This window comes from Nicotiana tomentosiformis, chromosome 8 (genome assembly GCF_000390325.3).
Source record: "Nicotiana tomentosiformis chromosome 8, ASM39032v3, whole genome shotgun sequence".
NCBI classification, from domain to species: domain Eukaryota; kingdom Viridiplantae; phylum Streptophyta; class Magnoliopsida; order Solanales; family Solanaceae; genus Nicotiana; species Nicotiana tomentosiformis.
This window is the reverse complement of record NC_090819.1, coordinates 23,450,901-23,522,989: the sequence shown is the minus strand read 5'-3', so window position 1 is coordinate 23,522,989 and position 72,089 is coordinate 23,450,901. Positions and strand designations below refer to the sequence as shown.

General features: G+C 40.4%; 2 protein-coding genes across 2 annotated transcripts; both read left to right on the top strand.

The window, feature by feature from the left end:
• The first annotated feature begins 29,562 nt into the window (after positions 1-29,562).
• On the top strand, positions 29,563-31,441 carry LOC138897188 (uncharacterized). Its single transcript, XM_070183148.1, has 5 exons — positions 29,563-29,758; positions 30,113-30,357; positions 30,434-30,532; positions 30,634-30,858; positions 31,010-31,441. The coding sequence occupies exons 1-5, from the start codon at positions 29,563-29,565 to the stop codon at positions 31,439-31,441; spliced, it is 1,197 nt and encodes a 398-aa protein (XP_070039249.1).
• Positions 31,442-44,160: 12,719 nt separating this feature from the next.
• LOC104091533 (NDR1/HIN1-like protein 6) lies at positions 44,161-46,605 on the top strand. Its single transcript, XM_009596898.4, has 2 exons — positions 44,161-45,347; positions 46,211-46,605. The coding sequence occupies exons 1-2, from the start codon at positions 44,638-44,640 to the stop codon at positions 46,224-46,226; spliced, it is 726 nt and encodes a 241-aa protein (XP_009595193.1). The 5' UTR covers positions 44,161-44,637; the 3' UTR covers positions 46,227-46,605.
• Positions 46,606-72,089: the final 25,484 nt, after the last annotated feature.

The following is a 72,089-nucleotide window of genomic DNA, read 5'->3' as shown; positions in this document are numbered from 1 at the left end:
ATTAATAGAGACTAAGGTAAGCATGTACAATAATTTTTATGACTGAGTACAAATAATGTGAGCATGAATAAAGCCTAAGCATGATCTCTAACATGAAGGCAAACAAGTTCAACAATAAATAAACACATAACCACAGATAATAGCCATTAGGCCTCACGGGATGGACCAAGTTTCAATCCCTCGCGGTGCACACCCACACGCTCGTCACCTAGCGTGGGTATCACTTAGAAATAATCACGTGATGTCAAATTTCCGGGTTTATACCCTCAAAGCCAGAGTAAAAACTGTTACTTACCTTAACAGCGTAAAAATCCTACTCCAGGATGCCCTCGTTTCTCGACTCGGTCTCCAAAAGCTCTAAATCTATCCATAATCAGAATAATACTATCAACATAGGCTAAAGAATCAAATTCCAATGGAAAAACTACATAAATAGGCCAAAAATCCGAAATCAGCCAAAACCCGGCATGCAGGACCACGTCTCGAAACCAGTCAAAAATGGCAGAATAATAATCCTCGTCCTCTCCCGATTCTAACCATATAAAATTCATCAAATTCCGACATCAACTCGACCCTCAAATCTTCAATTAAAGTCTTGAAGATTTCTACCATTTTCAACCCAATCTATACCCATTTGAACTCAACAATCTTTCCATAAACCTTATTGATATGTATAAATGATACTATTACACCCAAGAATCATACTCTTAATCACCCATCTTTACCCAAACTCGAAATTAAAGACTAGGGGTTAGAACCTTACCTCCTGGGTGAAGATCTTATGATATTTCCCTGTTGGATTTCAAAGCTTGAACAAGATCTTGATGAATAAAGCACTTGAGCTTCTTCCTTTCTCTAAAACACTCTCCCTTCTCTCTAAAAATGTAAGATTTTTGCTCCAAAATGAGTCCCAAAGCCTATTTATCAAAATGGGTTCGGGTTATGAAAATAGAAAAATTAACCCTCTGAAAGCAGGTATGCGGTCGCATAATGCACCGCAGAATGGGTATGCGGATCGCAAAATGCACCGCAAAATCGATGCACAGAAATGGGCTTCATTAGACAGGTTTGCGACCATTTTGCGGTCGCAAAACTACTTCTGCGATCGCATAATGGTTATGCGATCGCAGAATTGGTTGCAGAATCGCATTTTTCCGGACTTTTGTAATTTGGTCAATTGAAACTTTAGTCTTATGAAATTTCCAACTTCCAAACTTCTCGTTAACCATCCGAAATCATCCTGAGTCCCTCGGGACCTCAACCAATATTTCCCACAAGTCATATATCACTACCCGGAGTTAGTCGAACCTTCGGAACAACCAAAACAACACTAAAACACCAATTCAACCTCGGATTCAAGTCTAAGAACTTCTAACTTTCAAAATTTGGCCAACGACGCCGAAACCTATCAACTCACGTCCGAATGACCTCAAATTTTGCACACACGTCATAAATGACACTACTAACCTACTCCAACGTTCAGAATTCCATTCCGACCCCGATATCAAATTTTTCCACTATCGACTGAAATCGCCAAATATCTATTTTCGCCAATTCAAGCCTAATTCTACCACGGACCTCTAAATCATATTCCGGATGCACTCCTAAGTCCAAAATCACCTAACGGAGCTAACGAAACCATCAGAATTCAAATCCAAGATCGTTTACACACAAGTCAAAATCCGGTTGACTTTTCTAACTTAACTTTCTAACTAAGAGACTAAGTGTTCATTTCACTCCAAAACAACTCCGGACCCAAATCTACCAACTTGATATAACTCAACACCGGTGAAAAACCCATAAAGAAGCAGGAATGGGGAAACAGGGCTATAACTCTAGAAACGAACGGTCGAGTCGTTATATCCTCCACCTCTTAAACATACGTTTGTCCTCGAACGTGCCCAGAGTTGTTCCAAAAGCCATCAAATCGCTGTGTAACTTTCCCATGCACATACCCGGGGGTGATCCCATGCCACCCCTATCCAATGTAGGTCCGATAACACAACATAAGTGAAATAGCTCAATTTGTTTTTCAATTCCTTATAAGATCTGAATCCTATAACCTACACATTGTATAAGCCTGAACAAGCTGTCTCCAGTCATAGCCATAACCCAAGATGAAATCACATGCGCCTCACACTAGTAGAAAATACATATCTCTAACCGTGGTAGAAACCATCAAGAACTCTCTCTGAACCCTAATAGCTCAAAACCAATCCGTTAGGACTGAATCCTTCTAACTCAACCAAGTTACGCAGGCTACCAAAAACCCAAGGACATTGCCACAAAACACCTATAGAACTCATTACCTCATACATACCCAAAGAACTAATCATACACATTACCATGCTGATCCAACCTACTACCAAGATGTCCTATCTACCCGAGTCCCTTCTAAATTATCTTCAAATTGAAACTTCGCCCCGCCATAATGCCACAATCCTCAACCCAGATTCACCACACGAGACCCAAGCATAAAACCATACCGCCCTAAGGCTCATAAGCCGTGAATACTCTCTTAAATATCCCCAAAAGTACCACAAGCACACGCTCACACAATCAACACCTCAGTGCTCAAGCTACAGTCAAAACCCGGCCCCATGTCCTCAAGACTGGCCCGACATCGACACACAGAAATCACAACTCGCACCTCATCCAGGGAATCACGAGTCGTTGATGCACAACTGATACCGAGTGCCCATGTTCGCATACGAATGCGTGGAAGGAATTCAAAGAGTTACACTTCAAGCTGAATTAATACCGCACGAAAAGAATTCAAGAATGTGAAGTTTTCCTAAAGGTTCTGCAGCCTCTCGAATATAAGTACAGACGTCTCCGTACCGATCCGCAAGACTCTACTAAACCCGCACATGACTCGTGAGACCTATGTAACCTAGGCTCTGATACCAACTTGTCACGACCCAAAATCTAACCATGGTCGTGATGGCGCCTATCGTGTTACAAGGCAAGCCTATTTCCTAAAATATTTCTACTAAATAGATTATAAGAATTTAATAAAACATTTCAACATTTGAATTTCTCATAAACTAAATCAACTCTAAATATAATTTTAGAAATACGGAAAGGATCCCCAAACATCAGGGTGTCACTAAGTCATGAGCGTCTAAATATATGAACTAAGAAATAAAAATGTCTAACTGACATTACAATCCAAAAGAAGAAATGATAAAAGGAGTAACAAGGTCCTGTGGACGCTAACAACTACCTTGCAATCTCCATAGATAGTCGGCCTGAACTCAACGATCACCGCACTCTAACTCACCTGAATCTGCACATAAAGTGCAGGGTGTAGCATGAGTACAACCACCTCAGCAAGTAACAGAAATAACTAAGGAACTGAGCAATAGTGACGAGCTAAGTAAAACAGTCCAATTATTTATTTTTTTACATTTAAAAATAAAAAAAATAAACAGTTAAATTTAATAACTCAGTAAATGCCACAAATATGTTTAACAGATAAATGCAGCAACAACACAAATAAATACAACCTCACAGCAGTGTCACTCCATCACTCATCACTCGTACTCAACACTCAATACTCAAACACTCAACACTCTGCGTCACTGAGGGTGTGTATAGACTCCGGAGGGGCTCCCAAAGCCCAAGCGCTAAGCACGGACAACTCACATGCCATCATATCAATACCTGGATCCGCACGGTCAACTCACGTGCTACGCGGACAACTCACGCGCTATGGTATCAATACCTGGACCCGCAAGGTCAACTCACGTGTTATGCGGACAACTCACGTGCTATGGTATTAATATCCTCACAACCAGGCCCTCGGCCTCACTCAATCATGTACCTCACTAGCCTCATCATCACCAACAAATAAGGGAACATAACCCACATCAAGTATCACCGCATATTAGCAATTAATAGAGACTGAGGTAAGCATGTACAATAATTTTTATGACTCAGTACAAATAATGTGAGCATGAATAAAGCCTAAGCATGATCTCTAACATGAAGGCAAACAAGTTCAACAACAAATAAACACATAACCACAGATAATAGCCATTAGGCCTCACGGGACGGACCAAGTCTCAATCTCTCGTGGTGCACACCCACACGCTCATCAGAATAATACTATCAACATAGGCTAAAGAATCAAATTCCAACGAAAAAACTACATAAATAGGCCAAAAATCCAAAATCGGCCAAAACCTGGCACGCAAGACCATATCTCGAAACCAGTCAAAAATGGAAGAATAATAATCCTCTTCCTCTCCCGATTCTAACCATATAAAATTCATCAAATTCCGACATCAACTCGACCCTCAAATATTCAATTAAAGTCTTGAAGATTTCTACCATTTTCAACCCAATCTATACCCATTTGAACTCAACAATCTTTCCATAAACCTTATTGATATGTATAAATGATACTATTATACCCAAGAATCATACTCTTAATCACCATCTTTACCCAAACTAGAAATTGAAGACTAGGGGTTAGAACCTCACCTCTTGGGTGAAGATCTTATGATATTTTCCGGTTGGATTTCAAAGCTTGAACAAGATCTTGATGAACAAAGCACTTGAGCTTCTTCCTCTCTCTAGAACACTCTCCCTTCTCCCTAAAAAATGTAAGATTGTTGCTCCAAAATGAGTCCCAAAGCCTATTTATCAAAACGGGTTCGGGTTATGAAAATAGAAAAATTAACCCTCCGAAAGCAGGTATGCAGTCGCATAATGGACCGCAGAATGGGTATGCGGGTCGCAAAATGCACCGCAAAATCGATGCCCAGAAATGGGCTTCACTGGACAGGTTTGCGACCATTTTGCGATCGCAAAACTACTTCTGCGATTGCATAATGGTTCTGCAATCGCAGAATTGGTTGCAGAATCGCATATTTTTAGACTTTTGTAATTTGGTCATAACTTCTTGTAGGAGTGTGCAAATGACGAATGGTTTCAAGCGTTGGAAACTAGACACATAGACCTTTCTTTTGACAGGTAATACACCATATAACACTTCGTATCATGAGAGTTATGCTCATTTGAATTCAGGTCTTGTGCAAACTCACTTGAAACTTTAGTCTTATGAAATTTCCAACTTCCAAACTTCTCGTTAACCATCCGAAATCATCCCGAGCCCCTCGGGACCTTAACCAATATTTTCCACAAGTCATATATCACTACCCGTAGTTAGTCGAACCTTCGGAACAACCGAAACAACACCAAAACACCAATTCAACCTCGGATTCAAGCCTAAGAACTTTTAACTTTCAAAATTTGGCCAACGACGTCGAAACCTATCAATCCACGTCCGAATGACCTCAAATTTGGCAAACACGTCACAAATGACACTACTAACCTACTCCAACTTCCGGAATTCCATTCCGACCCCGATATCAAATTTTTCCACTGCCGACCGAAATCGCCAAATATCCATTTTCGCCAATTCAAGCCTAATTCTACCATGGGCCTCCAAATCATATTCCGGACGCACTCCCAAGTCCAAAATCACCTAACGGAGCTAACGAAACTATCAGAATTCAAATCCGAGATCGTTTACACATAGGTCAACATCCAGTTGACTTTTCTAACTTAACTTTCTAACTAAGAGACTAAGTGTTCATTTCACTCCAAAACAACTCCGGACCCAAACCTACCAACTCGATACAACTCAACACTGCTGAACAACCCATAAGAAGAAGGAATGGGGAAACAGGGCTATAACTCTCGAAACGACCGGTCGGGTCGTTACACCTGTGCACCTGCATATGCGCTCCAAACCTCCGCTTCTGCGGTGTTCCTCACCCAACACTCACGTCGCCTTTGCGACTCCTTCGTCGCTTCTGTGACTATAGCACCTGTGCAAAATAGCCACAGGTGCGATCACACCATAACTGCCACCAACAATTTATCCAAAAATGATCCAAACAAATCAGAACCGCATTCGAAACTCACTTGTGCCCCTCGGGACCCGTCCGAATATATTAACAATCTCATAACATAATACGGACCTACTCGAGGCCTCAAATCACATATAAAAATATCGAAACGGTGAATCGCACCTCAAATCAAACTTAAATGAACTCTGAACTTTCAACTTCCAAAACTCGCGACGAAACATATCAAATCAACTCGGAATGAACTCAACTTTTGCACATAAGTCCCAAATGACATACGAAGCTATTCAAATTCCCGGAACCACAATCCGGATCTGATGTACGCAAAGTCAACTTCCGGTCAAACTTATGAATTTTCCAAACCTTCAAATTTCTAATTTTTTGGCAATTTGTGCCGAAACTTTCTAGAAACATTCAAATGCACATCCGGGCATACGACCAACTCCAAAATCACCATCCAAACCAAACGGAACCATCAAAACTCTGTTCCCAGATCAAATTCACAAAAGTCAAACTTGGTCAACTCTTCCAACTTAAAGCTTCAACAATGAAATTCATTCATCCAATTCGATTCCAAATAACCTGAAAACCTAAACCGACGATTCACATAAGTCATAATACATCATACGTAGCTACTCATGCCTGTAAACTACCAAGCGAAGTGCAACTTCTCAAAAAGACCAGTCGGGTCATTACATCCTCCCCCACTTAAATATACGTTCGTCTCGAACGTGCCCAGAGTTGTTCCAAAATCGCCAAAGCACCGTGTAACCTTACCATGCACATACCCAGGGGTGATCCTACGTCACCCTATTCCATATACGCCTGAAAACGCAACACAATTGAAGATCATTCTTTCAACCTTAGCCCGTAAATCTTAGAATCCAATTTCCATATACAGAATTCCTTACAGTACCCAAATCTCGCACCTACACACTATATAAGTCTGAACAAATTGCACCGAGCCATAACATACCTAATACCTGTAATGAACCTCATATCAAACAAAACCTCGTTCTAAAACCTTCGTACACTGCCAATGATGAAAGAAACACGCAGAAACTAATAACCATTCATCAGACCAACAAGTCATGGAGCCCTCTCTCGTCCAATTAGAACCAAAGCCAAATCCTAAGCCGACTCCCGATATTATTCCTCTGAACATACTGTAATCAAATCATATAGCACCCAATCAAGGTCCGACGACCTCATTTTATCAAATATAGCTACCTTACTATCACGACCTAATTTTTCCTCCATTGGGTATCGTGATGGCACCTAGTCTTAGGGACTAGGTAAGCCTAACATTTACTGAATAACAACAATAATAAATAACATCTAACAACTTTTGAAATGGATTCCTCTATAAAATTTACAAATTCCCAAAACCCTGTAGTAGAAGTCATAAGCTCTATGGAGTTTGCTACAACTTCTAAATACAACTATTTGGAAATAGGTAAAAAAGTATGAATACAAAATAGGAAGCTAACTCCGAAGCCTGTGAACGCAGCAATAGGTTTACCTTGAGTCTCCACAGCAACAATCCGCACAGCTAGCTAATGATCAACCGACTTTGAAATACCTGGATCTGCACAAAAATGTGGAGAAGTGTAGTATGAGTACACCACGGCGGTACCCAGCAAGTATCAAGACTAACCTTAGTGGAGTAGTGACGAGAAACAGTCAAGACACCTACTGGACTAAACAACCTAAACAAGTATAAGTATAGAAGCAACATAGTATAGTATCTACATAAAGATTACGCGATATGACTAACAATACAATAATTGCAATAGGAAAGGACAACAACAAGTATCAGCGGAATACCATAATAATGACATAGAAGGGTGAACGTAAACACAACCTAAATCCGAAATCATAGATACAGCAAGGACAATTAATAACTCAGCAACAACGACCGCTTTCGCATCAGATTTTAATCAATAAACTCCACGAGGTACCGAACCTTAGGCTAATCACAATTTACAGGTCTCAATAACTGAACCCTAACACTTGGCATCATATGCCCTCATTACACTTCATAAACGCACTGACGACTCACATGCCAAATAGAGTCATTCTCACATAGAAGGCAAGTAAACAAGGGTGTGCATCTATACTCAACAATATCAAGAAAACCTCTTATCTGATAAGAGTGCTTAACTACGTGTATGCTTGTGCAAGTGTCTTAACATAGTCCATACCAGCTAGTGAGCATAAGGAAAAGAACGGACAACACATAGAATATTTTTTTCACAACTTTCACAAGATAAAGCTCACACAGATAAGTGTACCACTACACAAATATCAACAACAAGAATGCCCCCAGGCCATCACAAATCAATCCCTGACATAGCCCACCTTGTCTCGCCATGTGTGCGATAGTAAAGTAAATGCCCGCCTTGTCTCGCCACATGTGCATAATAATGTTCCCACCTTGTCTCGCTGCATGCGCAACCCACATATATATATCCCGCCTTGTCACGTCGCATGTGCAAATATCAATAATAATAATAGCACGGCAGAAACCTCGTGCAACCCCATAACAAAGAGATTTCAACAAAGGGCACTCTCGAGATACCGTCTCGTAGTCCCAAAATAAATGCTCAACAGGGGATCTCCCAAGGTACCGCCTTGTAGTCCCAAAAGTAAATATTCAAGACAGGGGGATCTCTCGAGGTAGTGCCTCGTAGTACCAAAAGTAAATATGCAAGACAGGGGGATCTCCCGAGGTACCGCCTCGTAATCCCAAAGTAAATATGCAAGAACAACAAGTAAAACAACAACAATAACACTAATACAAGGGTACGACAAATAATTCAACTCAGAAATTCCAGAACTCAAAGGAACGGAGGAATTAATTCACAAGGAGTGGCCACAATAGAGAATGCTAGTCATAATAAGAACAGCTCAACAAGAAAGGAAATATTATGTAACAACGGTCCATAATGTAAAGTTCGACAACGAGGGAGCTAACACAAGGTGAATAATTCCAAATAAGGACAAATCAACTAAAATGTAGGATATCTAACTTCTTTTAAGGTTGGCAATTAAGAAAGAGATACAATAAATTCAATTAGGGATAAGCAGCAGAAAGATAATCATAGCCTCAATTAAGTATGAACAATTGCAAAAGAAATAATTATAACTTCAAATAAAGATAAGCAGTTAGGGAAAAGACAACATGGCGATAGAAGAGATAACAATTTCACTTAGGGCACATATGACTCAAATAAGAAACAAGGGTGGATCATGAAGCAATTAATTCTAATTAAAGCAGGTAGAAGTGAAACTAGTAATTAAGAAACGTAATCATAACGAGAACAACTACATACTTAGCGAATACAAGGACCTAAGAACCCTAAAAGGCCAACTTTCCACAAAAATGTCCGAGCACGCACTCATCACCTCGTGTACAGGGACGACAATTAGCATAGAAGACTCAAATCCTAAGGGGTAGTTCCCCTACACAAAGTTAGGCAAGATACTTACCTCGAACCAAGCTCAATCAATCAGTAAGAATGCCCTTTCCTCGATTATCTGACTCTGAATGGCCCAAATCTAGCCAGACACAATCACACATCATGAATAAAATTACGAGAAACTAATTTAAATAATAAATCTACGACTTTAGCAAAGAATCAAAAATTCAGCCGAAAAAGTTGACCCGGGCCCATGTCTCGAAATTGGGTAAAAGTCATAAAATACGAACACCCAATCAACCACAAGTTCACTCGTACAAAAATTATCCAAATCCGATCTCAAAATCCAAATCAAAACTCAAAATTTTATTTGAAGAACTTTCCAACTTGTTCCCAAATTTATCAACCAAATTCCTTAATTAAATGATGAATTCAACTATAGATTAATGAGATAACAATAAAAGAGTTAAGAATCGTTACCCACAAGCTTCCTCTGAAAATCCCTTGAAATGTCGCCTCAATACGAGCTCTCTAGGTCCAAAATTGGAGAATGAAATCAACCCTCGCACTTAGCCCTTTTTTGCCCAGCGATTTTCGCTTTTGCGGGCTTCCAGTCGCACTTGCAACACCGCACTTGCGGAAATTCCATCGTAGGTGCGGAAATGACTTAAGTCCTCTGGTTTGCTTCTGCGAGCATAAGGCCGCACCTGCGAGTGCGCGCCTGCGGATTCTTGTCCGCTTCTGCAAAATCCTTACTCAGCTAGCCTTCCGCTTCTGCGATCCCTTCTCCGCAGGAGCGGCTCCGCTTTTGCGCCCATTTTGTCGCACCTGCGACCACTGATTACCCAAACCAGGACTGCATATACGATCTCCCTTCCGCATGTACGGGTCCGTACTTCCGGCCACCCCACCGCAAGTGCGATTACTCCAGAAGCTTGAAAGCTTCAGCAACTACACAAGTCCAAATCTCAATCCGTTAAGCATCCAAAACACACCGGAGGCCCCTGGGACCTCAACCAAACATACCAACTATTCCTAAATCACCATACGGACTTAGTCGAGCCCTCAAATCACATCAAACAACGCTAAAAACATGAATCACCCTCCAATTCAAACTTAATGAACTTGAAACTTCAAATTTCCACAACCGATGTCGAAACCTATCAAACCACATCCGATTGACACCAAATTTTGCACACAAGTCATATTCAACATTACGGACCTACTCCAACTTCCAGAATCGGATTCCGACCTTGATATTCAAAATTCCACTACAGGTCAAAATCTCTAAATATTTCGACTTTCGCCATTTCAAGCCCAAATGAGTTACAAACCTCCAAAACACAATCCAGACACGCCTCTAAGTCAAAAATCACCCAACATAGCTAACAGAACCAACGAAACTCTATTCTAGAGTCATTTTCACACAGTTTTGACTAGGGTCAAAATCCTAAGGTTTAAGCTTTTGTTTTAGGGACTAAGTGTCCCAAATCACTCTGAATCATCCGGTAACTGCTCAGGGCCTTATGCCGCCAAACGGGACTTAAATTTTCAAAACGACCAGCCGGGTCGTTACACCTACTGACATGCCACACCAATACAACCTAAAGCCATAAACCGTGTAATCTGTGCACAAATACGCAACAACTCAAGTGTACTCAAACATAGAAAATGACTCAAATGAGAGAACTGTCCTGCAAGCTCAACAAGTACCACACAACGCAATACTAAGAACCTATCACACACCGTAGAACCAAAACACAAGAATCAATCACAATGGATTATATTCCGACACACCCCAGCTGCAATGCGTGGCCCCATCGAAACACTGGTCCATATGAAATACCTCAAGCCAAAATGCTCAAAATCAATGACCACGCAAAATTCGGCATCCAATACCCAAGGTGCATGACCACAACCACGGAGGAACCAATAACACAATACCACATACCGAAAAGAACATCACTAAATGCGCAGTCAATCATTCAACACCCTAATACCCATCTCGTTCAATTCCTCTATAAGGCCTAAATAGAACCGCACCATGTGTGCACATAACCAACGGATCACAACCCCTCATAGCACAGAAGAGTAACTCATAGAGCATGTCAGAACACGAATAAGATCAACTCTAACCGACTGACTCACCCCTCAACACTAACCATGTTGAGTCAACAATCTGACCCGATGTAGGATACACATCCTCATTAGGCCTGCCAATGGACCCCAAATCACTCTGGTCACCCACAAATAGATATATAACCCTCCGATAGTCCACAACGACTGAACTATAACATATACTATCACCTGGCTAGCTTTGGCCACATCTTCACATTCCACAACCACGAAACGATTTGTTTCTGAGAACTTCTGGTCTCCAAGTCCATAGAACACATGAAACACCATATCCTATCCCAACTCCACAGCCCGAATGTCTAACACATCTCTCATACATGATCATGCCATGAGGAATACTTCTATAATTCTTCTGTGCCACATAGAAAAATCTGAATATCAGCAGCCGATCATCTAGGCGAGTACCAAAATACCCATAAATCATCTGTAAGTCAAAACTCGGTGTACCTTATGAATATACACTCTCCTCAGGCAATACCAAGTAGTAATAGCATTCATCTAGGCATCTGAAACCATTCATGTTGTCTAAGAATTCATTACCTTCCCTTCAAAACTGAACCATGACCTTGCACATGCAAATCTTAATCCTACACAACACACCGTATCTATCATGCCATTATATGAAAAGTACGAGAATCGCACAATCAATCTCTGAGTCACCAGCAGAACGAATACCCGATCAGCCAGAAACCTTCTGTTTGATCCCATCCAGGAGAAAATTACAATACACAACATTAGAACTAAGTCTTTCTAACTCAACCAAGCTATGCAGGTTGCCAAACCCAAGAGTATTGACACCAAAACACATGTAGAGCCTCACCACATCATAAGTACCCAAAGAACCAATCATACTCATTACCGTGCTGATCCAACCTACTATCAAACTGTCATATTTCTCCGAGTTATTTCCGAATTACCCTCAAGGTGACACTTATCCTTGCCAGAACACCACGATCATTAACCAAAACTCACCCCATAAGATCCTAGAATAAAATTACACCGTCCTACGGCCCATAAGCCACCGTATTCCCCCCTTAAGCACCCCAAAAGTACCACAACCGAGATACCCACTTTAAAGAGACCTTCTGTGAGTCTAAAGTCATTTCCTTCACCCTCATGATACAGAAATGTAAGATCCATAATGGCATAGAAATATCGCGAGTCTCGACACATCCAATGTAAATCTCAGATCTTAGCCATATACCAATCCGAAAAAATTCACAATTGCTACGCATAAATCTTGAATCCAATAGAACTTTCTCGAGAGTCATCCATTCTGCCAAAATCTTAACTGCACCGCCCAAACGGGCCGAATGACCTGACCCCACTAGCACGACAACACCCAAAGAAGTAACCCCACCTTAACGCAACCAAGCAAATTCCTACTCCATGCGCACTACATCCGTCATGAATAACAACTCAAATCATTCCATGATTTCCATATATCCATAAGGTGTAATATACCCCATATCCAGAAATTTCCTTACTCGAGTCATCCTTGATCTCAAACTTTGCAAGTGATAACCGATTCATAAGTATGCCTCAAACTGACACCAGTACAACACATAACCATGCAATCAAATCATCGATAGCAGACTCCCCCACTTGGCTCAAAGCCATAGAACAAAACAGTCGATAACTCATAATACCCATTCTCTATTACTGCCATAATCCTACACTGAAATTCAACTAAATCCTTCGTAAGCTCATGTAACACAAACCATATAATATCTCAAATCGTCTGCTAAGCTCGCATATATCCACGTGATAGCCAGGTCAACTATTACAACTGATCCAAACTCAAATCGCGCAAATATAACCCACTGGTAGAATGGAAAGCCTCCACACAACATCATAAAAATCACACATCCATAGATTACCTCGCAGGTTATAACCGACCTGCTTAGCCCCAAACTGACATCTCTCTAAACCTTTCACAGCCACAACTACTATGCAATCACTTAATCTTCCTGAGTCCAAACGCATCAACAAGACATGAAAATCTACTTCATTCCACAATTAATCAACATGAAAAATCTTTCAACACACTCATAACTTGAGACTATGCGTCACATCAAGACAACAATCTAGCACCCAATAGTCCTTACATCTCAGTCAAACTATTCTCGACGCCTTCGAAGCATCTGAACACATCCCGCAGTCACATCATACTCATCATATAGCCATCCAATCACTCATCGAGCCACAAATTCCACTAATAGGGACACTACCAAACTTATAAGTCCAAAAGCACGTGCTCACACAACTGAAATCCTCATGCTTTAGCTACAGTCAAAACGTGGTCTCAAGTCCTCTAGACTGGCGCATCATCAGCACGCCAAAATCACATCTCGCACCTCATCCATAGAATTACAAGTCGTCGATGCACATCTGATACTAAGCGCTCACATACACATACGAATACATGGAAGGAATTCAAAGAATTACACTTCAAGCTGAATCAATGCCGCACGATAAGGAAATAAAGATGGGAAATTTATCCTAAATCCCAAGTAGCCTCTCAAAGATAGGTATGGATGTCATCATACCGATCTGCAAGACTCTACTAGACACTTGCTCATGACTTGTAGAACCTTTGAACCTAGAGCTCTGATGCCACCTTGTCACGACTCAAAATTCAACTAGTCGTGATGGAACCTAACCCAGCCCGCTAGGTAAGCCAATTAACAATAAACTGATTTTAATGAAATATAATGAGACAAATAAATAAAAGAAAATATCGGAATCTTATACATTTCCCACGGACTGTTAGTATAAATCACGAGCTTCTAAGATTAGAATTTACAAAGCTGATATGAAATAAATACATCATCTGTTCGAAATGTACATAAACAGATTTTTATAAATCTAAGGCTACCATGAACAAGAGGCAGCTACAACTGGAATGCAGGTACGTCTTCAAATCTCGCTCCCGTCGATCACAACAACATCAGTATCCAATATCTGTAAGCAAGGTGCAAAAGTGTAGTATGATTACAACCGACCCCATGTAGTCAATAAATAACAAACCTAACCTTAGGTTGAAAGTAGTGATGAGCTGGAACTCAGGTCGGGGTCTAACACCAATAGCCAAAAGCATTTCATAACAACATAATGCAAGTAATAAAAGAAGTTGCTCAGAGATAAAAAGTTCAGCTCGTTCACAGTTCCAAAAGAAATAGGCCTGCTTTCCAAGTATATCAGTGAAAACCTAAATCTTTTACCAAAATCACCAAAATATGAGTACGATTTGTAAAACTGTGATTTTTTCTAAAACCTTTCAATAGGAAAATGTTTCATTTTCTAATGGCAAGAGGAAAATACATCTATATGTCAATATGTATGAGGAGTCATGAATGACTTGATACCGTACAGCATGAGGAAAAATGCATATCTATGCCTGTATGTCAAGTGTACATATCGAATATGTTACAACTAAGTGATAAAACCATATGCATACTCTCAAAGTATCAATTTACTCAGTCGTCCCAGCCACTCAGTCCTCCCAATCACTAGGCACTTGTACTCGGCACCCACTCTCAGTAGGTACCTGCGCTTATTGGGGGTGTGTACAGACTCCAAAGCGGATCCTTCAACCCAAGCGCTATAACAAGCCAATCATGGCATAAATCAATACAACATGTTGTTGTGTGCAACCCGATCCCATCATAAATCCTTACCATCAGGCTCTCGGCCTCACTCAGTAATCAATATCTCTAGTCTCTCGGGCTCACAATGTCATAAAAATCATCCCAACAAGATGATGTGATGTATCAATAAATGGTGACAGAAACTGAGATATAATATGCAAATGAATGCGTATGACTGAGTATCTAATTGTAATGTAAGAAAATAACTCAACAGCAGGAATGACCTCAGTGGGTCCCAATAGGATAAGCACATAGCCTAGACATGGTTTCTTACATGGATCACAGCTCAATTACTCTAGCACGTAGAGATTTCATAGATACAAATGAGTTTAGGTGACTACACAATACCATAGAAATAACTGATTCACAATTCACACGGTGCACGCCCACATGCCCGTCACCTAGCATGTGCGTCACCTCAACACCAAACACATATCACGTATATTTGGGCTTCATACCTTCAGCACCAAGTTTAGAAGTGTTACTTACCTCGAACAAGCCAAATCCAATACTGAGCAAGCCAAACGATGCTCAAAAATTCCATCACGTGCATAAAGACCTCTAAACGACTAGAAACAAGCAAAGAGCAAATAAAATACATCAATTATTGCCTAAGGAAATAATTCTAAATGATAAAAGTCGAATCTTTAACCAAAATCAAAAAATCGATCCAAACGCCCAACCCGGGCCCGTGCCTCAAAACCCGATGAAACTCACAAAATCGGATAACCCATTCAATTATGAGTTCAACCATACTACTTTCACTCAAATCTGACTCTGAATCTACGTTCAAAACTCAAAAATCCGCTTTATGAAGTTTTACACAAAACCCCCCAATTTCTCTTTAAAATTCATAAACCAATTGGCAAAAATGAAGGTGGGTTCATGAAATAAAATCAAAACCAAGTGTAGAACACTTACCCAAATCCTTGTGATGAAAATTGCTTCAAACGTCGTCTCAATCTGAGCCCCCAATCTCAAAATATGATAAAAGAACCAAAAACCTCGATTTATTGCATTCTGCCCAACATCTTCGCTTTTGCGAACAATTATCCACTTCTGCAGCGTTGCTTTGTGGCGTCGCTTCTGTGACACAACCTCCGCCTCTGCGGAACCAGCTGAGAACTCGACCCTCGTACCTGCAGACAAAATACCCGCTTCTGCGACATCGACGGTGCGAGCCACTATCCGCACCTGCGCAATACCACGCTCCTGTGCGCCATCACTGCGCACTTGTGCACCCGTATATGCGCTCCAAACCTATGCTTCTGCGGTGTTCCTCACCCAGCCTTCACCTCGCCTTTTTGACCCCTTCTTCGCTTCTGCGACCATCGCACCTGCACAAACCAGCCGCAAGTGCGATCACACTAACGATTTAGCCAAAAATGATTCAAAAAAATCCGAACCTTGTTTGAAACTCACCCGCTCCCCTCAAGAACCCGTCTGAATATACTAACAAGTTCAATAACATAACACGGACTTACTCGAGGCCTCAAATCACACATAACAAAATCGAAACGATGAATCGTACCTCAAATCAAACTTAAATGATTTTTGAACTTTCAACTTCCAAAACTCGCGACGAAACATATCAAATCAACACGGAATAAACTTAAATTTTGCACACAAGTCTCAAATAACATAACAAAGCTATTCAAATTCCCGAAACCACAATCTGGATCCAATGTCCACAAAGTCAACTTCCGGTCAAACTTATGAATTTTTCAAACCTTCAAATTTCTAATTTTTTGCCAATTTGTGCCGAAATCTTCTAGAAACATCCAAATGCACATCTGGGCATACACCCGAGTCCAAAATCATCATCCAGACCAAACAAAACCATCAAAACTCCGGTCTGGGTCAAATTCACAAAAGTCAAACTTGGTCAACTCTTCCAACTTAAAGCTTCAACAATGAAATTCATTCATCTAATTTGATTCTGAATAACCTGAAAACCAAAACTGATGATTCACATAAGTCATAATACATCATAAGGAGCTACTCATGCCCGTAAACTACCGAGCGAACTGCAACTACTCAAAACAATCAGTCGGGTCGTTATAAAACTTAAGTTTAATCACTAATTTTATCAATGCATGACTAATAGTTTCTACTCGACTTGTATCAAGGTTGAGTACGCAATCGATTGTTTGCAATCGTTATGATGGATGTTTATTGATTAGGGTTCAGTTTTAAGGTTTAGGGTTTGGGATGTAAGTTTTATAGACCATGTAATAAGTTTATTGTGGCTAGTGGTGGATGGATGGTTATTTTGAGGCTAATCCCCTCGAATTTCAGGGTTATGCGTGTTGTTAACAGTGTTATCTGCCATCTTTTGTGATTTTTTCTAAGACAAAATAATCAAATCATGTTAGTAAAAAAGGCAATGATTAATTTAATTGCGCGGCTGTCTAGGCCCCACAGTGGGCATCAAACTATTTACCCGTAAAATGGTACAGTTAAATTTATATGTAGTATCTAGACAAGAACTAATTTATCCTGAAATAATATAATAAGTGAAGAAAAGTACAATACTTAGCCTTAAAATATAGATGAAATAACAGAGATGACAGTTCCAGGAACAAAATTTCTGGGCACGGCAATGATGAGATCAAAAAGCGGGAAAGTAAGATTGTATTAAGCTTTGTATAGAATGTAGTGTAAGTTTAGCCACAAAAAATTTGTGTCTTTTACAATGATAACTGGTCTCACTATTTATAGTTGTGTCTATGGAAGGAGGTCCTAGGATCGTGCCCTCCTTTAATGTTAATTATGAGGGTCATTGATGAAGATGTAATGGTGAACATAAATGTAAAATTCTCTATAACGGGCCGTCACTCATAATGCTATAGAATATTCCTTATTAAATTCTACTGGGTGCAGAGCATTTAATACACCTTTATGAATGTTATCCCTTCCGGTGACAAGCGGAATGGCTGCGTTCGATCTTCGGCCATCCCCGTCTTGGGTTCCACGTGTCTTTCCTTTAGATGACCGCGTGTCATATCATATTTCACTCTATAGAGATAGTCCCCCTGCTTTACGGTGACATAACTTTGTGTTACCGGGAAGTTGGTAGAAACACTCTTTTAGTGGGAATTACTATAACTCTCTCTGAAGGCTTCTGATGGTTGATTAGACGTATGTCTCTCCATATTTAATGCCCTGAACACTCGTCATCCCACGATTTAGCACAGCTTTTGCCGATTATCGAGGTAATCATGGCCATGAATTTTGTCGCCTAAATTTTACTTATACGCATCATTCATTTCCTTTGCACTTCATAATTTCTCAAGCTTCTGATTTGCATCTTTGTTCTCCATCTTTTCTTTAATTCTCTTCAAACAGAAACCTTTTCCTTCTTCATATTCAATGGCTTCTTCCTCCAAGCGTGCCGGTTCTTCAAAGAACAAGAACAAAGCCGGGGACTCTGCTCCTCCAACGGTGGGTTCCATCATCCCAAGAATACTTAGTACCATAAAGGATTTTGAAGAGAAATTCCCTACTGCTAACCCTCGTACATGGGCTGTTAGTAGGTACCCTTCTTCCATTCGTCCTTCCAGTATTCCTGCTATGAAGGAAAACTGCTACTGCCATGAGTTGGACATCATTTCTCCTGATCTATCGTAGCAAGTTACCCTTCGCAAGGAAGGTTTTACATACTTTTACACGTATCAATTCACTTTGGGTGGGTTTTATTTGAGTGGAAAGCTTGATTCCGTAATTGCAGAGTTTTACCTCCGCTACCAGGTGTGTTTGGCACAGGTAAGTCCTTTAGTAAGGAGGACGGTCGCCTGGCGTCGATGCTTGTGCCAGGAGACTAGAGAAGAGCTAACATTAGGTCGTATGATGAATCTCTACTCCCCCAAATTTTCCGTGGGGGTATGATTAACCTCTGAAAACGTGGTCACCATACTCTGTTGACTAGCATGGATGATAATAACGGTCGTGGGTGGACGGAACGGTTCGCTGCAGTTGTCACCAATAATATCATTCCGACAATGGCTTCATCCTTTTCGGTCGCTTGGAACCGCACTCATACCGAGCATCCTGTTGGACTGGTGAGATCAGAAGATCTTGGATGTCAAGACGCCCGAAACTCATTTGTGGAAAGAACTGGCCCTTAAATATGGGTGGAAGGCCAAAAATCATGGTAATTTTAACTTACCTTGCTTCCATTTTTTTGTATATGGAGAGCTTGGTCGAACCCTTCTTACTTGTTCACGAAATTAGGTCTATCTGCATGCTTTGTTGTTGTCCTTGAGAAGGACGTCTTGGCTGATCCTACTGATGCAGTGAGGCTGCTTTAGAGGCACTTACTCCAACAGGTATCTCCGGGCCTGTTTCGGGAGCAAACACTTCTTTACGGAGTCCCCGTCCGGAGCATAAACAACCGAAGAGAAGACGTTCCTCCACGGCCGGGGAAAAGAATAAGAGGGCGATGGTGACTGGTCCTCCCTCCGAGCCGGTCATAGACACTATGATGATTGATGATGATAATGAAGCTACTGATGAGGGAGCTTCTCTACATAGAAGGTGACAATCCTTATCGTCTCAACAGGATGCTCGGTACCGGATCCTTATGTGTCCAGTACTGCAGGGCTGAGTACCGGATCCCTGTCGTCTTTGGTTGGTGAGTGTCTATCCACCAGCACTGCATTTGATGCAACTGCTTCTCACCCTTCGACTCCATCAGCTTCATCTCCACCTTCACCAACACCAACAACTGCTACATTATTTCCACCTTCATCCACTCTTCCACCAGCAACTGCTACATCATCTGCATCGGCCGCAGCTGACCATGGAAAGGGTGTTCCTCTTCCCCAGTCCCCAGTGCATGGGAATTTGGGGACAAATTATGTTGCCCCTTCCGAAGATCCACAAAGGAGGAGGAATGTTGTCCTTTCAGTCTCTACCGGGTGCAACCTACTCTCCCGGCCAATGGAGCTTACTAACTATCTGAAGCCTGTGGCTTCAGAGATAGATTGGGAAAATATTCAAGCACTCTCGAGGGAGTGTTTTTTGAACAATACCATGCACAATGCCGCAGCAGTACGTTCCTTTCTTCCTCTGTTATTTCTTCTACTTTTTTATAAATGTATTATAAGTTTTACTTCTTCTTCTTTTATAGGCCAACTTTCTTGCTTTTGAGGGCCTTCGTTGGTTGATTCATGATAAGGAGGAACTTATATCTGAAAGGAATCATCTTATGGTGGAACGGGACCAAACTGTTCTCCGCCTCTCAGAACTGGAAACCAAAGCTACTGAGGTTGTTGTTTTGGAGGCTCGTTTGTAGCAAAGCGAGCAAGAAGTGGTAACGCTTAGCCAAGAAATTGGCCTGATGAGGGTTAGATTTGATGAAGCCAAGGCCAAATAGGCTGAAGTCCAGGACGTCGTTCTTGCTGCAACCGAGTGCGAGGTTGCTACTGCAAAAAAAGTGTTTGACTTAGAAGCGGCCTTGAACTCTAAAATCGAAGAGCTTGCTGCTGTGAGGGAGAAACATGCCCAGTTGGAAGAGAAGTACAAGAAAACTATCGAGCACAATAGGATCTTTAGTTCTACCATCTGTGACCTTGATGTTAGACTTAGATATATTAGTTCCGCCTTGGAAAGCCTTTCTGCTGAGGTTACCCAACTCAAAGAAGAACTTAAGCGCTGAGCGGCTTCCCTTGTTGTTGAAACAACTTATGCCATGTACAGCATGAGGAGAAAACCCTTGGAAGAGGCCAAAGCTGGTATCATTGACTTTGATTCCAAAATTCCTTTGCGTTTTGCTATGTGTAGTCTCGGATGCATTTTCCTCGAAGCACTGTGGTTTCGAGCATTATTCCTTTTATGTGAGGGTTTCTATAAGTATTTGGGCAAGTTTAATTTTTTTGTCCTTTCGTGTGTGTCTTCGGGTGCATTTTTCCTCGAAGGCATTTTGATTCCGGGCACAAATTCTTCCAAAACCAACCTTTAACATGAGGGTTTTCATAAGAGAGGGCCCTCTTATGTTTACGGTGCTCTTGAATAGGACGTCTCCCGTTCATTATGGCACTAACATTTGAAGTACTTGTTTAACTTTCAAATGACAAAGTTAGTTCATCGTTCAAATAAGAAACAAGATAAAAACAAAAGGATTTCATTTCATATAATTCCTTCTATTTTCAAAGTACACAAGCATTTATTATGCTAAAAAGAAATTGCAATTACTTGTGGCTATCTTGTACAACTTGTTTCTAAGGGGCTGGGTGCGCAGTCCCCGGTCTGATAATGCATTTTGTTTCCTGATTTTTATTTTTCGGTTGACGTGGCATTCAAGGTTTTCGTATCCTCATATCATTCCTCCCTCCCCCCTTCAAAGTGTTCGAATGCTAAGAATGAGAATTGGAACACTGGAAGTCTTGTGCCTTTAAAGATTCCATTATTGAATTGCTAGATAATCCCTAACTCGGCAACATACCTTACTTCCCCTTAGGATTTCATGCTATCGAGCAAAAGACTATCTAACAATCTTCTAGTGGTTTGTGCTCGTGAACGGTCGGGTAACCTTTGTTCGGTAGCAAACTTAACTTCCCAGTGAGAATTTTCTATCGAACCAAAGATTAATCTAACCGTCTCCGAGTGGAAGCTTGTTTGTTTGCCTTTCTATCAAATGTCTTATTGCTGCTATCTTCGTAGTATGCTTTCTATTACTGCCTCATTAAAAACCTTGCCAGAAAAACAAAATTGGGACAAAAACTGAACAAAGGGAAAAAGAGTGCAGCACATACTTTCCGCTTGAATAATGTTCATCAGTAATAATATCTTTTGAGGTATGCCACATTCCAGTTGCTAGGAAACATGTCTCCATTTTGGTTCTCTAACGCATATAAACCTTTCCCAGTGATATCTGAAATCTGGTAAGGACCTTCCCACGTTGGACCTAGCTTCCATGTGTTGAGCTCCTGGGTATTTTGGGTTACTTTCCTCAGAACCAAATCTCCTACTTTGAAATAATAGGGGTTGGCTCTTCGATTATAATATTGCTTTATTCTTTGCTTTTGATCTGCCATTCTTACATGCGCCAAGTCCCTGCGTTTCTCGAGAAGTTCTAAGTTGATTGGCATTGCTTCGTTGTTCGATTCTTCATTTGCCCGAAAATATATCAAAGTGGGTTCACCCACTTCCACCAGGATTAGGGCTTCAGCACTGTACACAAGGGAAAAAAGAGCTTCTCCTATGCTCGATTTGGCCGTTGTTCGGTAGGCCCATAAAACTTTGAGAAATTCTTCGGGCCATTTTCTTTTTGCTGCTTCCAACCTTTTCTTGATGTTTTGAATAATCACTTTGTTTGTTGACTTTGCTTGACCGTTTGCGCTCGTATGATAAGGAGAAGATGTGATCCTCTTTATCTTCAAATCTTCGAGGAACTTTGTAACTTTTGCACCGATAAAATGTGGCCCATTGTGGCATGCTATCTCTTTTGGTATTCCGAACCTGCAAATTATATTTTCCCATAGGAAATCGACCACTTCACATTCTCTAATCTTCTGGTAGGGATCTGCTTCCACCCATTTAGAAAAATAGTCAGTCATAATTAAAAGAAACCTTACCTTTTCGGGAGCCGGTGGCAACGTTCCGACAATGTCCATCCCCCATTTCATGAACAACTATGGGGACAGAACCGAATGTAAGGGTTTTGCCGGTTGGTGTACTAGTGGTGCGTATCATTGGCATTTATCACATTTTCGTACGAAGTCTTTGGCAGCTTGTTCCATGCGAGGCCAGTAATATCCTGCATGTACCAACTTCAGCACGAAAGCATTTGCGCCCAAGTGATTGCCGCATATTCCTTTGTGGACTTCTCTCATGATATAATTAGCTTCTAACGCTCCTAAGCATCGGGCCAGTGGGCCTTGGAAGGATTTTCTATACAATTGGCCTCTCTTGAAGCTATAACGTGTAGCTTTGGCGCGTAACGCCCGTGATGTTTTGGGGTCTTTGGGCAACTTCCTATGCTCGAGATAATCGTTTATTTCATTTCTCCAGTCCCAGAACAGACTAGTCGAATTTACCTCATAGTAACCATCCGTATCAAGGACTGAGTTCATCAGTTGACTAATGTCCAGGACTCCAATCACTTTGTTTTCGTCGATGATCCTAAGTTTGCTAATGCATCCGCTTCTGCGTTATCCTCCTTCGGGATATGAGTAATTGAACACTCCCAAAATCATGCCAAAAGAGCCTGGACCTTTACCACGTATTGTTGCATACGTTATTCGTTGGTATCAAAGATCCCCTAGACCTGATTTACCACCAGTTGCGAGTCACATTTGATTTCGATAACATCGGAATCAAGTCACCGGGCCAATTCGAGCCCTGCAATCAAAGCTTCATACTATGCTTCATTGTTAGTTAAAGGGATCATCCTGATGGCTTGCCTTAAGGTATCCCCCGAAAGCGTGCTTAAGACTATTCCAAGTCCGGACCCTTTTAAGTTGGAAGCTCCGTCCGTAAATAAGGTCCAAACCACCAATGTCGATTCTGACACCATTACTGCCTCCTTGGTCGCCAGAGGCAGTAGTCCCAGACTGAAATCGGCCACGAAGTCAGCCAAGATTTGTGACTTAATTGCAATCCTTGGTTTATATTATATGTCGAACTCACTCATTTCGACTGCCCATTTGGCCAATCTGCCCAAGAGCTCGGGTTTACGAAGGAGTTCCGCAAAGGGAAAATAGTCATCACAGCTATCGGGTGGCATTTGATATAGGGCCTTAGCGTCCGAGCGGTGAATGCGAGAGCTAAGGAAAGTTTTTTCAAATGTGGGTAGCGAGTTTCTACTCCCGTTAAAATTTTGCTAACGTAATAAATGGGAAATTGCATACCTTCGTCCTCCCAGACTAAAACCGCAATTACCGCAACTTCTAAAACTGCGAGGTAGACTAGCAATGTTTCACCTTCTTTTGGTTTTGAGAGTAATTAAGGGCTTGATAAGTACTTCTTTAGGTCCCTCAGATCCTGCTGGCACTCCGATGTCCATTCAGAATTATTTTTCTTTTTGAACAGTGTGAAGAAGCGATGACATTTTTCTGACGACCGAAAAATGAACCTGCTCAAAGCTGATAATCTTCTTGTGACCCTTTAGACTTCCTTTATGTTTGACAATTGATCTGGGATATCCTCTATGGCCTTGATTTTGTCGGGGTTTACCTCAATTCCCCTTTGTGAGACAAGAAATCCCATAAACTTTCTAGAACTAACCCCGAATGCGCTCTTTTTGGGATTAAGTTTCATGTTATGCTTTCTCAGGATGTCAAATGTTTTTGAAAATGCTTAAGGTGGTCACCTACATTAAAAGACTTAATGAGCATATCGTCTATATAAACTTCCATAGTTTTTCCTATTTGCTTTTCAAACATCTTATTTACGAGCCGTTGATACCTGGCTCCGGCGATTTTCAACCCGAAGGGCATCACATTGTAACAATATGTACAAAAATTCGTTATAAATGAAGTCTTTTCCTGATCTTTTGGGTTCATCTTGATTTGGTTGTACCTGGAATAAGCATCGAGGAAACTCATAAACTCGTGCTCGGTCATGGCATCAATCATTTGATCGATATTTGGCAGTGGGAATGAGTCTTTTGGGCACGCCTTATTAAGGTCTTTATAGTCTACACACATGCTAAATTTATTGTTATTCTTAGGAAATACTACTACATTGGCTAGGCAGTCCGAATATCTTACCTCTCGGATCGAACCGATATTAAGCAAGCGGGTTACCTCTTCTTTGCCGAATTTATTCCTGGCCTCAGCAATAGGGCATTTCTTTTGTCTTACCGGAGGTACGTTGGGATCCAAACTTAGCTTGTGCATGGATACTTCCATCGGGATACCTGTCATATCCTTGTGCGACCATACAAAACAATCAGCATTAAATTTAAGGAATTCAATAAAACTATACCTGAGCTCCGGGTGCAGTCCTGTCCCCAAATAGAATTTTTTTTCTAATAATTCTTCGAACAATGCAACTTGCTCCAGTTCCTCCGCCGTGGACTTCGTTGCGTCCGTCTCTTCTGGAACTTGGACATATCTCGGCACACGATAATGGTCTGGCGACTCTGCTCTCGGGCTAACTTCTTCTAGCTCGGGAGTAGGTGTCGGTTCTTGCAGTTGCTATGTCGTGTGCTCCTTCCCTTTGCTACTAGAAATTGAAATTGCATTCATCTCCCTTGTTTTCGGTTGATCACCTCTTATCTTCTTGATTCCTTCGGGCGTTAGAAACTTCAGTAATTGGTGATATGTTGATGGTACAGCTTTCATCTCATGTAACCATGGCCTTCCCATGATGATATTGTATCCCATGTCGCCATCTACTACTTCGAAGAGAGTTGTTTTCATTACTCCTTCAGTGTTCGTGAGCAGCAAAATCTCTCCCCGGGTCGTCTCACTCGCAAGGTTGAATCCATCGAGGAGCTTTGTTGCCGGAATAATGCTTCCAGTGAGTTTAGCTTACTCCAATACTCTCCATTGTATGATATTAGTCGAACTTCCTGGATCTACTAGAACACGTTTAATCTTAAAATCCAACACATTTAAAGATATTACTAGTGCATCATTGTGTGGTAACAGTAATCTATCTACGTCCTCCTCCGTAAAAGTGATATCGTCTTCCTGGAGTCTTTTACTGAGTTATTGATACTTTCGTCTTCTTCGCTGCCAAAAAGGTGACCCCATTAATCCCATTCCCTCCGAACATCATATTGATCATTTGGCATGGGGGTTATTCTCCTCCTTTCGAAGGTTCCGCCTTGCCTCTATTACGGCCGTAATTGTTCTTAGCTCGGTCACTCAAGAACTCTCTGAGGTGACCATTCTTCAATAATGTTTCCACCTCTTCCCGGAGGTGTCGGCAGTCCCTTGTTCGGTGGTCGTTCGTCCCATGGTACTCACACCATAAGTTGGGATCTCTCTGGCTGGAAACGGATCTCATAGGTCTCGGGAATCATGCCTCTTTAATGTTTCTCATGGTTGACACCAACTAAACTATACTGACGTTGAAGTTATATTCCGATAACTTGGGGTAAGAGGGATCCTGAGACCCTAACGTCTCTTTATCCTGAAGTGATCTATTGTTTCGACCACGATCGGTCCCTCTGTCAACGGTGAACGTTTTTGCTACACGTAAATTTCTACCACGGCCTTCGGTCCGCTCGTAAGGCAAAATTCGACCCCTCGAAGTCCGTTTGTTCGCGTCGCAGTCATCCTTTGATTTTTCTCTACTCTTCTCCCGTCCTTTGGCTGATGATGTAGAATCAACCTAGTCATCTTTGATCCTTATCTTTGACTCGTACCGGTTGTGGACATCAACCCAAGTTGTTGCTTAAAACTCAAGCAGGCTCTCCTTCAGCTTCCGGGAAGCGTTTGAGCTTCTCGGACTCAATCCTTTGGTAAATGCTTCAGCTGCCCATTCATCCAGGACAGCGGGGAGCAACATTCTTTCTTTCTAGAATCGGGTAACGAATTCTCATAATAATTTGGATTCTCCCTATGCGATCCTGAATATGTCGGCCTTCCAGGCTTGTACTTTTCTAGCTCCGGCATGAGCCTTGATGAAAGAATTTGTGAGCATCTCAAAGGAATCTATGGAATGCTTGAGTAATAATGAATACCACGTTAGAGCTCCCTTCATGAGAGTTTCTCCAAATTTCTTTAGCAACACAGATTCAATTTCGTGAAGAGCTAAATCATTTACTTTTACCGTCGTTGTGTAGGTGGTGATATGCTCATGTGGGTCTAAAGTCTCGTCATACTTTGGCACTTCAAGCATCTTGAACTGCTTCGGAATTAGTTCTAGTGCTGCAATCAGCTTGTACGGCAATTGAGTATACTTATTCGAGTCTGGGCCTTTCAATACTGGTGGTGTGCCCGGGATTTGGTCCAAGCAGGCATTTACTTCCCTCATAAATCATAAAAGTTCATTCTTGAATGGGTCGTTCTTGTTGTTGAGACCGGATCTGCTCCCCCCAGCCCCATCGGATCCAACTTCACCCCTAGGAGTGTCGTTGTTGACTCTCTGTGTTGTTTGGTTTGTGGTCACACCGGGAGGACTTGGATTTCGCCTGTTTGCATTATTCGAAGCCCCTGATAGCGCCTACTTCAGCTCCATCATAACCTTAACCTGCCGCGAGAGATGGGCTAGAATGATTGCTTGTTGCTCTTGCAGGACCCTCACCGCATCCATGACATGCTCCTCATCAACATCATCGGGAGTTATTTCCCGAACCTATCAAGTGAACTGCCTGTCATGCACCGGTATGGCGTCATTCCCCTTATTGCGGGTGTCACTGATCGAATCCTCGAAAGGAGGTTGATCATCTCGAATTTCAGGGTTGTGCGTGTTGTTAATAGTGTTATCTTCCATTTTGTGATTTTTTCTAAGACAAAATAATCAAATCACGTTAGTAAAAAAGGCAAGTATCAATTTAGTTGCACGGCTGTCTAGGCCCCACGGTGGGCACCAAATTGTTTACCCGTAAAACAGTACAGTTGAATTTATACGTAGTTTCTAGACAAGTGAACTAATTTGATCTTGAAATAATACAATAATTTAAGAAATGTATAATACTTAGCCTTAAAATGTAGATGAAACAAGAGAGATGATAGTTGCGGGAATAAGGTTTCCGGGCACAACAATGATGAGATCAAAAAGCGGGAAACTAAGATTGTATTAAGCTTTGTATAGAATGTTGTGTAAGTTTAGCCAGAAAATTCATGTCTTTTACAATGATAACTGGGCTCACTATTTATAGTTGTGTCTAGGGAAGGAGGTCCTAGGATCGTGCCCTCCTTTACTGACAATTATGAGGGTCATTTATGAAGATGTAACAGTGAAGATAAATGCCAAATTCTCTGTAACGGGCCGTCGCTCTTAATACTACAGAATATTCCTTATTAAATGCTACCGGGTGATGTGTCGTAGAATTGCGGCACTTTTAATACTAATTACATAGACTTTAGCTCGTCTTTTAAAGCATTGTAAGTCATTTCTTATGTAGTTTTGGTGGTTTGCAGGAGATAAGACTTGAAGAACCACAATCATAAGATAAGTTGTCAAATAGCTATGAAAGGATGCAAATGCGGCCGATATGCGATCACATAACTGATATGTGGGTCGCAAAAGTATCGCATAATGAATCAGTCTGTTCTAGATGTTGATCGCCATGTATGCGATCAATTATGCGGTCGCATAATAGTTATGCGGACTGCATACTGATCGCACAATAATAAGAGTAATTATCTGAAGGATGATATGCGATGGATTATGCGGTTGTAGAAGTGATATGTGGGCCGCATAACTGAAATGCGAAGGAAAAGACTAGACGATTGTCAACCAACTCTGTGATGGAAATTAAGTTCTGCGGACCGCAAATGCCTTCTACGACCTGTTCTGCGGTCGCAAAATATCTCTGAAGGGTATTTTTGTCAGGTTTTGACCACGACTTTTAGATCATTATAAATAGAATGATTAGGGTTTTGTGTCAGATCTGTTCTGACAGAAGGAAGGTACACTTAGAGCATTGAATACACCATTATTTTGGAAGCTGGTGAGATAAAATCCAAGAGTTTGTCTATAATTGTAAGCTTCAAGACTTTATTTATTACATTGTTTTTGTATTCTAGTATGAGTAGCTAAGTTTAAATACTAAGGTTGTGAATCATATGTGGGTGTAATGTTAATGTGTGTTCATCAGTGAATGTTTATATAATGGTTAGTCGATTTCTATTCATTTCTCATACTTCATTGTAGTTGATGGTTGCAAACATTGACTAGTGCCAATTCATTCTATCTTTACTTGGGAAAGTAGGTTAGAGTTTGGTAGAATTGAATAGCAAGAACTCAAGGCTCTAAACCTTGTTTAATAGAATCTCTTAGGGATAAGTGGGTTCTACTTGGCATAAATTGGTTGTTCTTAACTATCACTTCTTTTATATTCGGGAAAAATCATAAAGAGGAACTACTATCTAATTATTGGAAAATACTAGTTAGTAACGTAGGAATCATTTGCATATCAACGGGCTTTCCATTAAAAAAAATATAAAATATGAACATCATTAGCATTACATTCCATTGATGGAGACATAACCTTGGTTTCTTAATCAATTTAATCAAATCATATCAATGAAATAGCTTTTATTGATAATTCACAATTACAACACTCACTTTTTAAGCTAACGGAGTAGGATTACGACTTAAGTCAAGTTTTACACTTCTCAAGTAACCTTTTCACACCTATTCTCTGTGGGATTCGACCCCAACCTAGTTGGGTTACTGTATTTGACATCGACTGCCTTACATCGTTTATTTAGGTGTAATTTGAGCATATCAAATTTTGGCGTCGTTGCTGGGGAATACGGTTTTGAAATTACTAACTAGTGTGTGCTTCACTTTACTTCTTCTTCTATTCCACCATACTTTTCTTGTGTTGCTTGGTGTCATTAGGTAAACATGGGCCAGCCGGGAGAAGAGAATGTGTTTGCGGATATAGATGAGTATATTGAGGATACAAATGCGATTGTCCCTCCAATAGTTGATGTTGCAACCTTCAAAGTGAAACACAGTTTAATCCTAATGCTAAAAGCGGAGGGGTTCTTCCGAAATTCCACTGATGATGATCCGACACAATATCTCAGAAATGTTTTGGGTGTGTGTGCGATGCACAAGAAGAATCATGTCTCAGATGATACCCTAAGGTTGAGGGTGTTCAAGTACTCTCTAACTGGAGAGGCAAGACAGTGGATCCAAAATCTACCTCCTAATTCCATCCACACTTAGCCCGAACTTGTCCGAGCTTTCCTAGCAAAATGGTTTTCACAAAGCAAGAAGTCCGAGCTCCGGGATAAAATCTTCTTATTCAAGCAATTACTATGAGACTATCTACATGAGGCATGGGATAGATTCAAGCTATATTTGGTAAGGTTGCCGAATCATGGCTTTCCGGATAATATTCTATTGGAGAAGTTTTACATGGGCTTGCATACTATGAATCATTCAATAGCCAAAAATGCAGCGGATGGTTCCTTTGTGGACAAAACATTTGCAAGGGTCACACAAATCCAAGATAAGATGGCTGAACAAAACCAAGCTTGGCACTCAGAAGATACCACGGGTGGAATTACATATGGTACTCCCTCCTTGACCAACATGATTAAAGATAACCAAGAAAGAGATCAAATAATTGTCGAGCTTACCACCAACGTCAACGTGTTGACGAAAATGTTCACTGAAAGCCAAACAAAAAAGGTAAATGTTGTGGAAGATGTGCAACCGATGTTGAATGAGGAGTACAAAGAAGTAAATTATGTCAACAATCCTCAAGGAGGATATCAAAGACAATCTTACCAAGGTTCAAGATAACAACACCAATGGAGGTCTAGCCCGCAAAGGCAAGGCAACCAACAATGGCGAAATGACCAAGGTAATTCCAATCAAAGAAATTGGAGTAACAACAATAACAACTTTTCAAATCGGAGTTCAAACCCCTCTGTTCCACCAAAGGGGCAATATTCTAATTCTCAGCATTGGAAAGAAAGCCCTTCAAGTGATTCTAAGTTAGAAAGCATGATTGAAAGAATGTTGCAAAATCATGAGAGATCCGACACTTCAATGAAGAATATGACCAAACTTGTGGGTTCTCACACCTCATCCATACAAAAGTTGGAAATGCAAATGAGAGACCTCTCAAGAGAGCAAAATCCGAAGCTGAAAGGCCCACTCCCAAGTAACACAATTGAAACCCAAAAGGTAGTGGAAATGGTCCGACTTCCCATTGTATGGAAATCACAACTCGAAGTGGGAAACTACTTCAAGGAGAGAATGAACAAGTGGTTGAAGTGGAAGATTCTGAACAAGAAGTTGAGGCACAAGTTTTGAAGTTGAAAGACTTTCGAAGAAGGTGAAAATTCAAGAAGTGAACAATGAAGAGGATAAGGAAAAGGTAATAGAGACACCAAAAAATCTAGCACCAATTCCTAGGCCTCCTCCTCCTTTCCCTCAAAGACTTGCTACGAAGGTCGATGATAGCAAACTCGAGAAGTTCTATGACATTCTCAAGAAATTATCGGTGAACATTCCATTTGTGGAAGAATTTCAAGAGATGCCGGGTTTTACTAAGTACTTGAAGGACGTGATCACTAAAAAGAGAACCACCAAGAATAAAGTGGTGAATGTGACTCACCGGGTTAGTTCCATCATTGCAACAACTACCGTCTTAAAGAAAGAGGACCTGGGAGCCTTCACCATTCCATGCACTATTGGATTGCACAATTTTGCACGAGCCCTTTGTGATAATGGGGCAAGCATCAACTTAATGCCCCTTGCTATTTAGAAGCAAGCGGGATTAGGTATGCCTAGGCCTACAAGTATGAGGTTGCAAATGGCCGACCGTTCAATAAAGCGACAGGTGGGAATTGTTGATGATGTTCTTATGAAAGTGGGGAAGTTTCTCATCCTTGACAACTTTGTTGTCCTCGATTGTGCAGTTGATAAAGAAATCCCTATCATCTTGGGGAGACCATTCCTTGCTACCGTGAGAGCACTCATAGATTCGGAACGAAATGTGATCAAGTTCCGAGATAATAACGAAGAGGTTACCTTTCAAGTGAGTAAAGGTATGAAATTGCCACATGCATACAAAAGTATCTCAGTCATTGATGTTGTTGATGAGGTAGAGGATGCAGTCGAGGTGAAGATGGAAGAGGAATGCCTTGGTGAGGCATTGGTGGCTATTTTGGTAAATTTTGATGGTGAAGACATAGAAGGATGCATGGAATCGGTGAATGCATTGGAAGGGCTTGGGTACTACACTTATGCACCAAAGAAGATTTCTCTTAACTTAGAGAACAGAGCCACCCCTACTGCTAAGACTTCAATTATCAAGCCGCCGCAACTTGAGCTCAAACCTCTTCCATCGCACTTAAGGTATAAATTTCTTGGATCTAATGAAACTCTATCTGTAATTGTTTCTTCTTTGTTGAATGATGTACAGGTTGAACACTTATTGAATACCTTGAGGGAGCACAGACAGGCCATTGGGTGGACTATAGCGGATATCCAAGGGATTCTCGCCAGAATTTGTGAGCACAAGCTACAATTGGAGCAAGAGAGAAAACCTAGCATGGAGCATCAAAGAAGGTTAAACCCTTCTATGAAAGAGGTGGTGAAGAAAGAAATCATAAAATGATTGGATGTCGGGGTTTTCTACCCCATTGCCGATAGTCTTTGGGTGAGTCTGGTACAATATGTGCCAAAGAAAGGAGGACGGTGACCAGGTGGAGAGTTTGCATGGACTACCGGAAGCTCAATAGTGCTACTTGCAAAGACCATTTCCCTATGTCTTTTATTGATCAAATGCTTGATTGGCTAGCGGGAAGGTCATTTTATTGCTTCCTGGATGGTTATTCCGGCTACAACCAAATCAACATCGCCTTATATGATCAAGAGAAGACAACATTCACATGCCCGTATGGGACCTTTACCTTTAGCCGGGTGCCATTTGAGCTATGCAATGCCCCGGCTACCTTTCAACGATGCATGATGTAAATCTTCTCGGACATGGTGGAGGATTTCTTAGAGGTGTTTATGGATGACTTTTCTATAGTTGGTGATTCCTTTGAGCATTGCCTTGAAAACCTTAGACAAGTGCTCAAAAGATGTGAGGAAACAAACCTTGTGCTAAATTGGAAAAAATGTCACTTCATGGTGGACAAGGGTATTGTTCTGGGCCACAAAGTTTCCAAGCAAGGCATATATGTTGATAGGGAAAAGATCAAGATCATTTCCAAGTTTCCTCCTCCCACTTCAGTAAAAGGCATTCGGAGCTTTTTAGGGCATGCCGGTTTTTATAGGCGATTTATCAAAGACTTCTCAAAAATTGCAAGTCCCATATGCAAGATCCTCGAAAAGGATGAAAAGTTTGATTTCGATGAGAAGTACCTCAAAGCTTTTGAGGAATTGAAATCAAGGCTCACCACGGCACCTATTATTGTCACACCCGATTGGTCTCTTCCATTTGAACTTATGTGTGACGCCAGTAGTGTAGCTATTGGAGCGGTACTAGGTCAACGGCATAATAAGATTATTCATCCTATCTACTATGCAAGCAAGACACTCAGTGGCGCACAAATGAATTACGCTGTGACGGAGCAAGAACTGCTTGCTATTGTCTATGCGTTTGAAAATTTCCGGGCCTATTTTTTGGGCTCCAAAGTGAGAGTCTACACCGATCATGCTGCTCTTCGCTACCTTATGGCGAAGAAGGATGCTAAACTAAGATTGGTTATATGGGTTCTTTTGCTACAAAAGTTTGACTTTAAAGTCAAAGATCGGAAAGGAACAGAGAATCAAGTTGCGGATCACTTGTCTAGGCTTGAAGAGGCAGGGAGACCAAAAAAAGATCTTGAAATTAATGATTCCTTCCTTGATGAACACATATTGGTATTGTCTATCACCTTCACTCCTTGGTATGCCGACATCGCTAACTTTTTGGTTAGTGGCCTTATCCCCGACGGATTGGAAGCTTATCAAACGAAAATGTTCTTGCGGGAGTGTAGGCAATACTTTTGGGAGGAACCCTTTTTATTCCGGATTTGCGCCAATAACATCATTCGGCATTGTGTTCCGGAGGATGAGGTAATTCAAATTCTCAAAGCATGTCATGACTCCCCAGTTGGGGGCCACCATGGTAGAAATCGTACTGCAGCTAAAGTGCTTGAATGTGGATTTTATTGGCCATCGATCTACCAGGATGCAAACCAAATGGTCAAGGCATGTGATCAATGTCAAAGACAAAGGTTAATTTCTAGAAGGCATAAAATTCCTATGAACTTTGTGATGGAGGTCGAGATCTTTGATGTGTGGGGGATAGATTTCATGGGTCCCTTTGTAAGCTCTTACGGCATGACATATATCTTGGTGGCAGTAGATTATGTCTCCAAATGGGTCGAGGAAATTTCCTTGCCAAATAATTAGGCAAGGAGTGTAACCGTCTTCTTGAATAAGAACATATTTACTCGATTTGGAACCCCAAGGGCCATCCTTAATGATGGTGGCTCTCACTTTTGCAACAAAGCTTTTGCCGGGTTACTCGAGAAATATGGAGTTGAGCACAAGGTAGCCTCCCCTTATCATCCTCAGTCGAGCGGTCAAGTTGAAATTTTCAACCGGGAGATCAAAAACATTCTAGCAAAAATTATTAATGCAAACAGGACCGACTGGTCAAAGAAGCTAGATGATGCATTATGGGCATATCGAACAGCATTTAAGACTCCCATTGGCACCTCACCATACCGGTTGGGTTTTGTTAAGGCGTGTCACTTGCCAGTGGAGCTTGAACACAAAGCTATGTGGGCATTGAAAAAGTTAAATCTTGATTGGGGTGAAGCTGCTAATCTAAGGATGACACAACTCAACGAGATGGAAGAATTTCGTTTTCATGCCTATGAGAATGCATCCATGTATAAATAAAGAATGAAGTTTGTTCATGAAAAGAAGACTTTAAAGCGGGAATTCAAATCCGGTGACTTGGTCTTACTCTTTATCTCAAGACTTAAGTTCTTTCCGGGAAAACTAAAATCCAAATGGCCTGACCCGTTCAAAGTTATGAATGTATCTTTCTATGGCGCTATTGAATTGGAATCCGAGGACGGGACTCGAACCTTCAAAGTAAATGGCCAAAGGGTCAAGCATTACCTCGGAACCATTGGAGAAAGGCACTTGGTAGAATAATTTTCACTCAAGGATGGTCCTACATCAACCCCCACCACTGATTAGCCAAAATGGGGGCAAAATCGTCATGCCGTGACGTTAAATCAAGCGCTTCTTGGGAGGCAACCCATGTGTTGGTAACACTTTTTTGGTTAGATTTTAAATTTTGGTAAAGTTTATTTGTAAGTGTTAAACAGTTTGACGTGTGTGTTAGAATGCAGGTGACCCAAAATACAAGTAAATAGGATGCAAGGGCAGGGGAAACTGAAGGAAAGCAAGCTGAGCTTCAGCTGTGTTCTGCGGTTACAAATGCGACCGCATAAAGGATTTTTGGACCGCATAGTGGTCGCAGACACAAGCAGAAAAAAATGCAAACTGGGCCTTAATAAATGCGGTAAGGATTCACTTTCTGTGACCCGCATAATAATTCTGTGACCGTGGAACTAGTCGCATATCTGTTGCACAGCACTCAGTCACTAACCCATCGCATAACACATATGCGGCCGCATAATATGTTATGCGACGCACTTTTTCACCAGGAAACGCTGAGGTATTAAGCCTTAGGTCTCTCTCATTTCCATCTTTCATTTACACTCCCACACACATGGGTACAAATCATAACACAAAAGAAAAGAAATAAAAGACCAAAAACACTGAGTAAAACAAAATAAAAAAGGAATTGAAAAGGAAGGGGCTTACCTTGCTTGCAATTTAGACCAAAATACTCCATCTTCTAATATCTGGTATGTCCATTTCCATCCTTTCTCTTGCTTAGTCAAATTGAAAAATGCAATGTGCTCTCATTACCCTCCTCTTTCTCCCTAACTCCTTTCTATAGGTAATCATTTTTGAGTGATTGTACTGAAAATCAACGCTAGGGGAAAATACATGTTGTGGGTAAATCGAATTAGGGGGTAGGAATAGAGTAAAGGGGTTGGAAAAGTTGTGAAAATTTGGATAATGTATCGTCCTGATGACTAAGTGTGTGCTTGTGCATTAGGGACTAAGTATGAATTTGATGTTTGTGTATTTTCCTTTGAATACCTTTTTGATTATGAATGATGATCTTTGAGGTCCGCATAACTAGTTTGCGATCTGCAAAATCATCGCAATTTGCATGATAGGAATTTTTCTCAAAACCCATGTGCGGTTGAGTTTGCGATCGCAGAAACGTTTTGCGGACCGAACAATGGTCGTAGTCAAAGGCAGACAAAAGCTATTACTAAAGAACAAAATACGACAAATCTGCGGTCGCAAAGTTGTTCTACGACCACTTCTGCGAACCGCATAATTTGTTTTGCTTCTGAGGGGTGTAATATGAAAAATATTTTGTGGCTCGCAGATTTGTTCTGCGGTCACATAACTGGTAGCAGAACCTTCTTTGTTTTTCATTTCCTTCCCATATGTACCCATGCCATATCATGTACTCACAGTATCTGAGCATTCCTCCCAGTCTGAAGAGGAGGAGGAACAGATTGACCTTGTGCCACCAGTTGACCTCCATGCCGAATCATGACAAAAGAGTGGTGAAGATCTTAGGTTTAAGATCTCCGGCTCTTGGACTCTGTACAGAGATGGCCTGGCAAAAAGAAAGATCCTCGAAGAGAAGCAGCTAGGCTTAAACAGGTTAAAAGAACACTACCCCCATGTGCTAGAAAACATCAAAAAGAGGGGATGGGAGTTCGTCACTCAGGTTCCGGGGGAGTACAATGAGACACTCGTTACGGAATTTTATGCTACATATGCTGCATCCAAGAACGCAGAACAGAAGAGAAATCGTATATTCTTGGACTCTGTCCTAGCCCAAGGGGTTGAAATACTCTATGATGCCTCATCAATAAATGATATATATTTTGACGAATGGGAGCCAGACACGGCAAAATTTGACACAAAGATTGCAAACAAGGAATTCGAGCGTGTTTGGGTGGCCTCTGACATAGCCAAGGGAACTCCATCCTGGATCGCTCCGCACCAGAAGATTCACAAGATGGATCTTACCCAAGAAGGCCGATATTGGCTCAGTTTGGTCTGTTCTCGTATAATTCCCTCAAGAAATGAAACCAACAAAAGTAACGAGAAGGCGATCCTCATTGTTGGCATCATGTCGGGTATCAAGGTTGATGTGGGGGATCTTATATTCCATGAGATTGGGATCCGGGCAAACCAGAAAGAAACCTCGCTCCCTTTTCCATGCATAATCCATGCTTTGTGTAAAGATGGGGAAGTCCCTCCTTGCCCCAAACATGACCGCTTAGAAAAAGCTGTTCGGGACATTGACCTCACTCAGATTTGTGATGTTGCCAATAAAGTGGTCGAAGATCCACTTGAGCCTTCAATCACTCCTCCTCCAGCCTCACCAACACCTGATGCCTCATCAGTACCAGCCACCTCCTCATCCACTCCCATACCAGCCACTGCAACACCACATGTATCACTGTCTGCACTCTCCAAGCTTGGTCTACTAGCACAACATACAAATGCTAAAGTAGACAAATTGATGAAAGAACTTCCATCTCTCATCCGGTAAGCACTGGCCCCGATCCAAACCTCAGTAAGTGCTCTTCAAAAACAACATCTCTCATATGAGGATCTACTCAAGCACTTTGAAGTGTGCCTTAAGAGGGTTGAGCGAAGTGGAGCTGGGGATATGGTTCAACTCAAAAAGGATGTAGCTGAGCTTAAGTCCGAGCTGTATAAGATGCAAATACTAGAGTTTGATTTGACTTCCCTTCTTCCGGTGGAAGGGGAGTAGGGCACTGACACTTCCCACATACCAAGCCTTGACCTTGATTTCACAACCTTCATGTCAGCTGAGGTGGCTCGTGGTACTGAGGTCTTATAAGCTCCGGGCTCCGTTGCACATTTCAATGATCCTTCAGCTGAGGAATCCGGAGAGTCTGATGAGGGAACTGATGAGGAAGGGATACTTGAGGAGGGTGATGATCATAGGGACAACATAGGCAAACAGATTGTTGTTTCTACGGATGCATTGGCTGAGGAGGAAGAAGATGTGCAGACAGCCATTGCACACTCCCTTGAAGATATGGCCGCCAAAGCTACTACCATGACCACACAGCCATCATTAGGTGAGGCTAGCAGCTCCCAGGTCTAAGACCCGGCATCGCAACTAGCAGAGCTTCCTATTTTGGTCTCAGACACCACTACCCAGTCAGAGGTTTCACCCACTGCTCCACAGTGTCAGCCTTCGGCCCCACGGCCGCCTCGGATGTCCCTACCCCTCCAAGCGCCTAATGCGCCCCATGAAGCTCCTAAAATTTGCTCTTACTTTCTCAATTCATTGGGGACAATGCATGCTCTTCGGTTTAGGGTGGGGTAGTCAACTTTTTGCATCTTGTATATAAACTCTTAATCTTAATAGTGTAAATTTGTATATAGCAATGAATTCCCCTTGGTTTTTCTTCGCTGGGTTCTTTTCCAAGTGTGTAATAGTAGAACCATGGCGGTAGCACAAAACATTTTGACTTGTTGGTGCTTTTGTTTTAGCTTCAAGCATGTGATAATTTTTTCTTGATAAATTGCATCCTTCAAATATTGTAAATAAACGGTTAGTCATTCTTGTGAAATCGAGGCTCGCTCTTTGACTTTGTTCTTACTTAGAATCTCAAATATCATGTGATGAAGCTTTGAGTTACCTTGTATTCACTTGAGGGCCGAAATTATGCCGATTCGAACAGTTCATGCATTGTGAGTGGGTAAGAATTTGTGTAAATAATACATGTGCTCAACTTGTAATGTCTAGAACTTGCCCGGTTGGTTTCTCAATGTAATTCTCAGATTGATGATTGGGTGTTGAAATGATCCTAGGCTCTCTTTGTGATTGCTAACCAATTTTTGACCAAATTGACCTCCCTGGTACATTTATTATCCTAGTTACCCCCTGTTGAGCCTTTAACCTTTTATTTGGCTACTACATTACAAACCTTTACCCTTTTGTGAAATAATTCCCTCTTTTGAACCCGTCTTTCCTTGAACGATTAAGAATGAGGCTAAAAGCCTAAGTTGGAGGTGTCTGTATTACCTGGAAATTGGTAAGGTTGTACATTGTATGTAGAAGCAAATACCTCAAAGTTGTGTTTATGAAGATATTCAATCTTCAAAATAAAAACATCCGTATAAAAAACTTAAAGAAAAATATTGTGTGGAGTCTTGTAAAAACTGAAGAGATACTTTGAGGTGATTCTATGTCGGTAACTAGAGGTCAATAAGGGCTATGTGGTTTAAAAAGAAGCAAAATGTATGTAGCGTTCAAGGATGGAACAATCACTATATTCTCAATTATTCGTCCAACCCGTCCCGAAGCCTACACTATAACCCATAAAAAGTCCTTTGTGATCTACAACAAATTATTCCTGATATAGCAATGAGTTAAAATAAGGGCAAGCATATAGATTAATACTTGTAGCACTTAGCCTTGTTTCTGAGTGCAAAAGTGTTTGATTGTATCCCTTGTACATAATTGCTGAGTTGGGGAATTTCTTTGATGAGAGCACGCATGAATTACAAGATTTAGCAGAAGTTAGGTTTCTTGAAGTAGGATACAAGTGCATATCTAGATGTGGGTAGCACTCTGTGATTGCTCTTGAGGCTCGAAGTTTACAAACTGATTATTCAAATTGTTATATGATATTTGTCTTCAAAGAAGGGTGAATAAAAGAAGTTACATGCTTGTTATCTAACAGTCAGCACCATCCATAGTCACTACTGCTATGTGATCTGTCGGAAGTAGATTAGTATTTGATAGGTTGACTTTGTTTTAGTTGCTAGAGGGCAAGCAAGAGTCTAAGTTGGGGGTGTTGATGTGTCGTAGAATTGCGAAACTTTTAATACTAATTGCATAGACTTTAGCTCGTCTTTTAAAAGCATTGTAAGTCATTTCTTATGTAGTTTTAGTGGTTTGAAGGAGACGAGACTTGAAGAACCAAAATCATAAGAGAAGTTGTCAAATAGCTATGAAAGGATGCAAATGCGGCTGATATGCGATCGCATAACTCATAGGTGATCGCATAACTGATATGTGGGTCGCAGAAGTATCGCATAATGAATCAGTCTATTCCAGATATTGATCGTCATGTATGTAATCAATTATGTGGTCGCATAACATTTATGCAGACCGCATACTGATCACACAATAATAAGAGGAATTAGCTGAAGGATAATATATGATGGATAATGCGGTCGCAGAAGTGATATGCGGGCCGTATAACTGAAATGCGAAGGAAAAGACTGGACGATTGTCAACCAATTCAGCGATGGAAATTAAGTTCTGCGGCATGTTCTGCGATCGCAAAATATCTCTAAAGGGTATTTTTGTCAGGTTTTGACCACGGCTTTTAGATCATTATAAATAGAATGATTAGGCTTTTTGTGTCAGATCTGGTCTGACAGAAGAAAGGTACACTTAGAGCATTGAATGCACCATTATTTTGGAAGCTTGTGAGATAAAATCTAAGACTTTGTCTATAATTGTAAGTTTCATGACTTTATTTATTACATTATTTTTGTATTCTAGTATGAGTAACTAAGTTTAAATACTAAGGTTGTGAATCATATGTGGGTGTAATGCTAATGTGTGTTCATAAGTGAATGTTTATATAATGGCTAGTCGATTTCTATTCATTTCTCATACTTCATTGTAGTTGATGGTTGCAAACATTGACTAGTGCCAATTCATTCTATCTTTACTTGAGAAAGTAAGTTAGAGTTTGGTAGAATTGAATAGCAAGAACTCAAGGCTCTAAACCTTGTTTAATATAATCTCTTAGGGATAAGTGGGTTCTACTTGGCATAAAGTGGTTGTTCTTAATTATCACTTCTTTTATATTTGGAAAAATCATAAAGAGGAACTACTATCTAATTATTGGAAAATATTAGTTAGTAACGTAGGAATCATTTGCATATCAACGAGCTTTCCATTAAAAAAATATAAAATATGAACACCATTAGCATTACATTCCATTGATGGAGACACAACCTTGATTTCTTAATCAATTTAATCAAATCATATCAACGAAATAGCTTTTATTGATAATTCACAATTACAACACTCACTTTTAAGCTAACGGAGTAGGATTACAAATTAAGTAAAGTTTCACACTACTCAAGTAACCTTTTCACACATGTTCTCTGTGAGATTCGACCCCAACCTAGTTGGGTTATTATATTTGACATCGACCGCCTTACACCATTTATTTAGGTATAATTTGAGTGTATCACCGGACGCAAAGCATTTAATACACCTTTATGAACATTATCTCTTCTGGTGACAAGCGGAATGGCTGCGTTCGGTCTTCGACCATTCTCGTCTTGGGTTCCACGTATCTTTTCTTTAGATGACCACGCGTCATATCATATTTCACCTTATACAACTATATCTTGGTCAAAATAATTTTTTTAACACACAAAAATATTGTGAACTAAACTACTACATTATTTTCCAAACAACAAAAGCCAGTAACAGAACAAACGACAATCCTGTGATTTTCTTCTTTGCTTAGTTCTTTGGTTCTTCCGTATCTTTAACTGATTATTCTCTGTTTTAACCAGTTGAATTTTTCCTCCAGCTTATTCTTCAGATTCTTTGAGTTTCTCCTTCAAGATATCTATCCTTTGTTCAGCATTGTAATATTTCTCTTCGAATATCCAAATTTTATTTTCTGATACTCTATAGTACTTTTGATAAGATCAATATTTTCCAGACCATACAAATTTATTTTATTTTCTCTAAAACCGTCCAACCCGTAACGAAATTCGTTGAAGCCATCATCGATCATTTGTTTTTCATCTACTTCTAAAATTGATGGTGGTGGTGATGGTCCTGTTGATGCTCTACATTTGAAGCTTGCTAAAACCTTTCATCTTCTACTTCATCTGCTTCTTCAGCCATATATATCTTTGTACCGAGCCTTGTACTATTACTTGAACATCACGAGATAGTACGTAAATCATCTTCATTTTTTATGAATGAAAGAGGTATCTTTTCCCTCGTCGGTGCATAACTAAGCATGTAAATGATGGACAACTGCCTCAATGAACATGTTAATTGGCCACATTTAGTAGTAACATCAGCCAAATCATTATATGTAGCATTGCTACAAAAATCAATAGGTATTTGAATTTTAAGTCCAATCATTTGTCCTCAAATCCATTCACTAAAATAATGATCACATATGAATATATAGTTTTCTATTACTAAATTCTCAAAGGTCGATTATAAACCAATGGTCGGGGTTGGTCTATTTAACAGTGGTATATTATAAATAAAATGATCGAGTGGCAGAACAAATTGCAGATCTAGGGCTGAAATCTGCGTAACTCAAACTACACAATAACGAAGAAAATAATATTTCATCATTTAGCAGCTGACCTGAGGACAAATATATCCCTTAGAAGTATTTTTCAATCCAATGTACAACCAAATCATGGTATTTATTGACCTGCAAAAAGCGCATGACAAGGTCCCTAGAGAGGTTCTTTGGAGATGCCTGGAGGCTAAAGGTGTATCGGTTGCCTACATTAGGGAGATTAAATACATGTATGATGGAGCTAAGACTCGGGTTAGGACAGTGGGAAGCGACTCAGTGCATTTTGCGGTTGTTATGGGGTTACACCAAGGATCCGCGCTCAACCCATTCTTATTTGTATGGGTTATGGATGCACGGACACGCCACATTCAAGGGGAGGTGCCATGGTGTATGTTATTCGCTGATGACATAGTTCTGATTGATAAGACGCGAGGCAGCGTTAACAAGAGGTTGGAGGTTTGGAGACATGCCCTTGAGTCTAAGGGTTTCAAGTTGAGTAGGACCAAGACAAAATAGCTGGAGTGCAAGTTCGGCGCGGAGCCGAGGGAACCAGGCATGGAAGTGAGGCTTGAATCACAGGTCATCCCCAAGAGAGGTTGTTTCAACTACCTTGGGTCGATTATCTAGGGGGATGGGGAGATAGACGGGGATGTCACACATCGTATAGGGGCTGGATGAATGAAATGGAGATTAGCATCTGGAGTCCTATGTGACAAGAAAGTGCATCTGTTACTCAAAGGTAAGTTTTATAAAGCGGTGGTTAGACCGGTCATGTTGTATGGGGCTGAGTGTTGGCCGGTTAAACACTAACATATCCAGAAGATGAAAGTAGCAGAAATGAGGATGTTGAGATGGATGTGCGGGCACACTAGGTATGAGAAGAGGTAGAGGGAGGCCTAAGAAATATTTGGGAGAGGTGATCAGACAGGACATGGCGTGGCTTCAGACTTCCGAGGACATGACCCTTGATAGAAAGGTATGGAGGTCGAGCATTAGGATTGTAGGTTAGGAGGTAGTTGAATTATTTTCTACTTCGTACAGGTGTGAGGCTAGTCTCATAGGGTATTGTCTTAGACTGCTAGTGATTAATGTTGTTTTCACACTATTCTATCTTTTTTTTTGTCGAGCCTTATCTACTGGTTATTATTATTGCTTTTTATTTATTCTCTGGTTCTTATGTTGCTGTCATTATTTTTATTGTTTTCTGTTGATAGTACTGATATATTATTTCTCTTTTCCTCTTCTTGAGACGAGGGCCTACGGGAAACAGCCTCTCTACTCCGTCAGGGTAGGGGTAAGATCTGCGTACACACTACCCTCCCCAGACCCCACTTGTAAAATTTTATTGGGTTGTTGTTGTTATTGTTGTTGAATGTACAACCAAATCAATCTCCAAATCGGCAAATATGAGATTTCCCTTCAAATGAAATTGCATACGGATGAGCTAAAAATGTAATTTTGAGAGGAAAGGAGGAAGAAAGGAGAACGTAGAGTTGAGCTCCATGCCAAAAAATGAGAAAAATTCAAGCCAAAAGAGGTAACAATGAAAGGTGTGGCGCGCAAGAAGAGGAGGAAGAAAAAGGTGGGGAATGGTGGGTATCAGGTTTTGCAGGATTTTTTTTCTATTTTTTGAAATAATTTTATAATTATATGGTGATCAATATGTAATAAATAGAACTTTGGGGTTTGGGTCTGAACTTTCTCACTATACCTTGTCATTAACTCTAATTACATATTAACACTAATTAAGAAAGAAAGTCACCAACCTAGTAATTAAAACTTGAAGGTCTTTTAATTAAAATAAGTTATATAAAGGGTCTCTGGGTCAATTATCCCTTAATACCTATACTAAATTCAACATTACTAAAGCCCAAGTTTGGTTGCTTTTTCTGGTGTCCACATAAATAATATTTTACTTTTTATTTTGTTTAAAAAGTAAACACATATTTTAACTTATACAACATATATTAATTTGTAATAAATCAAACCTAACATCCAAAAGAATTCCTAATATAACTAATTTTTACTGTTAAGTATTAATAATTCCTACATAATTTATTGAGACCACCCTAAACGTTTCTATTTTTCAGTGTGCTAGTTGAAACCTTCCCGCTATGCCAGCACATAAGACCTGCGCATAAATCTCATCACTTCAACTTTTTCCGGTGATCACATCCCCAACATCTTTCTCTCTGCTTTTTGTCTTCACCATTACACAAACACCTCCAAATTCCACCTCCAAATCACTCCACCTCTTCCTCTTCCTATTAAAAGATCTCTTTTTTCCCAACCCAAAAATCCTTTCTTTAATTCCTAAATCTTAGTCATTACTTTACATTCACATCTGATCTCTCACATTCTTATCAAAGATTCAAACTTTATACAATCTGAAGCACATATCATGTTTGATTTAACGTAACATTCTCTTATTATAAAGATTCTTTATTTATATACAAAAACAGAAAAGAAAAGGGTCTTTAATTTCTGGTTTTCAAGAATGTCACAGGTGAAACCTCTAAAGAAACCACCTGGTTTCAGAGATGCTACAATACCAATTCAAAGGCCACCACAACCGCCGCCGCCGCGAAAGATTAACCTTCCACCATCATTCTACCAAGAAAAGAAGCGTAGAACTTGTTGCTTTGGTTGTTGTTGTTGCTGTTTTGTTTTTCTAATTTTGTTACTATTTTTAGTAGCAGCTGGTGGTGCTCTCTACCTGTGGTTTAATCCAAAACTCCCTGTTTTCCATTTAAGATCCCTTGAGTTTACTAAATTCAATGTCACTGAAAATCAAGATGGTCCAAAATTAAATGCACAATCAAATGTTGGGGTTGAGTTAAAAAATCCAAATAGGGAGTTGAAGTTTGTATATGGTGAAACTAAAGTGGAACTTAAAGGTGAAAATGATGTGAACATGGGTGAAGGGAAAGTTTCTGGTTTTGTGCAAGAGAAGAAGAGTGTTAAAGTTGTTAAATTTGTTATGAAATCTAATGAAATGTTGTATGGTGATAATGTTGGGAAAGTGATCAGAAGTGGATTCAAGAGCAAGAATTTAAGAGTTTCTGCTGAAGTGAGTACTGCTATTGGTATTGGATATAATGAATGGAAGAGTTGGAAAATTGGAGTAAGAGTTTCTTGTGGAGATTTGAGGTTAAAGCAGATTGAAAATGGTGCTACACCAAAATGTGGCATTACCTTGTTTAACTGGTAAGTAACAAGCTAATACTTTATATTATAAATAAATTAGGAAGCTTTGGATTACAACTGAACGCTATATTGTAATTATTTATCATAAATTACCTAGTTTTACGATGTCTATCAGCCTATCTCGCAGGCATAGTTCTTGTTGTTTTGTTTAAAAGGGCAACTCGGTGAACAAGGCATCCCGCGTTCATGCAGGGTCCGGGGAAGGGCCGCATCCCAAGAGGTGTAATATAGGCAGCTTAATCTAATGCAAGCATTAGGGGCTGCTTCCATGGCTCGAACCCGTGACCTACAGGTCACACAAAGACAATTTTATCGTTGCTTCAAGGTTCCCTTCATTACTGGTTATTTTGTTTGGTTGGTTTATAATTGAAGTGATCATTAAAGCCTCATTTCATTTGTTATTTAGGTGATGCATTTTATTTAGTATAAAGATGCAAACAAATAAAAAGCAAGAGCTTTTGCATTCATGATATGCTTTTGTATTTGTTTTCTTGCTTCTTTTCTGAGTATATTATTGACTGTACCAATGGGAGAAAAGGAATTAAAGAATAAATTGAATAGATGATTGAACAAATGCACATGGGGAGTCGTTATAGAGAACATAATAAGATGTTATCATTTCACGTTGGTTACAATTTTATTTGTAGTATTGTAAGATTTAGGTGATAACTAATGATTCTTGCCATAATTCAAATAGATCTAACTTCTCTGGTGTACTTTTTTTTCTTCTTATAACTGTGAACTGTGGTATCCCGACCAGTTTGCGCGCACCTCAACTAAACATAAAGCGTTCTAATTTTTGAAGTGCACTTATACTGCAGGGATTATGTTTCTTAACGAACCTTTATATGTCTGATTTGCAGGTTTCATTTAAATTGATTGATTCAACGCCTATCGATACAAATATAACCGAGAACAAGGAATGAAGACATTGCTATAATCTGAGAATGAGAAGAATGAATTGGTATTGTGCCCAAATTCATACATGACTTAATATTTAAGCTCACTTTTTAGATATAAAAGCTTATCGAAGTTAGATCCAGAAGTTCCATCTTACAGCTGGTGATTTATAGTTGCAAGTGTGTCCTTTCAACTTGTAACCAAACTATAAGCACCTGTATAGCATAGATGTTGGAGCATGTAAAGGATGAAAGAGTAGATATATATAAGTATTACTGTAATAGCAGCATGGACATTTTATTTGTAAAGGCACTGGCTATATATTCCTGTTGTATGGGATATTTTACTAAGTTTTGCACTCGTGAAAGTATACAATCAATTGATTGATTGTTTTATTTATTTGCTCACTTATTTCTACATTCATTCAGGGAATAGAGGCGAAGCAGGATTTGAAATTTATGAGTTTTAAGTTCTAGCTAGCTCCGCCCCTGGGAATAGATCCATCCACCAAAATGTCACCAAACACAGAAACAAGTTGTGATGCTAATGATATGTTTTAAAGACACACATGTGTAAGCCTAAAGCAGAAAATATCACTTGTGGATTAGGCTATTACATATGATATCACAACTAGTCAATGCGCAACCTTGAAGAGTATAGTGGGGACAAACTTCACTCAAGATGTTGAGTCCGTAAGAGGGTGCACATGAAACACCGTAGGCAAATTCATGATTGATAAAACACGAGAGAAGCGTGGGTATGTAAAGGAAACATGTCGTAGACGCTAATAATAATGTCTTAAACTCTAATGACGCGTTTTAAAAATACACAGGATTGAATTGTTATAGTATTTGATTAATTAATTGTTTTTCTTAAGAGGTTTATTTGGTGTTTTCTTAGAGGTGGGAGGTTGCTTTTTCTGGTGAAGGAAGGTAGAAGGAGAAAATGAAACTGCAACACGAAAATCCATCTAGTTATTTTTTGTAAGGGCAATCTCATTAGTTATTAATATAACTTCTAAATAAATTTGAAGGAAAAAAAAAAAAGGCAAATTCCAGATCTTATTTTTCTCCCAAGAGTACAGTCTTACCAAAAGCTGTTTAACAGGATCCAAGAAACTAGTTACCTTTCCTGCGTGTGACGATTCTAGCCAAATTTGGGTAGTCTAAAAATATAGGCTTAGGTGACAACGTTTATGACTCAATTTGTTCAAAGTTTGCTTTGGTTTATTTGAGCTAAACTATAAGGCTTAACTAATCACACAAAAAGTACATATGCTTTTGGAGGCCTCTGCTCAATTATTTGTATCCATAAAATAAAGTTGCAGATAAGATTGAGCCTAATTCAAAAATAGTCAGATTTTCAAGTGCTAATGGAAAAATAGTCACAGTTTCAAAAGTAATCGAAATTTAGCCACTTTTTATGTAAAGATAAATCTGAACGAAAACACTGTTCAAAATTCAAAAAATATTCTAGCATAATATACTGGAGTTCGAATTTCTTACGTGTGAACTTCCAGCATAATATACTGGAGTTCCAGCATAATATACTGGAGTTCCAGCATAATATGTTGGAAGTTCATACACATGTGCACCAATCTCCAGTATATTATGCTGGAACTTTCCGTGTTGCAGTAAAATAGTGGCTATTTTTCAATGACTTTGCAAACGCTAACTATTTTTCAATTACCAATCTGAAAACTGTTTGGCCCTTGCTATTTTCACGATAATATTGGATATATTTTTGCACTAGTTTGTTTGTTTTGGGTTACCGTACTTATCTCCGAATTGCTTCATGAGTTTTCAGTTTGGCAATCAAGATATTGCTAGTCCCAAATGACATTTCTTGGCCACCTTAAATAGTGATTGTTACACATAAGAAATATATGTCTAATTTTAGGAAATTTTCCTATATAAATAGGTAGATACGGAGTACATGTTTTCTAGTTGGACATTGTGCCCTCCCCACTCCTCCTCCCCCAAATCGATCAAGACAACTGCCTAAGCTTTGAGTCTTTAATGTGTCATCAATTAAAATATATACTTTCTATTTAAAAAAGATACACATATATACATACAATATTTTCCAAGTTACCGCTGATCCCCTACCCTAAAGATAGGTCCGCCTCTGAACGCTTGCCAAATATATAAAAAACACAAATGCTAATTATGTATACTATATGTATATTATATATTTATATATACAAAAATATGCATTTACCGACTATTATTTCGGGGGCGACTATACTCGGTAGATTCCAATATATATTTGGTAGTTTTTCTCATTGCATGTTAATTTGAAATACTAGTATAACTTGTAATTTTTCTCAAATAGGAAAGGTGCAAAGATACATTTTAAATTGTTCGGCAAATTTCACTTAGAGAACTAAAGGTAATAAATCGATTTGATGGATAATGAAAGTTTAATGCCATCTCCAAATACTATGAAATTAGTTGATAAAGGAGTGAAATATAACCTAATTTCAGTAGGAATGATGGTGAAAATTTTGTTGATTCACTAGAATCTAAGTGCGATTTGGGGCATGCAACCCCTAAATTCGATGAAGCAATGCAAAATACCCCTATTGATAGAAGGACTCATTCACATAGTGGGACTCCCAGTGATAGAGTAACCATGTCACAAACTGCTTAGCGTGTAGTTGTTGAAAAAAACACGAGTTCAAAAAGAAAGATTAAAATGGTTGGAAGAGATATTGTGAAGCAGAAGTATAAAATGGTGGGAAAGGATGTTGTGAACAATAAGGGTAAAGGTTCTAAAAGGAAGGCTAAAAGGGATGGGGATGATGTTCTATCAAAAAAGAAAAAAGTTCACGTTGATCAAAAGAAAAAATGTTCTAGCTCATCTGATTGGAAGGTATTTTCTAAATTGTATAACTCTAACTTATATGCGCTTAGTTTATTTTAGTATGTAGAAAATGTATCCAATATAGCAATTATGTTCCAGATTTGTATATAAAATGTATTATATTTTTTTCAAATTGTATATAATTTGTATCAAGTAGATAAGGAATATGCAATTTGTATATAAAGTTTATCATCTATCCACACAGTATATAAGTAAAATATAAAGTGCATATTTGTGGTTGTTATGAAGCATATATATATTTATATTTTTGTATTGTCTGCACCTTTGGGATTACTATGTTCCTTTGGGTGATCATTATTGTACTCGTATCAGTGTGCATACAAACTACAGTATAGTGAAACATTTGAAAGATACTTTGGATTATCAGCAGCTTGAGATATTTAGAAGAACATGTTTTGGTTATTTTGTGGATTTGCCCGAATTCTTATACATAATAAACTTATTCATTCACTATTGCCTAGGGAAGTGGTTTCACCAAAAGATGATGAGTTATGGATTAGAGTGAATAGCACCAAGTTGCGCTTTGGACTTGCAAAGTTTTGATAATGGTGAACCCAATAAGGATTATGAATTTGTCCAGTCAAGTCGGTTGATGAAATTGTACTTTCCAAATATGTCGAAAGTGTCTAAGAAATTATTAACTGACTGTTTCTTTAAAAAAAATATAAAAATCTGATGAGGACGCATTAAAGATTGCAGTATTATATTTCATTCACAGTTTCCTATTTTCTATTACGAATGTTGATTTCATAACAAAGGATGATTTTATATGGGTTGAATCTGGTGATTTTGAGACATTCCCTTGGGGGAAAGTGGTTTTTATTGCTATGTTGGAGTCAATGAAGGATAAGGTTCATAGCAGGAGAGAGATGTACCGTTATGGTAGTTTTTCTTTGGCATTTCAGTATTGGTTTTATGAATTTTGCCCTTATACTCACAAAAACCTATCTTACCGGATTGGAGATCTTGTGCCACGCATACTAAACTAGACTATAAAGAAGAAGGTGACCTTCAAGAGGTTGAGGAAAGAATTTTTTCTTTTAAGTCGGGAGCAGGTAAAAAATATTTTTGTTTACTTTACAATATTTTGACGCAGTGCTTATTTTTTGAATTTACTTCAAATGCTAACAGTATACATAAATTATATATTTATGATATATTTTTTATACCTTTAATATACATAATATCAATTAACTGTATGATGTGTAGTTTCTGCAAATAATATTTGGCTGTATTTTATTTTTATAAATTTCATGATTGCTAAGTTAATTTTTTTTATTTGTAGTTGGTGTTTTGTAACATTGCCCCAACAAATGTTGAACAAACAAGGGTTGAATTGCATGATTTTGTCCCAGTATATGAAGATAAAAATGAGATGGATATCGAACCTGGAGCTTTGCCTGAAGTTAATCCAAGAGATGATGTTGATGATTTCAACATTAGACCTGAAAAAATGCTAAGAAGCAGCCCAAAAATAAGCTGGAATCATAACCTATAAACTGCAACGATCCGGTCGGTCGTTTCGAGAGTTATAACCCCGTTTTCCCTATTTCTACTTTTTTTTGTGTTATTCAGTTATATTATATTATATCGGGTTAGTGGGTTCGAGTCCAGAAGGAACTCGGAGTGAAATGAGACACTTAGTCTCATAATTAAAAAAGTTAAAAAAGTGGACCGGATATGGACCTATGTGTAAACGACCTCGGATTTAAATTTTGATGATTCCAATAGCTCCGTATGTTGATTTTGGGCTTACGAGTGTGTCCGGAATATTGTTTGAAAGTCCGTAGAGGAATTAGGCTTGAAATGCCGAAAGTTTTATTTTTGAGAAGTTTGACCGAGGGGTTGACTTTTTGATATCGGGGTTGGAAATCGATTCTGAAAATTGAAATACCTTTGTTATGTCATTTGGGACTTGTGTGCAAAATTTGAGATCAATCGGACGTGATTTGATAGGTTCCGGAGTTGTTTATAGAAATTAAAATTTTTAAAAGTTCATTAGGGTTGAATTGGGGTGTAATTCATGGTTTTAGCGTTGTTTGAGGTGATTTGAGGATTCGACTAAGTTCGTATGATGTTTTAGGACTTGTTGGTATATTTGGTTGAGGTCCCGAGGGCCTCGGGTGAATTTCGGATAGTTAACGGATCAAAAATTAAACTAGAACAGCTGCTGCAATTTCCTTATGTTGGAAATTGCTTCTGCCCAGAAATCGAGCCCAGATGTGAGCCCAGATCGAGCTCAGGGTCGAGGGCCACGATCAAAGCCTAGATCGAGCCTAGAGTCGAGGGCCATGATCGAAGGCATGATCGAGCCCAGAGTCGAGGGCCACGATCGAAGGCATGATCGAGCCCAGAGTCGAGGGCCACGATCGAAGGCATGATCGAGCCCAGAGTCAAGGGCCACGATCAAAGGCATGATCGAGCCCAGGGTCGAGGGTCACGGTCGAAGGCCGCTCGAAGACATAATCGAGGGTCAGGATCGAGAATCAGGATCGAGGGCCAGGACCGAGGACCAGGATCGAGGACCTCTATCGAAGGCTAAGATCGAGGCAGAACCGAGGATGTCTGGGCAGAATTATAAAAACAGGGACTTCATCCCATTTGCCATTTTTGACAAATTGGAGCTTGAGGAGAGGCGATTTTTGATATATTTTCAAAGAAAACTTGAGGTAAGTCCCTTGTGATCATTACTACTCCATAATATTGAATTATCATCGAATAATCCGACTAGATTACATGATTTTGAGGTGTAAATCGGAGATTGGAACTTAGAAATTTGGAAATAAGATTTGTAGATTTGAGGGTCGAGTTGAGGTCAGATTTTGGTAAAATTGGTATGGGTAGACTCGTGGTTGAATGGGTTTTCGGATTTTGTAACTTTTATCTAGTTCCGAGACGTGGGCCCTACGGGCAATTTTTGAGGCAATTTCGGGTTTTGGTCTAATTTTGTAGTTTTCTTGTGGAATTAATTCCAATGAATTTAATTGACTGAAACGAATTATTTATGACCAGATTAGAGGCGTTTGGAGACCAATTCACGAGGAAAGGGCATTGCAGAATAAGAATTTCGCGGTTTGAGGTAAGTAACGATTGTAAATCTAGTCCTGAGGGTATCAAACCCCGGATTTTCGTATCATTCTAATATTTTGAAGTGATGCACATGCTAGGTGACGGGCGTGTGAGCGTGCACTGTTGGAGATTTGTGACTTGGTCCGTCCCGTAGCAACTGTAAAGTTGCATACTTTGTTGAAACCATTTGATACTTATATGTTTTAGAAAGAATTTCTGTAAATTGGGCTGAATGTCATGTTTGGGCCTTGCGCCAATGCTGTTTGGACCCTTAGGAGCTGTTTCTTACCATCCTCTCATTGTTTTTGATTGAAAATCTATACTCAGTAATGTTTGTACTTGTTTACCGCATAACTCAGTTTTTATGACTCTATTTTGATGCATATAAATATTTTGGGCCGAATGCCCTGTTTTACTGAAATGCCCGAGTGGCTTGAGATATTTATGACTGAGTGAGGTCGAGGGCCTGATTGGTGAGGATGAGTGTGGATCGGGGCTGCCCGCCTGCAGCATACTTATGACTGAGTGAGGCCTAGCGCCTGATTGGTGAGGACGAGTGTAGATCGGGGCTGCCCGCCTGCAGCATACTTTATTATTATCGCACGTGAGTTGTCCGTGCAGATTATAGTGCTTGGGCTAAAGGAGCCCCTCCGGAGTCTGTACACACCCCCAGTGAGCGCAGGTACCTACTGAGTGCGAGTGCCGAGTACTGAGTGATTGGGAGGCAAGAGTGATTGTGAGGTATGCCCGAGTGGCAAGAGTGATTGTGAGGTATACTCGAGTGGCAAGAGTGATTGTGAGGTATGCCCGAGTGGTACGAGTGACTGTGAGGTTTTCCCGAGGGGCTGTATATGAGTGATGTTTGGCCCGAGGGGCTATTTCTGATTTTATCATTTTTGCTCACCTTTGCATTGAGCCTTTGTTTGAAAACCTGTTGGAAAAATGTCTTTAAATGATTTTTAATGGAACTGGGTTTAAACTAGATGTTTGATTCAAATCCTAATTTTTTAAAAGCATGTGGTATTTTATTGAGATTTCCTGATATTAACGTTATATGCTTTATTGCTCGTCACTATTGCTCAGTCTTTATTTATTATTGTTACTTACTGAGTCGGCGTACTCACGTTACTCCCTGCACCTTGTGTGCAGATCCAGGTGTAGCTGGATGCGGTAGCGGTTATTGAGTGTTCTAGTTGCAGATTTTCTTGGAGATAGCAAGGTAGCTATTTGGCGATCGCAGCCCCTTCTCTTCTCCCTCTTATCTTCCTCTAGTTGTATTTAGCTATTTTTTGGGCTGAGTTAGCCTTTATATTGTTAGACAGATTGTAGTATATGAGCATGACTAGTGACACCCCAATGTCGGGGTTTTCTTTTCCGCACTTCTGTTTTTCTTTGATTTGAACTCTTTAAATGGAGGTTTTATGTTAAATAACCTTGAAATTATCTTTGAAATAAAAATGTCGGTTTGTTTTGGAAATGAGTCGGCTTGCCTAATTCCACGATAGGTGCCATCATGACAGAGGTTACTTTGGGTCGTGACAGATTGATATCAGAGCCTAGGTTACATAGGTCTCACGAGTCATGAACGGGTTTAGTAGAGTCTTGCGGATCGGTACGGAGACATCTGTACTTATCTTCAGGAGGCTGCAGAACCTTTAGGAAACTTTACATTCTTGGATTCTTGTCGTGCGAATTTGTTGATTCTAGTAATTAAACATATGTTGTTTCATTCTCTCATAGATGGTGAGGACTCGTACTATCGGTCATGAGGGCCAGCCACCAGTACCACCAGCCAGGGCCACGAGAGGCAGAGGCCGTGGTAGGAGCAGAGGTGCAGCCCGTACAGCAGTTAGGGCAGTACCTATAGATCTACCGGTTATCCCAGATCAGGACCAAGTTCCAGTTGTTGATGCACCAGCTCAGGCACCACCTGTGCCTATTGTGATTCCAGGCCTTCAGGAGGCCCTAGCTCAGATTCTGACAGCATGTACTGGCCTTGCTCAGGCGGTCTCTATTTCGACGGCTGCAACCACTTCTCAGGTCAGGGGAGGCACTCAGACTCCTGTCGCTCGCACACCCGAGCAGGTCATTCAGGGACTTCAGACACCAGAGCTACCACCAACCCAGCCAGTTGCTGTTGCTCAGGATTATATGGTTCCTGCTATGCCTAAGGATGATCAGCGCAGGTTGGAGAGGTTTGGGAGACTTCAGCCACCACCTTTCAGTGGCACAGAGAGAGAGGATGCTCAGAACTTTTTGGACAGGTGTCAGAGGATACTCTGTACTGCTGGTATTTTGGAGACTTGTGGGGTCTCATTCACTACCTTTCAGTTTTCTGGGGCTGCACTCAAATGGTGAGAGACTTACGAGAGGCGTAGGCCTGTTGGCGCAGCACCCCTTACTTGGCAGCAGTTCTCCATGGTCTTTTTGGAGAAGTTCGTGCCTCGATCCCGCAGAGAGGAGCTGCGTAGATAGTTTGAGCGGCTCCGCCAGGGTGATATGTCTGTGACGCAGTATGAGATGTGGTTCTCCGAGTTGGCCCGTCATGCTATCTGGTTGGTTCCCACGGACAGAGAGAGGATCATGAGGTTTATTGATGGCCTCACTTATCAGCTACAGTTGCTCATGACCAGGGAGCGGGTTTCGGGTGCTACCTTTTATGAGGTTGTCGACATTACTCGGCAGATTGAGATGGTTCGCGGTCAGGAGAGGGTTGAGCGGGAGGCCAAGAGGCCTCGTGGTCAGGGTGGATTCAGCGGTGCTCCTTTTGGGGGTCAGTTCCAGCACGGTAGACGTCATCATTTCAGACAGGCTCAGTCAGCTCGGCCATTTCATCGGGGTGCATCATCTGGCCATGGTTCTCACAGTTCTCATCAGGTCCACTCATCACTTGGTGCCCTTCCAGTTCAGAGTTCGTCCCGTGCTCCACCTGTTCAGGGCTCTTCCATGCCAGGTTCTTCTACCAGTCATCCCGGTGCTAGGGGTTCCTTCAGTTTCCGCCGCCAACACCAGGGAGTTATTTTGAGTGTGGGGAGCTTGGGCATATGTGGAGGCAGTGTCCTCGTTGTCATGGAGGTCTATCTCAGTAGAGGAGTCAGCCTCCGACTATAGCACCAGCTACCTCACCATCCACCCAGTCAGCTCGGGGTAGAGGTTAGTCAGCTAGGGGTCGCCCTAGAGGGGGAGGCAGATCAGGGGGTGTTCAGGCCCGTTTCTATGCTCTCCCTGCCAGACCAGATGTTATTACTTCAGATGCTGTGATTACAAGTATTGTCTCAGTTTGCCACAGAGATGCCTCAGTATTATTTGACCCTGGTTCCACGTATTCATATGTTTCCTCGTATTTCGCCCATTTTCTGGATATGCCCCGTGAGTCTTTAGTTTCATCTGTACATGTATCTACTCCTGTGGGCGATATTATTATTGTTGACCGCATATATCGGTCATGTGTGGTGACTATTGGGGATCTGGAGACCCGAGTAGATCTATTGTTGCTCAGTATGGTTGACTTTGATGTGATATTGGGTATGGATTGGTTATCTCCACGTCATGCTGTTCTAGATTGTCACGCTAAGACGGTGACGTTGGCTATGCCGGGAATTCCGAGGCTTGAATGGAGCGGTTCTGTAGATTATGTACCAAGTAGGATGATTTCATATTTGAAGGCTCAGCGCATGGTTGAGAAGGGTTGCCTATCTTATTTGGCTTTTGTGAGGGATGTTAGTGCAAAGACTCCTGTCATTGATTATGTTCCGGTGGTACGTGACTTTTCGAATGTGTTTCCTGCAGACCTACCGGGCATGCCGCCTGACAGGGATATTAACTTTGGTATTGATTTGGTGCAGGGAACTCAGCCCATTTCTATTCCACCATATCGTATGGCACCGGCGGAGTTGAAGGAATTGAAAGAACAGCTTCAGGAACTCCTTGATAAGGGGTTTATTCGGCCTAGTGTGTCACCTTGGGGTGCACCGGTTCTATTTGTGAAAAAGAAGGATGGTTCCATGAGAATGTGTATTGATTATAGGCAGTTGAACAAGGTCACATTCAAGAACAAGTATCCTTTGCCTCGTATTGATGATTTATTCGACCAGCTTCAGGGAGCGAGGGTGTTCTCCAAGATTGATTTGAGGTCCGGTTATCACCAGCTGAAGGTTCGGGATTCAGATATTCTCAAGACAGCTTTCAGGACCCGATATGGCCATTATGAGTTCTTGGTGATGTCTTTTGGGCTGACCAATGCCCCAGCAGCGTTCATGCATCTGATGAATAGTGTATTCCATCCCTATTTGGACTCATTCGTCATTGTATTCATTGACGACATCCTGGTGTACTCTCGTAGCCAGGAAGAGCACGCTCAGCATTTGAGGGTTGTATTGCAGAGACTGAGGGAGGAGAAGCTTTATGCAAAGTTCTCTAAATGTGAGTTTTGGCTCAGTTCAGTAGCATTCTTGGGGCACGTGGTGTCCAATGAGTGTATTCAGGTGGATCCAAAGAAGATAGAGGCGGTGCAGAGTTAGCCCAGACCGTCCTCAGCCATGGAGATTAGGAGCTTTCTTGGTTTGGCGGGTTACTACCATCGCTTTGTGGAGGGATTTTCATCTATTGCATAGCCCTTGACCAAATTGACCCAAAAGGGTGATCCATTCAGGTGGTCGGATGAATGTGAGAAGATCTTTCAGAAGCTCAAGACTGCTTTGACCACAGCTCCAATGTTAGTTTTGCCATCAGTTTCAGGTTCTTACACCGTGTATTGTGATGCCTCGAGGATAGGCATTGGTTGTGTTTTGATGCAGGAGGGTAGGGTGATTGCCTATGCCTCGCGCCAGTTGAATACCCATGAGAAGAACTATCCTATCCATGATCTTGAGTTAGCAGCCATTGTTCACGCCTTGAAGATTTGGCGTCATTATTTGTATGGGGTTCACTGTGAGATCTATACTGATCACCGGAGTCTGCAGTATCTGTTAAATCAGAAGGATCTTAATTTGCATCAGCAGAGATGGTTAGAGCTGCTTAAGGACTATGATATCACTATTTTGTACCATCCGGGGAAGGCCAATGTGGTGGTCGATGCTTTGAGTTGCCGGGCAGAGAGTTTGGGGAGTTTAGCATATCTTCCAGCAGAAGAGAGACCTTTGGCATTAGATGTTCAGGCCTTAGCAGGCCAGCTTGTTAGATTGGATATTTCGGAGCCTAGTAGGGTATTGGCTTGTGTGGTCTCCAGGTCTTTTCTTTATGATCGTATCAGGGGGCGTCAGTATGGTGACCCTCACTTGCTCGTTCTTCAGGATAGGGTTCGGAGAGGCAATGCTAGGGATGTGACTATTGGTGATGACGGGGTGCTGAGAATGCAGGGCCGGATATGTGTGCCTAATGTAGATGGGCTTCGAGAGCTGATTCTTGAGGAGGCCCACAGCTCGCGGTATTCCATCCATCCGGGTGCCGCGAAGATGTACCAGGATTTGAGGCAGCACTATTGGTGGAGGCAGATGAAGAAGGATATAGTTGGGTTTATGGCTCGGTGTCTAAACTGTCAGCAGGTTAAGTATGAGCATCAGAGACCAGGTGGCTTGCTTCAGAGGTTAGAGATCCCAGAGTGGAAGTGGGAGCGGATCACTATGGACTTTGTAGTTGGGCTCCCACAGACTTCGAGAAAGTTCGACGCTATTTGGGTTATTGTGGATCGGTTGACCAAGTCCGCACACTTCATTCCAATTGGTACTACTTACTCTTCAGAGTGGTTGGCTGAAATTTACATCCGAGAGATCGTTCGCCTACATGGTATCCCAGTTTCCATCAGTTTAGATAAGGGTACTCAGTTCACATCACAGTTTTGGAAGGCCGTGCAACGAGAGTTGGGTACTTAGGTTGAGTTAAGCACAGCTTTTCACCCTCAGACGGACGGGCAGTCTGAGCGCACTATTCAGATATTGGAGGACATGTTGCGTGCTTGTGTCATTGACTTTGGGGGTTCATGGGACCAGTTTCTGCCACTCGCGGAGTTTGCATATAACAATAGTTATCAGTCGAGTATTCAGATGGCTCCGTACGAGGCTTTGTATGGGAGGAGGTGTAGATCTCTGGTTGGATGGTTTGAGCCGGGTGAGGCAAGGCTCTTACGTACAGACTTGGTCCAGGACGCATTAGATAAGGTGAAATTAATTCAGGAGTGGCTTCACACGGCGCAGTCCAGGCAGAAGAGCTACGCGGATAGGAAGGTCTGTGATGTGTCTTTTATGGTTGGGGAGAAGTTTTTGTTGAAGGTATCACCCATGAAGGGTATTATGAGGTTTGGGAAGAGGGGCAAGTTGAGCCCCCGGTTCATTGGGCCTTTTGAGGTGCTTCAGAGGATAGGAGAGGTGGCTTATAAGCTTGCCTTGCCACCCAACTTGTCGAGTGTGCATCCAGTATTTCATGTTTCCATGCTCCAGAAGTATATTGAAGATCCATCCCATGTTTTGGATTTCAACACGGTTCAGTTGGAGGGTGATATGACTTATGATGTGGAGCCGGTGGCTATTTTGGATCGGCAGGTTCAAAGGTTGAGATCAAAGGATATAGCTACAGTGAAGGTGCAGTGGAGAGGTCAGTCTGTGGAGGAGGCCACCTGGGAGACCGAGCGGTAGATGCGGATCAGATATCCATACCTATTTGAGACTCCAGGTATGTTTCTAGACCCATTCGAGGACGAACGGATGTTTAAGAGGGGGAGGATGTAATGACCCGGTCGGTCGTTTCGAGAGTTATAACCCCGTTTTCTCCATTTCTACTTTTTTTATGTTATTCAGCTATATTATGTTATATCGGGTTAGTGGGTTCGAGTCCATAAGGAACTCAGAGTGAAATGAGACACTTAGTCTCATAATTGAAAATTTGAGTTAGAAAAGTGGACCGGATATGGACCTATGTGTAAACAACCTCAGATTTGAATTTTGATGATTCCAATAGCTCTGTATGGTGATTTTGGGCTTAGGAGCATGTCCGGAATATTGTTTGGAAGTCCGTAGAGGAATTAGGCTTGAAATGCCGAAAGTTTTATTTTTGAGAAGTTTGACCGAGGGGTTGACTTTTTGATATCGGGGTCGGAATATGATTTTGAAAATTGGAATACCTCTGTTATGTCATTTGGGACTTGTGTGCAAAATTTAAGGTCAATCAGACGTGATTTGATAGGTTCCGAAGTTGTTTGTAGAAATTAGAAATTTCAAATTTCATTAGGCTTGAATTGGGGTGTAATTCATGGTTTTAGCATTGTTTGAGGTGATTTGAGGATTCGACTAAGTTTGTATGATGTTTTAGGACTTGTTGGTATATTTGGTTGAGGTCCCGAGGGCCTCGGGTGAGTTTCGGATAGTTAACGGATCAAAAATTGAACTAGAATAGCTGCTGCAATTTCCTTCTATTGGAAATTGCTTCTGCCCAGATGTGAGCCCAGATAGAGCTCAGGGTCGAGGGCCATGACCGAAGCCCATATCGAGCCCAGAGTCGAGGGCCACAATCAAGGGAATGATCGAGCCCAGAGTCGAGGGCCACGATCGAAGGCATGATCGAGCCCAGAGTCGAGGGCCACGATCGAAAGCATGATCGATCCCAGGGTCGAGGGTCATGGTCGAAGGCCGGGTCGAAGACATAATCGAGGGCCAGGATCGAGAACTAGGATTAGGGCCAGGACCGAGGACCAGGATCGAGGACCTCAATCGAAGGCCAAGATCGAGGCAGAACCGAGGATGTCTGGGCAGAATTATAAAAATAGGGACTTCGTCCCATTTGCCATTTTTAACAAATTGGAGCTTGAGGAGAGGCGATTTTTGATATATTTTCAAGGAAAACTTGAGGTAAGTCCCTTGTGATCATTTCTACTCCATAATATTGAATTATCATCGAATAATCTGACTAGATTACATGATTTTGAGGTGTAAATCGGAGATTGGAACTTAGAAATTTGGAAATAAGATTTGTAGATTTGAGGGTCGAGTTGAGGTCAGATTTTGGCAAAATTCATATGGGTAGACTCGTGGTTGAATGGGCTTTCGGATTTTGTAACTTTTGTCGAGTTTCGAGATGTGGATCCCACGGGCGATTTTTGAGGCAATTTCGGGTTTTGGTCTAATTTTATAGTTTTCTTGTGGAATTAATTCCAATGAATTTAATTAACTGAAACGAATTATTTATGACCAGATTCGAGGCATTTGGAGACCAATTCACGAGGAAAGGGCATTGCAGAATAAGAATTTCGCGGTTTGAGGTAAGTAACGATTGTAAATCTAGTCCTGAGGGTATCAAACCCCAGATTTTTGTATCATTCTACTATTTTGAAGTGACGCACATGCTAGGTGACGGGCGTGTGAGCGTGCACTGTTGGGGATTTGTGACTTGGTCCGTCCCGTAACAACTGTAAAGTTGCATAATTTGTTAAAACCATTTGATACTTATATGTTTTAGAAAGAATTTCTGTAAATTGGGTTGAATGCCACGTTTGGGCCTTGCGCCAATGCTGTTTGGACCCTTAGGGGCTGTTTCTTACCATCCTCTCATTGTTTTCGATTGAAAATCTATACTCAGTCATGTTTGTACTTGTTTACCGCATAACTCAGTTTTTATGACTCTATTTTGATGCATATAAATGTTTTGCGCCGAATGCCCTGTTTTACTGAAATGCCCGAGTGGCTTGAGATATTTATGACTGAGTGAGGCCGAGGGCCTGATTGGTGAGGATGAGTGTGGATCGGGGCTGCCCGCCTGCAGCATACTTATGACTGAGTGAGGCCTAGCGCCTGATTGGTGAGGACGAGTGTGGATCGGGGCTTCCCGCCTGCAGCATACTTTATTATTATCGCACGTGAGTTGTCCGTGCAGATTATAGCGTTTGGGCTGAAGGAGCCCCTCCGGAGTCTGTACACACCCCCAGTGAGCGCAGGTACCTACTGAGTGCGAGTGCCTAGTACTGAGTGACTGGGAGGCAAGAGTGATTGTGAGGTATGCCCGAGTGGCAAGAGTGATTGTGAGGTATGCCCGAGTGGCAAGAGTGATTGTGAGGTATGCCCGAGCGGCACGAGTGACTGTGAGGTTTTTCCGAGGGGCTGTATATGAGTGATGTTTTGCCCGAGGGGCTATTTCTGATTTCATCATTTTTGCTCACCTTTGCATTGAGCCTTTGTTTGAAAACCTGTTGGAAAAATGTCTTTAAATAATTTTTAATGGAACTGGGTTTAAACTAGATGTTTGATTCAAATCCTAATTTTTTAAAAGCATGTGGTATTTTACTGAGATTTCCTGATATGAACGTTATATGCTTTATTGCTCGTCACTATTGCTCAGTCTTTATTTATTGTTGTTACTTACTGAGTCGGCGTACTCATGTTACTCCCTGCACCTTGTGTGCAGATCCAGGTGTAGCTAGATACGGTAGTGGTTATTGAGTGTTCTGGTTGCAGATTTTCTTGGAGATAGCAAGGTAGCTATTTGGCGATCGCAGCCCCTTCTCTTCTCCCTCTTATCTTCCTCTAGTTGTATTTAACTATTTTTCGGGCTGAGTTAGCCTTGATATTATTAGACAAATTGTAGTATATGCTCATGACTAGTGACACACCAATGTCGGGGTTTTCTTTTCTGCACTTCTATTTTTCTTTGATTTGAACTCTTTAAATGGAGGTTTTATGTTAAATAACCTTGAAATTATCTTTGAAATAAAAATGTCGGTTTGTTTTGGAAATGAGTCGGCTTGCCTAATTCCACGATAGGCGCCATCACGACAGAGGTTACTTTGGGTTGTGACATAAACAATCTGGATCCACACCCCAGTAACTTGAGTTCAAGCGACAATGAGACGAAACTTCTAAAAAGTGAAATCAACAAGGTACATACATTATTTCTATTTTGGTTTTGAGCAGTTCTGACTTCTCAATTGATATTCGGTTTCACTTTTTCTTTTCTAGGTAAATGACAAGGTTTTGCCTGTGGAGCAGTTAATGATTTTCTCATTTGAAAAGGTATTTAACGCTCTAGGTGAACGTGATGCTTCAAATGTATTCTCATGACTATGTTTATTTATTATTTTTACCTGTTACTATAATTATAACAACTTTCTGTATATTTTTCCTGAACAGGGTGATAGAAAAGACGATGATCATCATGAGAGTCATGGCCATCATGATACTGGTAATATTCATAATGATTATTTTTGTGATAAGGAAGTTGTAGAGAATAATTTTGGTAGTGAGGAAGTTATGGAGAAAAATATTGGTAATAAGAAAGTTGTAAAGAAAAATATTAGTATTGAGGTAGGTGTAAAGCAAATTGTTGATGTTATGGAGGATGTGGTGAAGGATTCTATAGGAGCTGGTAAAAGTAGTGAAGGAGTTGGTGATAACGAAGCCTGGATTGAGGATGACGAGCCTCAAATCGCTGCAATTACCCAAAAATTTTGTGACAAAAATAATGTAGATGGTGATAGTGTAGTTAATATTATATAAGTGAAGAAAAATACTGCTAATATGGGAGGTTTGGTGGAGGATTATGTACGAGTTGTTGGTAAAAATAGTTGTGAGAAAGTTGGTGAGGACAATAGCTTGACTAGCGATGCCGAGGCTAAAATCGTTGCAATCACGCAAAAGTATTTTGATCAAAATATTGTACATGGTGATTGTCTAGGAGTAGAAAATATGTTGCTACTATGGAGGGGGATCGTATAGTTGATGTTGATCATGACACAACTGAAATGATCCATAGAGAAAGGAAACCAACAGGGGTCATGAAGTCACCATTCAGGACCACATTTGACTCTGGTGGCAGCATCCAAATTCCTCTAAATAAGCCAACTAAGTCAAAGAAGCTCATCTTGACAAATAAGCTAAATAAGTCCATCTTCAATATAAAGTATCCTTTTCAGGGAAATTTTGACAATCCTGTTGATTTAAAAATATTGTATAAGTGGAACACTTTCATCACTGGAGGCTTAAGTTCTAATGTGCCTTAAGTTTTATGTTTTAGTTTTCTCTTTTTCTTTTTCTTTTTCTTTTTCTTTTTCTTTTTCTTTTTCTTGTTTTGTGTTATAAACTATATCTTTTTATCATAATTCATCAGGGACGGTATTTATACAGAGATTAGCAATAAGCTTAATAAAATCTTTGAATTTGGAGTTGATGATATTGGAGAAAAATATAATTCTTCACATTTGCATATCCCGGCATATCCCTGTGTGATTCAGTAAGTCAACACTATACTGGTTAGTTAATATATTTTTATTGATGATTTTTTTAATTGTCTTGTATAAAATAAGATTTGTCAGAACGTATAATAAATGCATATTTTTTATGATCAGCTTTGTATATTTATTAATATGTATAATAAGTGATTTTTTTAATATGATCCACTTGTATATTTATTGTATCTTTATGATTCAATTGTATATTTTTCGTATCTTCTGTAGAATGTATAATCGGTTTATACATAAAATATACATTTTAGTTTTCTCATAATGTAATTTTCTTACTATGTGTGTTTATTCTTCATATTTTAGCATATTGATGTTATTTTTTACTATTTGAGAAAGAAAGGGAAGTGTGGTATTGATGTTCCAATAAGATTCACAACTACTTATTGTTGGTTTAACTATTTGATTTTGAATTTCTTCAAAGAGTTTTTGGAGAAAACACAGAGACATGAATTTGATTACTTAAAAAGATCCAATTGTTGAGTATATACTTGGATATTTTTTAAGATGTAACGTTCCTTGGTGTGCTGCTGATGAAGCCCTTTTCCCTATAAATCTGCTTGATAAGTGGCACTGGATATCAGTGAGACTGTCATTCAAAGATCTGGGCATTTATGTATATGATTCCATGTGTGGCGCACGATAGAATATTGCAGTTTGGAGATCAATTGAGCCATACTCAGTGTTGCTCCTATATTTCCTTCATCGTATTGGTTTTTGGGATACAAAGGAGAATCCTATAGGAATTCCCTCCACTGATCCTTTTGAGATTCATGTCGTTGATGGGTTGCCAACGCAAGAAAACTTATTATTTAATATTTCTTATTCTTATTCATTTTTGTACATCGATTCCTATTTGAATATTATACTAACTTATTCAACGTTTATGTGCGACCTTGTATGTACTGACTATGATGTTTATGTTGCTGCATTTGCTGAGTATATTATCCAAGGCAACATAATTCCTAAAGCTATTGATATTGACGAGATACGGAACCGGTGGTATATTTCTATGGGATTATGGAGTGAAGAATTAAAGAACACGTGCAGTTAGTGACGACAAGTCTACTGGTAGACTGAAGGATCTGACTAAAAAGGGCAAGTCACATATTATTGGTAATGTCGAGGCTTTGAATGATAACAAGAAAAGGGCAAGTCGCATGTCGTTGGTGATGACGAGACTTTGAAGGATAACAAGAAAAAGGGCAAGTTGTATTTCGTTGGTGATGACGAGACTTTGAAGGATATCAAGAAAAAGGACAAGTTGAAGGGCAGCATGAAATAGTTTGGGATAGTTTAGCGGAAAATTCACATGTCGTTTAAGATGAAGTAGTTTGGTTCTGATACTGTCTTATGATTGGATACAGTTGCATAGTTATATCACATTTTATGCTTTTTTGATTGGGATGTTTTTGAACAATATATTTGAAATGCTAATGTTGAATATTACTTTTAATTACGACTTGTTTGTTTTCAGTTAATAGTGAAATTTTGAAAGTTTCAGATTTTGTATAGTTTTGTAATGTCTACAGTTTTAATCTGTTTCGACAGTTTTTACAAATTTAGCTGGTGTTGCTATGTTGTTCTAGGCAGTTTTATGAATGAAGTTTGGGGGCCGCTAAACTGTATATAAATAGTATATAAATTGTATATAAACTATATATAAAGTGTATAAAATTATATAATGACAGTCTATTTGTATATTTTTTGTATAGTAATAGTCTAGTTGTATATTCTTTGTATATTAATAGTCTATATTGTGCAAAAATATTATTTATACATGCACAATTTTTAGCAAGCAGAATAATAACTTAAAGGATACAATATCAATTTAAGAGTATTTGGAATAAAACTTCTTCCAATACTTTCATTACAACAAAAAAAGTAGTATCTTTATTCATACATCAGAGAGAATCTGATTGCAAATCTTATTATTTTTCAATATTCTAATTGTAACATTCACAAGAAAAAAAGTTACAAAATACTAAATCATTGAAGCAACATCTACTAGTTGTCTCGAGCATTCCTGTATGTTCTTCTGTTGTGTCCTTATTTTTCAAATAGTAATATGACTTGTGCGTGTGATCGAAATTGAATTTCAAGAAGTTCGGAGTTGATTCAGATGGAAAAATCTAAATTCGGAAGCTTTAAGTTGGAAGAGTTGACTAAGGTTTGACTTTAGAGTAAACGACCTCGGAATCGGGATTTGAAGGTTCCAATACGTTCGTATGATAATTTCGGACTTGGGCGTATGTTCGGGTTAAGTATCGGGTCGCCCGAGATCATTTCGGCGCTTATTATGAAAAGTTGGCATTTTGAAGGTTTTAGAATTTTCTAAGGTTGGTTTGAGGTGGACTTTGGTGTTATCGATGTACGTTTGGGGTTCCGAGCCTTGGAATAGGTTTGTATCATGATTTATGACTTGTGCGTAAAGTTTGGCGTCATTCCGGAATGTTTAAGTATAAATCGGACGCGTTCATCGAAGTTTAAAAGTTTAAAAGTTTAAAGAACGATTTTGATCGTTGATTCGTAGTTTTGATGTTGTTTGGTATGATTTGAGGCCTCAAGCAGGTTTGTGTCATGTATTGGGACTTATTGGTGTGATTAGACGGGGTCCAGGGGGCCTCGGGTGTGTTTCGGAGGATCTACAGGTTATTTCGCCATGTTGAGTTGTTGTTTTCTGAGGTCTGGTGCACCCTTCTTCGCGTTCGCAAGAAAAGGGTCGCATTCGCTAAGAGAAAAATGGGAGAAAGGGGTCTGTGAATCGCGTTCGCGAAGAAGAAATTTCTGCTGCACAGGGCTGACTTTGGAAGCTTATATCTTGCAATTTATAAGAAATTTGGAGATAATCTAAAATTAAAAGTTGTAGCCCTTGGTGTCTAGTTTTCATAAAGTCAAACCATTTATTATTTGGAGTTTTGTACGAAAAGTTATGACCATTATACTAGAGACTGTCTGGAGGAGTTGGGCAGCTTGCTCTTTGCAATCGCGATTGGTTTTCCGCGATCGCGAAGGGCAATTTCTAGCTGAGAAAAGTTGTGATGCACGATCGCAAACCATTTTTCGCGATCGCAAATGGTTAATAACTGGGAAGAAGCTATATTTTGGGGATTTGGCTCATTTGCATCTCATTCCTTCCGTGGGAGCCGACTTTAGGGCGATTTTGGAGTGCCATTTTCATCATCAAACTTTATGTAAGTAATTTCTACACCTTGTGAGTTAAATGCATGATTTATATGTGGATTAAAACATGAATATTTATGGAAATTGTGGGATTTTAAGATAAAAACTTAGAATTTGGTATTTTTGGATTTCTTACCACGAAATTGGACATAGAATTGGGAATAAATCATATATTTGAGTTCGTAGTGTTATGGGTAAAGTTTATCTTCGAAACCTTTCAGAATCTAGGCATGTGTGCCCGAGGGTTAACTTTATTGACTTTTCGAGCGGAGTTGAGAATTGTTATGAATTGATTTATTATGAGTATTAGAGTATATTTTTATTGGTTTGCACATTATTTGACTAATTTTGGAGCGACGAGCATCGGTCTGAGATGTTAGAGTGGCGTTGGAGTCGGTTATGGAAATACAGAGCAAGGTAAGTCTCCTGTCTAACCTTGTGAGGGGGAAGCTACCCCCTAAGTGATGTAATTGTTATGTTTTACTTGTTGCGGGGGCTACGTATGCATGAGGTGACGAGAGTCCGTACGTAGCTAAATTCATGTTACGTACGGGTAGGCTTAGGTTCATGCCATGCTATAATTGTACTATTGGAGTTATCTTTGTTCATTTAATTCCTTTATTTCGCATTACGACTTGAGACTAGACTTGCGTAGAGTGATAGACTTACTATGGTATAGATTTGACGAGCTTCATGATTAGCCGCGGAATAATTGTGCTCCTCTTACGGATTTCTCCCGCGCTATGCGTTTTCATCGAAAGGTTTTCCTTAAAAATTTATAACTCACACGTTTATTCGTGAGTAGGGTCAAGGACCCGCTAAAGCTTCTAATTCTAATGGGATCGGACCGTTTGCCTCGGCAGTATAATAGATGCATCTATGGTTCGTGTCGTTCGACCCTCGACAATGCACACATTATGATGGGATCGGGTCGTTCGGCTCGGCAGGATTATGTATCACACTCTCATGGGAGCGGGCCATTCGCCTCAGCAATATAATAGATGTATCTATGGTTCGTGTCATTTGACTCTCGGCAATACACACATTATGATGGGATCGGGCCATATGCCTCAGAATTTCTATAAAATACTTTTATGGAATCGTGCGTAATATTTGACAAGAAGCCAGTGTATCTGTGAGTTTTCCTGATTTGAACTGTGAAGACCTATCTAGTGAGTTCCATTTTATACATACACTCCAGTTGAGGAGGTAATTGCTAATTGAGAGCCTGAATTTATTGTTGAGAGGAGGATTGTACCATGTATTTATACTTGTTTATTTCATTTATTTACTCTGCCTCACATCTATTTACTTTCTACTGTATTTGATTTACTGGACCACTAGTAAGTGTCGATGTCGACCCCTCGTCACTACTTCTCCGGGGATAGGCTAGATACTTACTGGGTGTGCGTTGATTTACGTACTCATACTGTATTTGCTGCACTTATTATGCAGGTACATATATGTCTGGTGGTCTTTTGGGCGCAAAGGCGTAGCTATTGCGGGGACTTTACCGTGAGCTACATTCCATGTTACGATTCGTAGCATACAGAGTCTCCATCAGAGTTATTTATTTTCTCCTGTCTAACTTCTATTCCAGACAGATGTTGTATTTTATTATATTTCCTAGTTGATGCTCATGCACTTGTGACACCAGATTTTGGGGGTACCTACTAGGTGTTCACTATTGTAGTTCGCGTAATTATTATTATTTCACCTTGTAATTTATACCTTATACGAAAACTGGAAAATAAATCACGGGTTTTCTACGAGTGCTAGATTTTACACTAATTATTCAATGGAATTCATGGTTTTGGAAACAATAAAATGAGTAACTAAGTTGATTAATCACTGTTGGTTTTCCTGACGGCGGCGTTAGGCGCTATCACGACCTATAATAAATTTTGGGTCTTGACAGCTTGGTATCAGAGCGTTAGGTTCACTTAAGTCTCACGAGTCATGAACAAGTCTAGTAGAGTCTTGCGGATCGGTACAGAGACGTTTGTACTTATCTTCAAGAGGCTACAGGGCTGTTAGGAACACTTCCCTTCTTCATTCCTCATCGTGCGATTTGACTCATTTGAGGCTTATGCTTTTATTTCCTTCCTACTCAATCTCATACAACGTGAATTACTTGTTATCAATTGGGCATAGAGGAGTTGTAGTGGTACTGCAGACGTGGTGCAGGACATTTTTCCCTGCGTATGCGGGCATGCTACTATCATCGCCTTGCGGAAGGATGTTCTATCATTTCAGCTCAGTAGGTGTATTTTCGATGGTTTAGAGGCTATGTACAGATTGCTATGATGTTCATGTGCTGTTATCGCACAGCATTAATGTAATGGTGGTGGTGCTCGTTTATGTGTTGAGGCAGTGAATGACTTGAAAGGAGGATTTCTCGGTGCATGACTTAGAGGTTTGACATTTAATTCCAGCAGAGGAAAGGCAATCGGACTATGGATGTTCAGGCCTTGGTTGATGGAGTAACGAGACTTGATATTTTCGAGCGTGGTAGAATTCTCATTTATGATGTGGTATCGCCGTCCTTATTTGAACGCATTAAAGTTCGTCGGTGTTGTGGTCTTCTTCAAGTTGCCTTCGGGGTAGGGTGTTGTGAAATGGTGCTTGAGAAGAGGTTGTCAGAGATGGCGGTGTGTAGCAGTTTCAGAAATCGAATTTGTGTTTCTAATGTTGGTGGCTCGGGAAATATGATCTTCTAGGAGGTTTAGAGTTGGTAGCAATTTATTAGTTCAGGTGCTACATGTATGGATTTTGATTTGAGGCATCAATTGAGCAGCGAAGAATGAGGAATGACATGTGGGAGGTGTCTCGTGGTGGTTGAATTACTAGCAGGTCAAAGTATGAAGAGCAGAGGTCGAGGAGTTTCTTAAAGGAGGTGGTTTAACCGAAATGGAGTGGCAGAGTAGCGTATAGATTCTGTGGTAGGATAGCCACATGCCTTGAGAAAGTTTAGGGTGATTTGGGGAATCGTCATGGAAGGTGATTTGGTCAACGAATTTTATTTGGGATGGTGGCTATTGTACCAAGGGAGTTGGAATATGGCAAAGAGGAGTTTGCTTGAAATGAAGAGGGGTGTGAAGACTTGATTATCGTTTTTGGATACAACGTGACTTCGAGTTTGGAATGTATTGTCATATTTTCAGTTGATGTCGATGGGGAGTGAGCAGACTTCTACAGCTGGTGGACGATCATAAGCTCAGGAGGGTTTACTAGATTCGTGGTAGTTGTACCCAATGCAGCGTCATTGGAAGATGTCAGTATGGAATTTCCACAGGTGGGTTATCTCCTGTGAACAGGTTGGCGGTTGCGTGATGTTGATGAACATTCTACGAAGAATTCTACTTACTACCCGGAAGGAGGTCGAGTACGCAATTGTGGCTGATAATTCGGGATGCTTTATAAAGAGTCTAACAAGAGATTTTGATAGGTTTGGCGAGTTAATGGTGCGAGATCATGGTAATAGAGAAGGAGGAATCCTTGTGGGTTCTACATTATGTGATGGTAGCTTAAAGCTAAGTGGGGGAGCCCACCATCTACGATTAGATTGCGTGGATGTTTACTTGTACGGTTTCTGATTATCGGTGCATTGGTGGATTATTTATGACTAAGAAAAGAAAACATCAGGGTTAATTCGAGCATTGAACTTGATGAATATGTTCTATATTTGGCTATATTTGGCCTTATCGATTCATGTGCAGGTTTTGGGAAGACTAGGAGTTTATGCTTCTTGTGGATGTGATGTACAAGGAAAAGAATTCATTCGGTTGCTTCTTTGGGAGTGTTCATGTGCTAACAGAGCATAGGAGTTTGATTATATTCGGGACCAGGTTAGAGTGGGTGACTCTCAACAACGGTTCTAGTGGGTTCAAGAATTAAAGTGCAGTGCCTAAGGATTTTGGGTCCGTTGTATCGTTAAGGATCAAGTTTTTGCAGTGGATTATGAAAGGGACTTAGAGTGTTCTGTGTTATCATCAGGTCTGCGGTGCAGTATTGGAGAAATGGGAGAAACTATTTTAGATTCGTAGAAGATCTTTTAGAATGGGTGTATCAGTCGGAGGTGCTATTGTGCGCATAAGGAGGGTATGAGATGGTTCATGGGTATTAAGACAATATGGTTTCGTGAATTGGGTCACTCGGGAGAAGTGTTGTTGAGTTTCGTTATGTTCTTGAATTGAGCTATTATTATTTCTAAGGCAAGTCAATAGTAAATTTAAAGAAGTGGGGTTGGTTAGTAATGGTTTGAATCAGCATAATTGTGGCAATGATCAGTTCCTTCGGCGTGTTAAGTTATACAGGTGGGTTGTGGTTGTACGTACGGGCTTGACAGCCACCATAATTTTCTTGATATGGAAGGTATTTGATTCCTATGCCCTTATTGTGTAAATGGATCCCGGAAGAGTTATGGCGGTTTAGACCACGACTTGAGGTTTGTATTTTCTGCAGTCGTGGGAATTTAGTTGCGTGTTGCAATGGTTCTTTTGAAAGGAGTTAAGTGAAAGGTTTCTAGCCAATGAAGTATTTATTCTACTAGTAGTTCAGGGGTTATGAGGAATTCTTGAACTCTTGCGTAGCAGCATGATAGGTGCAATGAGCAGCATGGTAATTGGAGGTTGGGGATCAAGGTTGCGGCTCGGTATTGATAAGAATGTCACGATCTCGGATGGGTAGGGAAGAATTCATATGTTTAGAGTAAGCTGGCATTAACTTAGTGTTACCTGAGAATGGTGTCTTGTGGAAGAGGCATTGTGTGTTGATTTGCGAATTCTTGATTTGCTTTACAGAATTAATATGGTTGGTGGTGTGGAGGTGCAGGCTTTGCTACCTGGTGCAGAAGGTTGTGGGAGTGTATCCCACGTGAGAATTGTGTGAGTGTGACATGTTAGTCACTTGATTGTTAAGGATTGAAACCAAGTATGGAGATTCTGGTACTATCGCTAATGTGAGAGTTTATGCCAGAAAGGCGCTCTATTCCTTTGGTTGTGGACTGTGGGAGTTTGTTATGGATTGGACGGCTGCTTGTGCGTGTCATGAATAAGGCCATTGTGGATCTTTGAAATATTGTTGGCCTAGTATGGTATGATCAGAATCGGCTTGAGGTCCGTTGGTGGATATAATATGAATGTGTGCTCTACGTTAGGTCAGATGTGTTCATTCGGCATAGCATTTTTTATCAAGGAGTCTTCGAGTGTTGGATGTTATTCCCATCATCAGCTATTCCGTGTAATACTCTATTGTTCTAGGTGGGATGTGAGACGGCTTGATTATTCGCACATGTGTTGTGATCCCGTGTAGCTTGTGGTGTTATATGAGCAAGATGGCTCTCGAGATGCAGGTCATTTATTTCACCTTAGTCATGCTTGGGTTTTTGTAGCGTATGGCACTATCCGTCTCCCCAGGGTTGTATTATGCACCTGGCATGCTTGTGATCGGTATTCGGGAATTTCGTAAGTATAAGCATTTCGGCTTGA

What these genes read in the sequence shown, in the direction of transcription:
- LOC138897188 (XM_070183148.1), top strand. Translation starts at nt 29,563, where the DNA reads ATGGGCCAGCCGGGAGAAGAGAATGTGTTTGCGGATATAGATGAGTAT. An exon ending in CTGAAAGCCAAACAAAAAAG is followed by an intron (nt 30,358 to 30,433) that starts GTAAATGTTGTG and finishes ACAATCCTCAAG; the next exon opens with GAGGATATCAAAGACAATCT. An exon ending in ACAATGGCGAAATGACCAAG is followed by an intron (nt 30,533 to 30,633) that starts GTAATTCCAATC and finishes TCTAATTCTCAG; the next exon opens with CATTGGAAAGAAAGCCCTTC.
- LOC104091533 (XM_009596898.4), top strand. Translation starts at nt 44,638, where the DNA reads ATGTCACAGGTGAAACCTCTAAAGAAACCACCTGGTTTCAGAGATGCT.